This window comes from Astatotilapia calliptera, chromosome 23 (genome assembly GCF_900246225.1).
Source record: "Astatotilapia calliptera chromosome 23, fAstCal1.2, whole genome shotgun sequence".
Classification (NCBI taxonomy): domain Eukaryota; kingdom Metazoa; phylum Chordata; class Actinopteri; order Cichliformes; family Cichlidae; genus Astatotilapia; species Astatotilapia calliptera.
In genome coordinates, this window is record NC_039323.1 from 19,185,167 (window position 1) to 19,255,543 (window position 70,377).

General features: G+C 43.3%; 4 protein-coding genes across 10 annotated transcripts; 2 read left to right on the top strand and 2 right to left on the bottom strand.

The window, feature by feature from the left end:
• Nucleotides 1-212: 212 nt before the first annotated feature.
• LOC113015516 (NLR family CARD domain-containing protein 3-like) lies at nt 213-11,555 on the bottom strand. Its single transcript, XM_026157505.1, has 8 exons — nt 11,481-11,555; nt 8,463-8,747; nt 6,756-6,814; nt 4,960-6,671; nt 4,702-4,872; nt 2,138-2,287; nt 1,060-1,106; nt 213-884 (listed from the first exon to the last, which is right to left on the bottom strand). The coding sequence occupies exons 1-8, from the start codon at nt 11,512-11,514 to the stop codon at nt 325-327; spliced, it is 3,018 nt and encodes a 1,005-aa protein (XP_026013290.1). The 5' UTR covers nt 11,515-11,555; the 3' UTR covers nt 213-324.
• Nucleotides 11,556-15,592: 4,037 nt separating this feature from the next.
• Nucleotides 15,593-26,120, top strand: fbxo3 (F-box protein 3). Of its 3 annotated transcripts, none has more exons than XM_026157529.1 (13): nt 15,593-15,678; nt 15,760-15,957; nt 16,748-16,837; nt 16,941-17,104; nt 18,405-18,519; nt 18,606-18,810; nt 18,906-18,951; nt 21,895-21,979; nt 22,062-22,184; nt 22,259-22,374; nt 22,465-22,572; nt 22,647-22,729; nt 24,332-26,120. In XM_026157529.1, the coding sequence occupies exons 2-13, from the start codon at nt 15,863-15,865 to the stop codon at nt 24,479-24,481; spliced, it is 1,380 nt and encodes a 459-aa protein (XP_026013314.1). In that variant the 5' UTR covers nt 15,593-15,678; nt 15,760-15,862; the 3' UTR covers nt 24,482-26,120. The 3 variants fall into 3 exon arrangements, with proteins under 3 accessions (XP_026013314.1, XP_026013316.1, XP_026013315.1); XM_026157531.1 differs by having other exon boundaries at nt 24,335-26,120; XM_026157530.1 differs by lacking the exon at nt 15,593-15,678 and having other exon boundaries at nt 15,685-15,957.
• Nucleotides 26,121-26,493: 373 nt separating this feature from the next.
• On the bottom strand, nt 26,494-30,629 carry LOC113015536 (chromosome alignment-maintaining phosphoprotein 1-like). 2 transcript variants are annotated; one of them, XM_026157538.1, is made up of 3 exons: nt 30,455-30,629; nt 28,691-29,608; nt 26,494-27,903 (listed from the first exon to the last, which is right to left on the bottom strand). In XM_026157538.1, the coding sequence occupies exons 2-3, from the start codon at nt 29,604-29,606 to the stop codon at nt 27,527-27,529; spliced, it is 1,293 nt and encodes a 430-aa protein (XP_026013323.1). In that variant the 5' UTR covers nt 29,607-29,608; nt 30,455-30,629; the 3' UTR covers nt 26,494-27,526. The 2 variants fall into 2 exon arrangements, with proteins under 2 accessions (XP_026013323.1, XP_026013322.1); XM_026157537.1 differs by having other exon boundaries at nt 30,307-30,629.
• Nucleotides 30,630-35,849: 5,220 nt separating this feature from the next.
• On the top strand, nt 35,850-56,497 carry nhsl1a (NHS-like 1a). Of its 4 annotated transcripts, XM_026157497.1 has the most exons (10): nt 35,850-37,427; nt 44,086-44,193; nt 45,966-46,111; nt 46,648-46,722; nt 46,947-47,181; nt 47,962-48,446; nt 49,159-53,164; nt 53,876-53,963; nt 54,064-54,117; nt 55,072-55,132. In XM_026157497.1, exons 1-9 carry the CDS (start codon nt 36,746-36,748, stop codon nt 54,086-54,088), a joined length of 5,850 nt encoding a protein of 1,949 aa, XP_026013282.1. In that variant the 5' UTR covers nt 35,850-36,745; the 3' UTR covers nt 54,089-54,117; nt 55,072-55,132. The 4 variants fall into 4 exon arrangements, with proteins under 4 accessions (XP_026013282.1, XP_026013279.1, XP_026013280.1 ...); XM_026157494.1 differs by lacking the exon at nt 54,064-54,117 and having other exon boundaries at nt 35,851-37,427; nt 55,072-56,497; XM_026157496.1 differs by lacking the exons at nt 35,850-37,427; nt 54,064-54,117 and adding an exon at nt 41,893-42,081 and having other exon boundaries at nt 55,072-56,497.
• Nucleotides 56,498-70,377: the final 13,880 nt, after the last annotated feature.

Sequence of the window (70,377 nt, forward strand, 5' to 3'; positions counted from 1 at the left end):
ATGGACCCACCACAAGCCCAAGCTTTGTCTTAAATGCAGTGTTTTTCTTCAAATAAATAAACACAATTATAGATATGGTTTTTACACTATTAACTAACCAATATTGTGTTTGGCTTTATTTACAGAAAAAAAGTATTTATTTTACTCCATTTGGTATTGTAATCGATTAATGGCAATTTCCTAAATAACTAATTTCTTACAAACATCAGGACAAGTTTTAAGCTTTTAACACTTTAATTCATCTATTTTCTTGAATTTGGTGCTGCACCACTGCTTTACATAGCAATGCTGTTGCAGGGAGAAAAATAACTGGAAGAAGCATTCTTATATCTTTAACAGTCTAACAAAAGTTTGCCTAACAGGGGGAGAAACAGAGGATACAGTATTGGACCGTAGCCTAAATCCAGGATAAAGAGGTTCAGTAATTGTAATTTTGAGGGTGTGGAGGTGGATGAGATTGTCTGAGATTCTGTAGAAGGACACAGTGCCAGCAAGACAGTCCACATACACTGCTACTCTGTTAGAAACAGAGGAGGAGGAGATGCTGCATGTTTTTTGCTTACTGTGCCACACAGAGTAACCATTGTCAGAGCACCTCAGACTCCAAGATTGATCATTTGATCCAAACCCACAGTCTGTTATGTGTCCTTTCCTTCTGATTCCTCTGTAACTCACTGATATTTCAATGTCTCCTCTCCACTCGACCTCCCAGTAACAGCGACCAGTCAGAGGATTTGTGCAGAGCAGCTGAGGACAGTCATCAAATCTGTCTGGATGATCAGGATATGACTGAATCTTCTTCACATGTGTCACCTTCCTGTTGTTGTCAGTCAGTTTGAGGTTTTTATTTACTGTGTTTTTGTCGATTGTGAGTTGACAGGAATCTGATGGAGAGAACAAACACAATCCAGCTGCAGTTATTGATCCATCATCTGTTCATTGATTGACACTTTGATGACGACTCCTGACATCAGAGGTGTGGATGAGTGATGTGACAGTTTGAAGATGGTTGAATGTGTGCTGCTTTGTTTTCATGAATCACATTAAAAACACACTTACACTTCCTCAGCCCTGGTGTCAACCATTGTTCTCCAGCAGGCTCCACCCTGAAAGGAGGAGAGGGTCAGACCAGCACAGTCTCTTTCAGCATGCACACAAGGCTCATACACATAGTTTATTATTCTCTAATAGTAATAGTAAATGAGGAATAGAAATAAATGCTTTCATCATGGCCAGAGTGCATAAAAAAATAACCACCTAAGGGCCAGATTAACTAATGTGTTGCTTCAGTCCAAACTCAGCAAAGTACTGTCAGGATTTGCAAGATTGCATGTAACATGTGGGAACTGATATTTTTGCACTAACCGCCTTGCATATAAACTTCTGGAAGTTCCTTTCTAAAGCTGCAAAATATGGGTGAAAAAACTACTTAGATCAACTGTGCAAACAGGTGTACTAATGTTTGCGTCATGCTGTTTGCACCAATATTTATTTGACATGGCAGCAATTATTGCTTGCACACGTAAAAGTGTGTTCTAGAAAAGAGAGATGTTTGTCCACTTGTGTCAGTTTATTTGAAATACCAGAAAAAGCTCTTTTAAAACATACACATTACACGGCGACCTAATTCTAAACTCGCTCACTGAACTCAGAGATGACTTGGGACCTCTGATTAAAAACTTTCAACTCTTTCATTCTTGGTATCAGGTTTTCTGTGGGAGAAATTTCATAGCATGAACAGTGAGGTTCAAAGTGAAACGGCTGAAGAAAAGAGAGGATGATAACAGTAACGACTTTGGACCCTGTTCTAAAAATAATAAGGCCCTTATTAGTCATCATGCAAATTCAGCTGCTAGCACTTTGTCAACATGTGAGATATTAATCACACACACAAACTTACAAAGAGGTCTGCAATCTGTAAATCTTTTTTTTTTTCATATTTCATCTTTTTTTTAAAGATCCAGCATGGAAAAATGGTGGTACGGTAAACACACAGTGTAGAGTTAAACTTTTGTCAATCGGGGATTCACACAGGCAATCGCATCCACACCTACAGCAGATTTAGAAAGCCTGACAACATGACAGTATTTCTTCCTCCTTTAGACACTGTATGTGATTTCAACAGGCATCTCCATACCTGATATCCATTCTCAGCTGCTTCAGCTGCTTCTCTCCTGCCTCTCCTGGATGGTTATAGCTCAAGTCCAGCTCTCTCAGTTGGGAGTTGGAGCGCAAAGCTGAGGCCAGAGAAGTGCAACCATGCTCTGTGATTAGACAGCCTGACAGCCTACAGACACACAAAACAACATGACGGTGATTGCCTCATGTTATTGTCCAAGTCTTCACTGTGGTTCACATTGTTGTGTGTTGTGTACACATTTAATAATATACAGATATAGATATATCATCTTTACCCAAGATGCAGCACCTTCCTGTTAAAAGTTCTCCACAATCTCACAATATTGTGGCAAAAATAATCTTATATTGCATGCTGTTGTCATACCCCCAGGAAGTAGGTCCAGACTATGGTGTGTGTACATATATATATATATATATATATATATATATATATATATATATATATATATATATATATATATATATATATATATATACACACACACACATATATACATATATATATATATATATACATATATACATATTTGGACAATGACACAAGTAAACTATTACAGATATATAATGGACATGGACATAATGTGTAGACTCTCAGCTTTCATTTCAGGGTATCCTCATTCAAACTGGATGAAGGGTTTATGAGTTTCAGCATCCTTAACATGTCCCAACATGTTTTTAAATGGAGCAAAAGTAATTGGAGAATTGACTCAAAAGCTATATCATGGGCAGATGTGGGCAATTTCTTCAATATGTCATTATCAGTTAAGGAGATAAAAGGCCTGGAGTTGTTTTGAGGTGTGGTGCTTTCATCTGGAATATTTTAATGTAAACAGACAACACGCAGCCAAAGGAGCTCTCCATGAAGGTGAAACAAGCCACCTTTAAACAGTGAAAACAGAAAAAACATATCCAAGATTTTGCTACAATACCAGGACTAGTGAAATCTACAGTTTGGTTCAACGAACGAACGAACGAACGAACGAAGGAAAGAAAGAAAGAAAGAAAGAAAGCACTGGTGAACTCAGTATTGCAAAAAGACCTGGACATGCACAGAAAACAGCAGTGGTGGATGATCGCATGATCATTTCCATGGTGAATAGAAACCCCTTTCACAACAGCCAATCAAGTGAATAAGACTCTCCAGGAAGTCGGCGTATCAATATCTACCATAAAGAGAAGACTGCATGAGAGTAAATACAGAGGGTTCACTGTAGGGTGGAAGCCACTCATAACCCTTAAAAATAGAAAGGCTAGATTGGACTTTGCTAAAAAACACAAAAGAAATCCAGTACGGTGCTGTAAAATCATTCTTTGGACAGAGGAAACTAAGATAAACCTCTACCAGAATGATGGCACGAAGAAAGTATAGAGGAGGTGTGGAACACCTCATGATCCAATCATACAACATCATAAAACATGGCAGAGGCAGTATGATGGCTTGTGTGCGCATGGCTGCCAGTGGAACTGGGACACTAGTGTTTATTGATGATGTGACACAGGACAGAAGCAGTAGAATGAATTCTGAGGTGTTCAGAGTCGTACTTGCCTGCTCACATCCTGCTAAATGCAGTCAAAAATGCAGTCGATAGGGTGGTGTTTCATAATACAGATGGACAATTACCCAAAACATACAGCCAAAGCAAACCAGGAGTTTATTAAAGCAAAGAAATGTAATATTCTTGAATGGCCAAGTAGGGCACCATGAGTTCAAGACTTTGGCATTTTCCTGCCAGCAAATGGGTTTCAACCAAGCATTAGAAATGAACATTTTATTTTCAATTATTTCATTTGTCCAATTACTTTTGAGCCCCTGAAATGAGAAGATTGTGTTAAAAAATCATTTAGTCCCTCACCTTTTTTATGCAATCTTTTTGTTCAACCCACTGAATTAAAGCTGAAAGTCTCCTCTTAAACTGCATATGATTGTTTCATTTAAAATTGATTGTGGTAATGTCTGGTGTCTGTGGAGGGAACTGAAACTTTGAGTTGCCAAGTAGCAGCCAAGAAACTTCTAAGATTTAGAGAGTTTTTCTAAAGAGGACTGGAACAAAACCCCTCCTGAGATGTGTGCAAACCGAGTGACTAAACTACAAGAAACATCTTTCCACTGCTTTGCCAACAAGGGTTTCTCCAAATACTAAGTCATGTTTTGCTTTTGGATTGAATACTTATCTCATGCAATTTATAACTCTTATGTAATGTGTTTTGTTTTTTTTCTGGATTTTTGGTTGATATTCTGTAGGCATTCATTTAATCAAATGACAATAAAATTAAAAACTATTCGTTTTTTTGTAAGTGAACAAATGTACAAATTCAACACATAATTAATTCCCCTCAATGTATATCAGTTACCCCTAACCCTTGTTTTCACTATGCAGTTTTATGTAACAACGTCTCACAGAATTTTTAAACTGCCAGAACGGGATAACTAGAAATTCTTGGTGGTAAAGCTTCCCTGTCTTGCTGTTTAAGAATGACAGAAGGTTTAGATAAGCAGAAATATTTATAGACAGATAATTTCAGAAAATAGCTCTTGTTTGAAACAATCTGCTGAATTCTTACCTGAGAATGTGGAGATTACACTGCAGACTCTTCAATCCAGAAGATATTAGCATCACTCCTGAATCCTTCAGATCGTTGTTATTCAGGTCCAGCTCAATTAAATTAGAGGACTCCAGGCTAACTGAGGATAGAGCGCCACAGCTTCTCTCTGAGAGGTTACAGCCACTCAGTCTGAAAAGATAGTAATGTAAATTTTGTACATTTTTATTCATTTACTGTATAAAGATGGCAATGCATTTAAAAATATATATAACTTACAGAGCTTTATTGGAAGCTTTGACCACTGGCATCAGTCTCAGAAGAGCCTCCTCTGAAGCAGCATATTTCTTCAGGTCAAACTCATCCAGATCTTCTTCTGATGAAAGTAAGATGAAGACCAGAGCTGACCAGTGAGCAGGAGACAGTTTATCTGTAGAGAGACTTCCTGGACTCAGGGCCTGTTGGATCTCCTTCACTAGAGAACGATCATTCAGTTCATTCAGACAGTGGAACAGGTTTATGCTTTTCTCTACAGACAGATTCTCATTGAGCTTCTTCTTGATGTACTGAACTCTTTCCTCATTGGTCTGTGGACTTCTTGTCTGTGTCAGCAGGCCTTTCAGGCGACTCTGATTGGTCTGCAGTGATAGACCCAGGAGGAAGCGAAGAAACAAGTCCAGGTGTCCATTTGGACTCTGTAAGGCCTTGTTCACAGCAGTATTGTAGAAGTCTGCCCCAGGTTGTTGTTCTTCCAGCAGATTGACTCCAGAGTTGATGAAGGTCAGATGGACATGAAGAGCAGCCAAAAACTCCTGAACACTTAGATGGACAAAGCAGAACACCTTGTCCTGGTACAGTCCTCTCTCCTCTCTAAAGATCTGTGTGAACACTCCTGAGTACACTGAGGCTGCTCTGATATCGATGCCACACTCTGTCAGGTCTGATTCATAGAAGATCAGGTTTCCTTTCTGCAGCTGGTCAAAAGCCAGTTTTCCCAGAGACTCAATCATCTCCCTGCTCTCTGGACTCCAGTGTGGATCTGTCTCAGCTCCTCCATCATACTTGACCTTTTTCACTTTGACCTGAACCACCAAGAAGTGGATGTACATCTCAGTCAGGGTCTTGGGTAGCTTTCTCACCTCTGTGGTTCTCAACATGTGCTCCAGAACTGTAGCAGTGATCCAGCAGAAGACTGGGATGTGGCACATAATGTGGAGGCTTTGTGATGTCTTGATGTGAGAGATGATGGTCCTGGACCGCTTCTCATTAGCGAATCTCTTCTTGAAGTATTCCTCCTTCTGTGGGTCAGTGAACCCTCTGATTTCGGTCACCATGTCAACACAGTCCGAAGGGATCTGATTGGCTGCTGCAGGTCGTGTGGTTATCCAGAGGTGAGCAGAGGGAAGCAGGTTGCCCTTGATGAGGTTTGTTAGTAGCAGAACCACAGAAGTGGACTCCCTGGGGTCAGTGAGGATTTCTGTATTGTGGAAGTCTAGAGGAAGTCGACACTCATCCAGACCATCAAAGATGAACACAACCTGGAAGTCTTCGAACCTGCAGAATCCTGCTTCTTTGGTTTCAATAAAGAAGCGATGAATAAGTTCCACCAAGCTGAACTTTTTCTCCTTCAGCACATTCAGCTCTCTGAAAGGGAATGGAAATATGAACTGGATGTCCTGGTTGGTTTTGTCTTCAGCCCAATCCAGAGTGAACTTCTGTGTCAACAAAGTTTTCCCAAAGCCAGCCCCTCCCATAGTTAGTACTTTTCTGACTGGTTGTTCTTTTCCAGGTGGGACTTTAAAGATGTCTTCTAATCTTATTGTTTCTGGTCTGTATGGTTTTCTTGATGCTGTTTCAATTTGTCTGACCTCATGTTCTTGATTGACCTCTGCAGTCCCTCCTTTTGTGATGAAGAGCTCTGTGTAGATCTGATTCAGAAGGGTTGGATTTCCGGTTTTAGCAATTCCCTCAAACACACACTGGAACTTCTTCTTCAGGTTAGATTTAATTTTATTCTGACACATGCTGGAGAATCCTAAAAGAATAGAGAAACAACATTTTGTGTATTCAAACACACGCTGGAACTTGTTCTTCAGAGTAGATTTAAATTTAAGATGACACTTGTCAAGTGCTGCTAATAGAAACACACAAATATGAATGATTTTTGGACTGTTGTGGTTGTTTTATTCAATTTCGGATGAGCTTTTTTTGTTGTCCATCCATCTATTTTGTGCCACCTATCTAGGTCCAAACCATGGGGGCAGTCTAAGTGGAAATGCTCATCCCACCATCACCTTAAGCTCTTTTGTGGAGACATCAAGGCTTTCCCAGCCGAACCCTGATGATGGTGCATGCATATACATGATCTACACGTCTGTAGATTCTACAATGTAAACTTTGCAAGTGGCCAGTACTATTTCCAGCGTGTATATAGACTGTGCAAATGCAAAAGTTTCCACTTCTCCAAAAATACATAGAGGTTAACAACAGTAATAAATGGACCAATCACAGTAGTTGCAGGCTGCATCAGCACAAGTTGTAGGTACATTTTTAGGGAGATGCATATGAAGTTATGGCTTAAGTTATAGTGTGGGGTTTCGGAAAGGTTTGCAGTTGTAATGTACCTACAACATAAATTTAAGATAGAGACATGATTTCCACTTAATGTCAATATAAATTTTAATTCTATAGCACATTCACTTCATTGGCTGCCCGTGCATTTTAGGATCCATTTTAAGCTGCTTTTATTTTGTTTGTCCAATGCTGCCCCTGTGTACCTCTCTGAGCTTCTTCATCCATACATACCTTCCCGGTCCCTCAGGTCGGCAGACCAGCTCCTCCTGAGCGTGCCCAGGACTAATCGTAAGCTCAGAGGGGATCGGGCGTTTGCTGTGGCAGCACCAAAATTGTGGAATGAGTTGCCTTTACATGTTAGACAGGCACCTTCCTTATCTGTTTTTAAATCACGTCTTAAAACATATTTATTTACCTTGGCTTTTAGCACAGCAGGACTTGTTGATGTCTCTTAATACGTTTCTTATTAATTATATTATTTTTAATTTTAAGATATTTTAATTTTAAGATATTTTATATGTAATTTAAAAATAAATTTAAGATAGAGACTCTGTTTTATATTTGTAGCACTTTGGTCAACATAGTTGGATGTAAAGTGCGTTATAAATAAAGATGCTATGCTATGCTATGCTATTTAAAAGCAAAAAAGGCTTTTTTAAAGCAAAGCCCATGAGGGAGGATGCCAGTTTCCATTACTTGTATCCACAGTTTTATTCTTTTAGCCTCTGGGCTTGCCTACAACTGTCCTGGACCTGGGTGTCTTCCAGATGGTGAACACTGTTCTGTTCCTCATAGATAAAGTCTGATAACCACAACAGTCCAATAAGAGAACACAATTCAAGTTCAGATTGGACAGGCCATTCCTCCCAGTGAAATATAAAAATAGTATATGAACAGTAAAATCCAAGGGAATTACAATGAAGTCCCCAGCTGGAGTAGGTTTTAGCACCATAAAAGGCATTTCAGGACAATCCCTCATAAGGAAACATCATTTTCATTCATCGGGAAATTATCAGTGAACCGGGACCTAAAAGCCAAAGAGGGCAACTCAAGAATGGATTAGAGTCAGATCACTTCTCCAGGGGAAATTTCTAAACTGGAAATGGTTAAACATAAATGGATGGACACACACACACACACAACAGACAAAGGTTAGTGCTCTAACAAATAACGCAATAATATATTAATAACAAAATATTTGATCTCACCTAAATGAGCAGATGGCCCAGAGGACAAACCTAGCTGTCGGGAAACTGTAGGATCAATGGTTCGAAGGTGACTGATCATTATCCTGCAGGCTTTTTCTCCCTTTTTCTTCACGATGTCAATGAAGTCGCGTGCCTTGTCTGCTCTACTTTGGTTTATTTCCTGTATCCTTTCTTTCTCCAACTGATTCAAGACATTGTCTATTACAAGGGCTTCAAGTAGCTGTGTGAGATTTTCTGCTGTCACCCTCTCCACAAACTGTGTTCGCATTCTGGCAAGCTCCTTCTCTGTGGAAAGAAATATAATAAACTGAAATGAAGAATTTGTTTTTGTTTTGTTTGTTTAAATAGTTGATTTGTTTTTGAAATAACAAGTTTAGTAACTCAGTCAGTCAGCTCAGCCAACATAGATTTAACAGTTAATGCTGGGCAGACACTGTGCGATTTTTTCAGTCGCGCGATTCAGCTCCTGCTCAAACTGCACGGTTGACTCGCAGGGGTTAGAAGTTCATAGGTCACGATGCAGGGTCTCACACTATACAACCCGATGCTCTGATGCGACCTGAGTGCTCACACTGTGCGTCCATAAAATTAAGGTTATAACAGAAATTCTGTCGCTCGCTCTCCCTCTCTGTCTTTCACTCACATAGACACGCACACCACCACCATCAACTTTGCTAAATTGCTAATGAAAAACATTGATCAGGCAGCTGTGATTGAGCAGCAATGTAAATCCACCTATTTTCACGGTTGTTGTGGTTGTGATAATTTTGTGAGGCCACATCTAAAAGGCTCGGATGAGGTTGCCATAGTTCTACAAGTTGTGCCTCCATCGCTTGTGTCCAGATCACACGCTGCACTGCCGTGCTGCGCCGTCTTTTTCGCTGACATTTGTGTTTGCGCGTGCGCAGTGTGAGAAACTGCGGTGACCTCACGACCAAGCGATTGATGATCGGGAGCTGGTCGTGAGGTGTTAATCGCTTCTCGTTACCCCACGTATACTACACGATGCACGACGCACGATGAAGGCCAAAATCCGGCCGATCGCCAAAACGGTCGCACGACTCAAAAATCGGCTCAAAATGGGCCAAAAATCGCACAGTGTGAGCCCAGCATAACTCTCTATGAGTAGCCTCTGCAAACCTCCAGTGTAGTGAAGTCTGCTTATATGTATCATTATTTTAACAGATAAACTTGTTCAGTGTTACAGGAGTTTATCAAAGTGAACCTTGCAGCAGGCCAGTCTAACCTTGATAGTACCAGTTTTTAAGTAATATAGTCAGTCTGTGGTAGGACTCGACTTAAGCGGTCAAAGAATTGCAGGAGACTGATGCTGTCCAGTGTAGCAAGTGATTTATTCACCATTTTGTGGCCCAACAATATTTACAAAGAAACAAATAAGAAACTCAACTCTATAATTAACTCAGTTCAAATAAACATAACTGAACTTAAATCAACAGAAATTAAGGTCAAACTGCACACAGCTACACTGACCTGAACCTTTTTTTCCCCCGAAACACCTGAGTTCGTCTGCTTAAATAGTCCACTTAACCAAACAATTTCTCCTCTGGACTATTCCATTCAGTAGGTAGGTAAGATGAACATGATTATAGTCAAACCTCTACTACTCCTCTTTACTGGCAACAAACTCTGTGGTGTAATCAATACATATCACAACAATAAATCTATTTCTTTATAAACCCTCTAAAATCAACTTTATTAAATTATAAGAATTCTTCCCCTTCTGCACTTTGTCTCTTCCTGTGACCTCAGATGAACCCAGAAGGTATAAAGCAGGAAGTAAAACTACATTTCCTCCTTTTGCTTCTGCAAGACAGGTAGGTAAGGTAAGTTCGAAACAATACAAATTAACAGTTGAAATAAATAACATGTTAACTTAACAAACTTGTAGGAATTGATTTAAACCAAGATGTTATATTATATAATCTGTAAAAGTGCAAAACATAAACAAACCCGGGATAGTAGATGTTTGCCTATTGCAGATTACATGTGAAATATGGTTAAATCAAAACAAGAATGTTAACTAAGAATGTAGACAAATGGTCTTCTCACCCACTTTGTCACACAGTCCATAGCTAAATAAAGGATTTATATTATAAGTGTATCCCACTTCTTTTTGGCAAATGGTAAATAGACACTTCTTATACAGTGTTTTTCTACTTTACCCAAGCACTCAAAGTGCTTTACACAACTATAGAAAGCAGAAAATTAACAAGTAACTTTAGAAAAAGGCATGAAAATAATGATGTGACACCACACGCACATAATGATTTGTGCTGGAGTCCTTGCATTTAATTTTCATATGGATGAGACCCAAAAACTTCACATTATTTTACATTTAAAATATATTTAATGTAATATTTAATGTGTTACACAGGTAGGTCTTTCTTTTGCTGTTCATGTACTTCTGGCTCTTATCTATGAATTATTACTGTCAATAAATTCCAGTCAACTTGCCAGTAACTGCAGATAAAAAAAATCAGCCTGCACAGCAGAAAACGGGGTATTTATTCATGATGCACCTAAGTACTTATGTTAAAGTGAACTGTCCCTATTAAATAAAAGGTAAATAAACATAAATTTGATTTCACTGAAATTTAATACACAGTTACTCGTTTTATAGAAAAAGAATTTAACTGCTAACAAACACGGGCAGGGATAGCTCAGTAGGTAGAGTGGCGGCCCCATGATCGGAAGGTTGGGGGTTTGAATCCACTCAATAAGTACCCTAGGTACCCCTGAGCAAGGTACGGTCCCTACACAGTGCTTCTCGGTGCCCTATGGCTGCTTCAACTAATATGTAGTTATTTTTAAAAAAGTTGCCTTATTTAACTGTGCCAACTTTAACTCTCATGTATGTATGTTTATGTATTTTGGTGAATAAACCATAAACAATGTCTGTACACGAAGTACAGAGTGCTCTATTATTCTAAGAAGACTTTTTTGTTTCATGTTTATTTGTCTTACTTACATCTTGTCAAATAGCCTACTGGCTCCTACCTGCTGAGCAAGCTGCTTGGTTTGGCGAATCCATCAGCACACTCCTCTACGGTCTGCTACAGCTTTGCTCTAGAACAGAACACCACAGGAGATTTTCAGATTGTAGAGCTATTTAAGCTGCTTTGGGATTCTACTTCTATCGCACTGTATTCTTATTCATTCAGTTTTATTTATATCACACAAATCCCAACAACAGATGCCTCAAGGTTCTTTATATTGTAAGGTAGACCCTACAATAATACATACAGAGAAAAACCCAGTAAACATATGAAAAAGTTTTCCACATTTAAAAAAAATCAAAAAAACGAATTGTCCTATCAGGTCTTTCCCCTCAGATCCTGTCTTAGATCACGTTGTTCATCCTGTTTGCCCAGTTTTCTTTGTGAACTTTGAGCAGGTGTCTCTCTCCTTTTTAATTGAAATAGTTCAGCATGTGTGCTGATCTGTTAAGGTGACAGCTTCCTACCCTGTCTCCTCAAGGATGTTTTTAATAGGCCTACTCTTGAGCCATGTATCACTGGGCTAATTAATGCCTTTCTGATGTCTGGCTCTGTCCCAGTTGCCTTCAAACATGTTGTAGCACAGCATGTTTGTAGATCTGCAGACCTTAGCACTCTTCTGTCACATCTTCAATTGTATTATTAAATTTATTGCAAGCACAGTCTTATTTTTGAGTCTTTTTCTTTCTAGAGCACAGGACAACTTCCTTGCACCAAGGAGCCAATTAAGACCGTGTACCATAAAGCCTTCCAACATGACAATGACCCAGGGGATAACCCCAAAGAAACACAGATGTGGCTAAAGAAGAAGTAAATTAAGGTCCAGGACCTCAGAATAGAAAATCTGTGAAGAGCTGAAGCTTCAAGATGCCAGTCAGCAGGGAAGAAACCTGAAGGATTTAGAGAGTTTCTGTAAAAAGGAGTGGGACTAAATCCTTCCTGAGATGTGTGAAACCTGGTGACCAAATATATGAAACATTGCTGTGGCGAGGGCTTGGTCTTTGGCCTGCTGCAGAGGAGGGGTGATGCAGTGAGCTCACAGGGCGGCGCAGAGGTGGGAAGGAACAGGTGTGCGGAAATGACTTGATGAGGAGAGACTTTTCTTATGTCTTGCAGTGAGAAGAAGCGGCAGAGTGACAACAGGAGTGACGGAGGGGCAGGAGCCAGAAACTGCAGGGACAGTCCTGATTGTAAATAAAACACTGCTGAACTGACACACGCAGAAGTGTCCATCTGTGGGTCGTGTGTCACAATCCTACTGCTGTGCTTCATTCACTCAGTGACATGCAAATCATACCAAATCATGTTGCAGGAACCCTCACTCACCCGTATGAGCCATGCTGTCAGCTTTTTGCCTCCTACACTCATAAAAATTAGTCATTGGATGAACTCAATTTGATTGATGGCAGGTTTTCCACATAATACGTTTATTTTGGTTCAACCAAATCTACATATATCATGACAATTTAATTCAATTTAGTCAGTAGAACACAATGTTTTAAATACATTTAAAAGGAAAAAAATACATTAACAAGATGTGAAAGGATATATCAGGATACCAGAGTTGCTGCCGTGAGAGAGACTGATTGTTAAAGCCAGGCACAGCCAGCAGTTGGTTGCAGTTACTAATGTGTAGGTAAATAAAAACCATGTTTCATTTGCAGACTTCATCCTTCCTGATGTGTGTGGTGTCAGGTCGGATCCTCTCTGTATCACACCTTTCATCATGCATCTTGTTTTCATTTCATTAAGCTGAATTAAGTTTTTAGTTTCCATTTGGTTCCAGCCTTAGAGGAAACGAAACTAATGACACCAGCACAGAGAGGCTGTGTGCTGAAGAGCCCTAAAGCCAAAATGGCCCTTTGCCAGGTGTGTTTAACTTCCACAAAGCATCACAGTGTGAAAATACTTTGTTATATGTAGTATTTATAACTATTTTTCTCAGCCGCTGACACGTAAACAATCAGCATAGTGTAATATGAAATAACCTAGATTTAAACTTAATGTACTCACATTGATTTTAAACTTGTCTCAGTAAGAGAAGTGATCCAAAAGTTCCAGTCAAAGGAGCTTGCAAAGAAAAGCGTCTGGACTTCTTTAAGTTGCTTGAAGACGTTTCACCTCTCATCCGAGAAGCTTCTTCAGTTCTAAGGTCAAATGGTGGAGAGTCCCAGATATAAACCTAGTGGGAGTGACCCCCCACAGAGAGACAAAAGGACCCCCTGATGATCCTCTAATTGCCTGAGCCAAGGTGTGAAACTGGGTGTGGGTCCCAATCAGCCAGAGTTTCGGGTGAGTTCATTGTGAAACCTGGCCCCACCTTATCGTGCAAATTCCTGAGGTCAGATGGCCCAGGATGTGGGTGGGCGTTAAGGCGTCTGGGGAGGGAACTCAAAACTGGATTATAGATGGCAGAGAGTTGGTGTTGTAAACCACCGCCTCTGTTCAAAGATGGTCGCTCACAGTGGACATAGATGGCTTCTTTCACTCCTCTTTCAAACCCGAGTGCAGCGAGGAATGCCCAGACCTCTACATTGGAGAGACCAAACAGCCACTTCACAAGCGCATGGCACAACACAGAAGAGCCACCTCCACAGGACAAGACTCAGCTGTCCATCTGCATCTTAAGGATAAAGGACACTCTTTCGAGGATGCCAATGTTCACATTTTGGACAGAGAGGACAGATGGTTTGAAAGAGGAGTGAAATAAGTCATCTATGTCCACTGTGAGCGACCATCTTTGAACAGAGGCGGAGGTTTATGCCACCAACTCTCTGCCATCTATAATCCAGTTTTGAGATCCCTCCCCAGACGCCTTAACGCCCACCCACATCCTGGGCCATCTGACCTCAGGAATTTGCACGATAAGGTGGGGCCAGGTTTCACAATGAACTCACCCGAAACTCTGGCTGATTGGGACCCACACCCAGTTTCACACCTTGGCTCAGGCAATTAGAGGATCATCAGGGGGTCCTTTTGTCTCTCTGTGGGGGGTCACTCCCACTAGGTTTATATCTGGGACTCTCCACCATTTGACCTTAGAACTGAAGAAGTTTCTCAGATGAGAGGTGAAACGTCTTCAAGTAACTTAAAGAAGTCCAGACGCTTTTCTTTGCAAGCTCCTTTGACTACGATGACCTGGATGACTGAGAACCTTCACAGACAAAAGTTCCAGTCGAACAACTTACAAACATTACAGACTTTAGCATTGTTAAAGTACCATTGTGCCTATGTCTTATTGCTACATGCATTAAATAATTAAAGTGTGAAATAAAAAATAAAATAAAAGCTTACAGTTTATTTAAACACAGGAGAAGACGATGACTCTGCACTCCTCACTGGTAAAGACTGGAACATGTGAGCTCTTCCCTTGAATGAGAGACTCCTCCTCTGAAGGAAGGACGGGTAAGAGGGTGGAACCAGTGTTGCCAGCTTAGCGACTTCAGACCCCCTTAGCGACTTTTTTTTTTTCTAAAAAGCGACTAGCAACAAATCTGGCGACTTTTTCCAGTATTATTGGAGACTTATTTATGACGACTTTTTGACGTGAAAACGCGTATCGCTCTTACGCTCAACAAGCAGCGGTGCTGCTGTGGGCACCTCGCCGTGCCAAAGCGTTCACAGGTGGAGGATAGTCCTCCCCCAGTTGCTATCAGGGCAGAAGACGTTCACACCTATGCGTCCAAACGGCAAATGAATCGCGCATGGGCGAAGCCGCTGCTCCCGCACTGACTGTAACGCAGTCAGTTCTTTTACTGTTATGCTGTTTTGTGGATCACAAGGTTTAAAACTACTTATAAACACACACTCTCACACACAAAGTAACTCCACCAGAGTGCCAGTTTCGGGTCACTTTTGCCGGTCCAGGCCCGGATAAAGGAGCAGGGTTGGAATTGTGACATTAAAAAACAATAATTGCTAAAATAAATTTAATTTGTAGTTCTAAATAAATTCTAACTGCATTTAGGACGTTTTTTACTCACTTTATGTCTCTTCCACGATGTTATTTCTCTCTCAAACAACTTACAGTAGCATGACCAATTATGCAAATTAGGCGATGACGTTATTTGGCGACTTCTAGCGACTTTTCGGACAGCCAATAGTGATTTTCCTTACTGACGAGTTGGCAACACTGGGTGGAACATTTCCACAGTAAGACCAGACAAGACCGTGTCTTGTTACGGACATTTAGGTTACAGGTAAGAGTGCACAGAGAAGCCACAAAATTTTACACCAAAGAAGTCAAAAAATATATAAATATTAAACATCGTTAAACACAGTGACTACCAGCTGGTGGCGGTAAAGTACAGAAGTTCACCAGGTAAAGTTCACCAACAGCCGTTAAACGCTGTAGAAGAAGAAACAGCGTCACTACTGCTAACAATGGCAGCCGCTTTCATGGAGTTACGGATGGATCAACTGCCCACAGACCCGCTGCTGCACATTTTATCCTACTTGGACTTCAGGGACTTGATGCAGTACGTATCCCACACCTCCACGGTGTAGCCAGGAGAGGAAGAAGAAAACACGCCATTGATTTCTTACACAAGCTGCAGGAGGAAACGCAGGCTAGAGGCTAACCGCTAACCGCTAATAACAACGACAGCAGCTCGTTAGGCGAGCCCCTTTATTTTAATTTTTGTTCTTGTAATTCTGAGTAAAGAGTTGTGACAAAAGGTGCTGTCAGTGTTTTACTGCAAGTATTCATGAAAATGTAACTTTAATGGCAGCTGTCACGTAGCGCAGAGCCAACACAGAGACTTTAAAACGCCCCATATACGAGATATGATCGCGTTTACAGTTAGCCGCATGCTAACTGCTGCTAACTATTTGTTTACGTCCCCTGCTGCGCATGTCTGTTAGCTTCAACCCTTTTCATGTTAATCTACTGAAACTTATTATCAAAGTACTAAAAAGCGCATTAAATCCATGTAATAAAAGTACACAGGCATCCGATTCTTTCAGTGAAATCACACAAATATGTTCTGATTATTATAGCAGAAGGGTTATTACAGTTAAGGTACACTGGTTTCCTGCAGCAAAGGTACATAAATATGTCGTAAAACTTTTCTAGTTGATAAAAAAGTTAAATATGTTGTTCAGGTTTAAATAAAATTATTGTTTTAAATAAACATAAATTTTAAATAAAGTTGAGTAGTTTTCAGGATGTGTCATTATATCTGTTTGCTCTCGTGTAAACCACAAGATGTGTTTGAGATAAAACTCCTCTCTCTGTGTTTGACTCCTCCCCCTCTCCCTCCTCCTCAGCTGCAGCTTTGTCAGCAGGCGCCTGAACGAGCTCTCTAAGCACAATCCTCTTTGGAAGTCTCAGTGCTGCAAACACTGGCTGCTGACAGAGTGAGTTCACCCCGACATGTTTTACACCTCGCCGCAGCCTCGCCGCACTCTGACTTTTCACCTCTCTCTGTTTCTCTCTCTCTCTGTATGTATGCTCACTTAGTGACGACCGACTGCAGAGCGGTGTGTCCTGGTTCTGCCTCTTCAAGCAGTACTACACTGATCTGGGCCGGTACATCCAGTATTACGCAGTGCTGAAGAGGGCGTGGGAGCAGCTCAAGAGCTTCCTGCAGCAGAGGTGTCCACGAATGATCGCATCACTCAAAGGTGTCACACAACAGTTCAACAGCTGGATGCACCACAGCTCGCACAGATATCACATAGTTCAAACTGGAAATAGCCAGGCTTTTTGTTTGAAAGGCAACACCAGAATTCTAGACTTTTAAAAACAGGTTTGAAAATTAAATAAAAATGTCGTTCTTCATTAACAAAAAGATTCTTTCCGAGTTTGGCTTTCTTTGTGCTCACTGCATCAACAAAGCCTGAAGTTCACTGCACGTCACCACAGTGGATTTTACACGAAACAATCAATATGTGATTAAAATCCAGACTTTCAGGTTTGTTTCAAAGGGTTTAACTAAAGTACAGAATTAGCTGTTTATGAATTACAGCTATTTTAAACACGCCCCCCTGTTTTCAGAGGCTTAAGTAAAGTCAACAGACAGTTGAGTAATAAACAATTTTATGGCTCGCTTCACTTGCTATTAGGGCTGCCACAAACGATTATTTTGATAGTCGACTAGTCACCGATTATTTTTGCGATTAGTCGACTAATCAGATCATACATCCATTGGACGTAAAACCTACAGCTTATTGCACCAGCAGCATCTGCTCTTATATAACTATCATTAGCTTACAGCTTTAAGTGTTTAAGGTATGTGCTAACTAAAAATAAAGACAAGATGATAGTTTATTAAATTTTAATGAAATTTGCAGATTGTTTCGGTGAAGTTTAATAAACTCCTTGCTATCTAAAATATAACAGGACACCGGAGTATATTCTCGAGCATCTCACACTTCTGATAATCAGTTGTCTGCTTGACGTTTATTCAGCTGTGTAAAAACTATAACTTTAATCTCAGCCAAACGATTTACTCAGGAACAAATAAAACACTAAAAAAAAGCCTCTAATAGTCGACGTAATCGTGATTAGTCGACTAATCGTGGCAGCCCTACTCGTTATTTTATGACAGATGAAGCAGATGGCTTCAGGCTTGCCTTCACTGCTCTGCCATTTTTAGTGTAACGAGGAGAAATCTGCATGTTTCTGCCAAATTTTCTTTGTTCTTGAGCTAAAAGAATCAAGTTCTTTTGTTTCTGCTTCAGTAAAACAAAGTACTGCTGTAAAGTGTTTCTTGATGTTTGAAAGTTATTGGGTTGCTCTCTGCTCATGTTTCTCAGTCATTCACACATCTCGTCACCTTCTTTCTATAAAACTTGATAATCAGTAATTGCATGTAAAGTCTGAGCTCTCCTGAAGATAAACTACAAGAAAACCTTTTTTGTTTATATCTGTCAGCCCATTAGCATCGCCTTTAAAGGTGATGTTTCCTGTTTCTGTCTTCAGAGGGCACCACCGAGGTGGAGCTGAATGACATCGAGGCACAGATCGGCTGCAAGCTCCCAGACGACTACCGCTGTTCCTACCGCATCCACAACGGTCAGAAGCTGGTCATCCCAGGGTCAGTGTCAGCCTGAGAACACAGACTGTAGCCACGCCCCCTTCTACCTGTCTCACCTTCCTCTCCACCTGTCTCTCTGTCCTCAGGCTGATGGGCAGCATGTCTCTGTCCAACCACTACCGCTCCGAGGTGCTGCTGGATGTGGAGACGGCGGCTGGCGGCTTCCAGCAGAGGAAGGGGATGAGGCGCTGCCTGCCGCTCACCTTCTGCTTCCACACAGGCCTCAGTCAGTATATGGCGCTGGAGCCTGCTGAGGGGCGCCAGATGTTTGAGAGCTTCTACCCCTGCCCGGTCAGCACATTTACTGTCTGCTTATTCTTTCAAAGTAAATGCTCTGTAGCATTCAGTGGACATATTTGGAACAGTTTCTTCTTTCTGTGTTTCAGGATCAGACGGCTCAGGATCCTTCAGCCATCGACATGTTCATCACAGGTCAGCGCCAGTCTTTATCTGCAACTGTGTTAGAAATGTTATATTCAGAAAATGTTATTTAACATTTTAAAGTATGAATTGTGGTTTTAGGTCAGGAAGTTCTTCGACTTGCAGATGACTCCTGTTTTCATTTTCCTGTCACTGGTGACTTTTTAGGCAGACCATGTGTATAATTTCTGGTCTAAGCGCTGTTACTTTTCCTAAAATCAAAAAACACTTAGAGGTAAGAGTCCAGATTCTTTCAGCTTCAGTAGAATTGCTGTGATCAGGGTGTCGTTCTCCAAAGTTCGTGAAACGGAAGATTTACAAGAATTAGTGAATTGCAAGTTTGACATGGTAATCAAAGCTGACATCAATGCCATCTAGTGGCTCAATATTAAAACTACACCACATACTTAAATTATTAAAATCTTAATTAAACATCGCTTAGAACCAACTGTGTCTTCAAATCAAAATTCAGACTGATGCCTTAATTTTGCTTCAGCAGGAAATCTACATTTGTGTACATCAAATTATGATGTACACAAATGCTCTTTTTAACCCTACGCTGTAACCTTCTACACCTTTAGTCATTGTGGGCTGCGTCAACGCAACGTGTTGTCCCATTTCTTGGTGCACGTCAGGTTATGTGGAAGTTTATGACGTTGGGTTAAGAGGGGTTTTCAATTAAGCCGCACGAGACCAAACTGAAACATAATTTAGGTATAAACCCGTAAAACAGCCTCCAGTTTAATCTCATATTATTTTAAACCACAAACAGAACAGAAACAGGAAGCCTTTATGATCATTCTGAGCACTGCTGTTTCAAGTTTTATTGTCATGTACAGATAAACAGTGTAGCCACATTTACCCATAACGAAATACTTTGGCTCGTGTTCGTCAGCTTTACATGAGCATATAGAAGTATGCAGTTAAATTAAGAAGAAAATAACAGAAAATAGCAGTAATAATAACGATAAAGAGAAAACAAATACTAAATATTTAGAGAATTTAAGACAAGTTGTTATTTACAGTTTGTGAAAAACTTGTGCAATGAGTATTTAAGTGATATTTAAGTTTGAAGAGGAACTGTTAAAAGGCTTTTAGGATTAATGCTGAATCGGTTTTAGGAAGAAAAAATCATTTCATTTACTTTTTGTCTTTTTAAACCTCTATGTTGAAGTATCCTGTAAGCTTTCCAGTAGAACATTTCTGTACGTTCAGTCAGTTAACTGTATTTGACTGGGGTGTAATGTATTTGAGTGCAATTGTATTATCACATAGTTCTTCACAGGAGTTCAGATGAACATTGTTAAGTGTCTCACCGTGCACTCTCCTCTCAGTTTTAACAGCGACAGCTCGTCTCTCTGTTTGATCTGTTTGTTTTTGCTGCCCTGCTGTCGAACTCTAAAGCTGGATGTCACAAGATTTTCTGCAACTTGTCTTCTCGTTCAGGCTGATGTCATTAAACATTTCCAGGTCCAAAAGTCCGTCAAACAAAAAGGTCCAATTCTCTCAGGTGTTAAAATAAACTTTCTACCTGTAATCACAATTACATGAAAAATTTTGAATTCTGCTTTGTAGAAGTGCAGAGAAAGGTCATGTTCAAATATTTCTTACATCCAGTCTTCATGGTCAACTCAGCGTGTAATGTTAATATATAGGTCGTGTAAAGATTTAAAATGTCATGTTTGACCTCTGACTCAGTATTTTTTTTTTAACAAATTAATACATCTTCTATATCCACATAAATAAAAAATAATCAATCAATATGTCAGGTGGGTTAAAACGGATTTAAACAGAGCAAATAACAAACCCTGAACCCTAACCCTGCTCTTGTTTTTACTGCAGTCCAAACTTCTTAAAGTAGGCGGACGTTTGTTCGATGCAGTTTTGTTTTTTTAAATAACCCATTTTTCTTTAGTTAAATTCGTTAACAAAAACTCTGCTTCGGGTCTTGGAGCCACACAGCAAACGGAAAACCAAAATTGCCCTGAAATTCACATCATTAAAGGAAACACGATGCCTGAGGTCTTAATTATACTCCGTTGCGGACACGGACAGCTGGAGATCCGGCGGCCAAGAAGTCATTCCTGTTATGCTTCTTTGAAGTCCGCTGCCTGGGGCGTGGCATAGTTGTAATGTAAATTCTCCACAGATGATACTGCGCGGTCGCAAAAGTCAGGCAGACGGACCTCCTCCCTCACTCACTGTCTGAAGATGGATGCAATGAGAAGGAAATGAAGGCAAAAGGTCAACCAACTTGACAGACTCACTGCAGGTTTCTTGGTGGTTTAAGGTTCTCGGGCTGATAGTTCAAGAGATCTATGAGCTGAACAAACTGTCAGACGGCAATTATAGACATTGAAAGTTTCAAGGTGGAAAAAAGAGCAGATAAAGATGCAGGTGAATTTGAGTGTTTCTGACTGCTTTCTTGGTGATGTCACCTACGCTCAGGGTGGAGCCCATAAAGAAAGAAACAACAGGTCTAGCAGTGAATCTGAGTAATCTCACAGAGTTAAGACAACATTTGAATTCCCTACATTCAGTTCAGCATCCAGTGTGCTGGAACACATCACAGCTGTCATCATGTGAGAGGCGGGTCTATCACTGGGCTTACTCGTCTTTGCCGTGGTTTAGCTAAACCCAGGTACTGTCCACGTATCCAGCTGTGAAATGTGATTTGATAGATTCAGGTTTGCAGGAACATTTGACTCAAGTCGTCCACTCGTCATTCATTTGTATAAAGTTGAGGTATAAGCTACTTTAGACCGAACCGAAAGTCCTAAACACGAGACCGTTTCAGCAGCTGCTTGATTTATTTCTCTCCTCCAGTTGGATAAATCACCCAGACAGATTATAAGTTTGTGTCAGTTTGTTCTCTGTGATTCTTTAACTTTGTGTGAAAGCTGCAGAAACCCTGAGCATGAAAACGTGGGAAACTGTGAGTGTTTGTGTGTGCAGGCTCATGTTTCTTGGAGTGGTTCACGACCTACGTGCACAACGTCGTCACGGGAGAGTATCCAATCATCAGAGACCAGATCTTCAGGTAACAACGAGTCGCGCACACGTTAATGAGTGTTTTGTGTGTTTGAGCCTCTGTGAAGCTCAAAGCTGATTTTGCTCTGCAGGTATGTGCACGACAAAAGCTGCGTGGCAACCACCGGCGACATCACCGTCTCCGTTTCTACCTCCTTCCTGCCAGAGCTTTCGTCCGTCCATCCTCCACACTTCTTCTTCACCTACCGCATCAGGTAACTTCCTCTCTGCTCGCCATGTCTTTCACCGCCTCTTTTCAGCGTTTTAATGACCCGGCATGTGTTTTCAGAATAGAAATGTCCAGCAGCGCCTCGCCTGAAGCTGCCTGTCAGCTCGACAGCCGCTACTGGAAAATCACCACCTCTGATGGCAACGTGGAGGAAGTCCAGGGTCCCGGCGTGGTCGGTACGCTGCCCGCATCACACCTGGGCTGCTCCACTGTGATTGGCTGAGACCAGCTGCTGAATGTGTGTGTTTGTGTGTGTATCTGTGCAGGGGAGTTCCCGGTCATGACGCCTGGAAAAGTACACGAGTACGCCAGCTGCACGACCTTCTCCACCTCGTCAGAGTACATGGAGGGTCACTACACCTTCCACAGACTTGGTAACTACCTCCACCTGTAACAGAAACGCCTCCCAGATGTTTTGCTGCTGTTCTCATATTTGTTTCTTTCATAGCCAGTAAAGAGGAAGTTTTCCACGTGGCCATACCTCGTTTTCACATGGTCTGCCCCCCCTTCAGAGAGCCTGTGGTCCGAACGGTAAGAGGTTCTGCAACGCTCTGAAAATCAAAAGACACTTTCAGGGGATTTTAGACTGAAGTCAAAACTGAAACGTAATTATTTGTTGGTTTTCAACATCTGGCATTGATGCACATGGCTGGTTAACTGGAGACAAATGAACTACAAAGACAGGATTACTGCAAAGGGAAGTGGCTGAGAAGGTACTGCAGGAAGACAAAATGAAAAGTCAAACTTCCAGGTTTATGCAGCACAGCTTTACTCTAATGAGCTGAGGGCAGTAAACATAAATATAAGAGGATGAGGAGAACACCAAGATGATATCAAGGACAAGAGCAACTTTAAGGTCAAGAAATTGTTTGTTTAATGCTTTAAGATATTCTTAAATCTTCCACTGTGACAATTTGTTTGTGCTTAATTGGAAATTATTTCAGGTAAAAGGTGCAGCAAATGTAAACTGTCAGGAATCAAACACAAGGAGAAGGATGACTTGATTATGGTTTCTACACATGCATGTACAGAGATAAGAAGTAACGTACCTGAGCAGAGCTGTGTATATTAAAAGAATCAGTAGGAAGCTCTGTACGTATACAGTGATGTACATGATTTCCACAGTGCTGGCTTCAGGTGTGGGTCAGGTGTATTCATAAAGAACCGATAATCCAATAAAATGAACAAATAAATAAATCAAGTTACCAGAATTACTAGTTTCCTTACCTGGAGGGGGAAACAAGATTCCTAAATAACTTTGAATCTTGGAAACATTAATGAAGCCTCAATACTTGGCTGTTGTGATCGCTTCAGTTTCAGGTCCCAGAACAATTTTGATCTTCGGAGATCTGATAAAGTCCCCTGTACTCTGGAGGTTTGTTGCATCTTGCATCTCTCACTCTCTGCAGTCTGAGTTTAAAAATGTAAAAGCTGCAGGCTGAGCTGCTGGTGATGGAAAATCATTAGCTACACTGAGAGAGTCTGACTGTCCAGATTTTAGTTTGTTTGATTTTAGCTGCTGAGAGCAGCCCTGCTGCAGACAGCGGACATCAGGAGCTGACTTCAGGGCCAGTTTGAAGTGTTTCCGTCACACAGCTTCACCGGGGTTGGCTGGCTCGCCTTTTTTCAAAGAACTCAAGCCTAAAATTAATTTAAAGAGTTTACTAATTACACTGTTTACTACTTACAGTCGCTATCTTGCACAACTCACTGAGCTCAGCATACTGTTCACTGCTGAGGGGATGCCCTCTAGCGGCTTTTTAGTGAAACATGACTTCAGCGTAACATCTGTGTCAGTGTAAGTGACACTGTTAGGCTTTCTAAATATCTTGGTATGGTGTGATACCAGTATGGTGTCCAAGCGCACCATAAAGTACCTGCAGAGACCACCAAAATTAAACGCATAATGGCTGAAAAATGACCCAAAAATTCTCTGCAAACAGGTAAAAAACTGGTACAGACGTGCAGATCAGCCACCAACACCGTGTCTTGCTTCTGTATTGGAGGGTTAAAGTAGGCGTCGCCTCCTTTAATGATCTCATTGATCAGCTTCAGACTGTCCAACCTTCAGCACTTGCTGCTCACGCTCTCTGTTGTCTCTTCTGTTTTGTTCCGGACGACATCTGATCCAAGCAGCAGAAGGCGTTGGCTAGCTACACGCCTCGCTTCGACGACCACGACGACGACGGCGAGTACTGCGACGGAGACGGCGACGACTTCGACGACCTTAGGGGAATCAACATGGCTGCCTTGGAGGGAGCATGGTGTCCTCGACACATCTGACCTCTGACCTCCCAACATCATAACATGCTGATGTCAGTTAATTGGGTCGATGAACATTAAAAGCTTCCGTATGGCCTTTGACTCGCAGCAGGGGATTATGGGACTGGTTGTACCAGTGAACCCACCAAGCAGAGCCATACAGGGACCGAGTCGCACCAACTTCCAGCTGCCAGTGAAACAAAATCAAAATGTGAAAGTGCAGTTTTATAGAAATGGTCTTTTTCTGTTGGGTGTTTAAGCTTTTGTCAGGACACTGTTTGATAAGTGAGGATGAGACGGGCTGGACGCCACTGGCGTTGGCCTTTTAAAGGAGCACCGTGGTGATCTGTGGCTCCCAAACAAGCACAGCAGGGAACAAACTGACGCCAGTGGCTTCAGGTTCCAGTTTAGAATGAGGAAAATGCCGATTTGTGTCGACTACAAGACTTAAATCTGGAGGTTTTTTGTGAAATGGAAAAAATGTGGGTCTGTTACTTTTGTCCATAAGATTTTAGTTCTCAGAGGGATAATGCTTCTCCTTCTTTAAATGAGAAAAGCCGTGGTTTTTTTTGGGGGGGGGGGGGTTTCCACGGCAGGAACTTAAGCCTAACTACTGATAGATTTTGTTTTTTTATGGCTTCCTAGCCAAAATTTAATGAAAGAGATTCTTTTCCAAAAAATATGGAGACTTCACAGTATCTGCAGGTGAAAAGATGTTATGCTGCCGTCTTAAAGTGTAATCTGAGAGACGCTGCAAGCAAATTTCAGTATGTGTGTGGTCATTTAATCCTAGCATGCAGTCATTTGGTGTAGAAAACACCAACCAGCCCAATGTGGCCTCATCGAAAGGATTTTTTTCATCCAACAAATCCATTCAACACCTACAAAGGTAGACAAGGAAAATCTGAAAACCTGAAATCAAATATTCCGAATTTTTCCTGTGTTAGTAAACAGCAGGTATATCGTTGGATTAGCGATGAGCAACCACTCAAATGTCTCACATGTCTGAAGCCTAAACTTTTAGGAATTATTTAAGGCTTTCATATGAGACACTTTTTTAATCTGAGAGAGGCGATTCAACATTAGCCCTCCCCCTAGTGGATAAACTGAGCAGTGCAGCTGTTATGTGTGTTATTAAAAAGGAAAGATCTCCACAGCCAAAGGTTTTATTGCATATTTTTATGGTTTCTGCTCCTTAAATCTGGTGCTTATCCTTTGTCATGTGCCAGCAAATCACACCTTCAGCCAGTATTAAAACCCGAGAGAGACACAATAAAGAAAGTAAATTAATACAATAATAAATACTTGCAGCTATAGATTGATATGTTACCTTTAAGATGAGTTGTAGTCATACGGCTTTAAGTTGGTGCAGTGAAAAAGAAAATCTGGGTTTATTGTGCTTTTTCCCCAAAAAAAAAAAAATTATTTCAAAATAATGTGTACACGCAAGGGCAGGCAGAGTGTGATAAGAGAAGAGGACTTGGGTTTCTTTTATCTGGGGGTTAAAGTGTTGTATGCTTCACGCTGCTTTCTTAGACTTGAGTTGGTATCTTAAAGCAGGTCTCCTTCCTTTCTGTCCGGTGGAGGCGGGACAGTCAGCGGGTTTGTTTTTGTATGTTTGGATTAAATAAATCTCTTATACTGAGTCGCTTTACTTTTACACGCTCGCTTGAAGGTGATTTTCTCACACACTGTAAAAAGATTAACTCCAGAGCTTTAGTGAGACTTCACCAGCCTTTTAAAGATTGAGTTTATTTCAGATACCTGCCCTTTTCACAGCTTTTATAAAACAAATTGTTTCTGCTCCCTTAAAGTTGATTTTATTCTGATTGGCCAGTTCCTGGAAGCTCTTACACTTTTCCAGAGGAGCTTCACATGTACCACAGGCTGTCTTAGCCGCCAGTTTTTCCAATTGGCTGCACCTTACAAACAGGTTTGATCAGCAGGTAGGCGGGGTTCCTGTGTGCCTCACGTGATTTGCTCTCTGTGATGCCATCCAGATCCAAAAGTAGAAAAAAAAAGTGTTTTTGCACATACACTGACCTCTGTCAGGTAGCTCCTCTCTTCTCTAGACATTTTAGGATGGATGATAAAATCATTCTTGTACTATAGTGGTAAATGCTGCTGACTAATGTTGCATTTCCTTTGGCTACTTCACAATAACCGTCCACTTCGTTTGTCAGCTTAATACTATTAATGTAAAACTGAAGCAGCACTAAGTGCTCAGTAAGTTAATGCAGTCACTACAGACAACAGCATGACTTTGAACCTTGTCTATGTTAACGGTAAGCTTATTTCCCGTTTACACATCCCCATGGAAACCAAGAAAACACAAAGCAGCAGGCCACGAGCGGTTCCTAGACCTAAACAAATAGTTTTTAATGGTGATCCATACATGAGTATTTAAAAAAATCAATTGCAGTGTCAAGACCAGTGACGCGTAAGACTCTAATTTGGGTTTCCGATGTGAATGTGTCACATCATTACTAAACCTTTCAATTCTGACCTTTTAAAAGCTGAAAATATTAGTTTTGAGTTCAGTTGTGTCCAAAAGTTTTGGCAGTGATGAGTTTAAACACGTTTGCCGTCTTCCCAGTGTAGTTTGGCAGCTAAATGGACACAAGTCAGATGAGAAATCGTGTTCAGAGACACAAACTGCTGTGAGATCACAGTGACCTCAAACATGCATTTAAATTAAAATCTTTAAGACCGCTGCATTAAACTGTGAATGAAACCGTGAATAATAAAGTTTAAACCAGCGGTTACATTCAGCTGAGCGTAATTAAACAAACTCAGTCTGTTAAAGAGTTGGATCCAGATGCTGATGATGTGAGCAGTCTCCACAAACGTCATCAAATTCATTTTCAAGCGGTGATTTGAAGCTCTTTTTACAGTCGAGCTTCAAACACCCGAATCTCCAAATTTAAGACACGAAGCTTCATTAAAGCAGACGAATCGTAAAAAAAAAAAAGAAGCTTATTCGGACTCGGTGAAACAGATATTTGTTCTCTGCAGGTTAAAAATGTTCAGTGGAGTATCGCGTGCTTCTGTAGCTCCTCCTCCTTTTCAGTCTTCGTCATCTTCGTCCTGATCGTCGTCTTCCTCCGCCGCCACCATCCCCAGACTTCTGCGTTTCTTTTCCCCTCTTGTCTCCTTCCTGTCCTCTCCCTCCTCCTCCTCCTCGTTGTCCTCCTCCTCCACTGCCCCTCCATCACCGCCATCCCCCTCCTCCTCGCGGGCGTTGCAGCGGCTGCAGTGTCTCCCGAAGCCTCCCAGGAAGTGCGACCTGAAGCAGCAGAAGGGGCAGGCGTAGCGGCCGGGCCGGTGGGCGGAGCTGATGTGCCGCTGCAGCCGGCTCGGCAAGAAGAAGCTGCGCTTGCAGTCCTTGCAGCTGTACGGCCGCTTGACGTCGTGGCAACGCACCACGTGACTGATGGCGAAACCTGCGGCGACACAGATGACAATAAAAACAAATCTATAGTTTTTGATGTTGGATTATTTTTAGTTATCTGTTTGCTTGTTTGGTTTGAAAAACAATTAGATAAAGATTTTTTATTTTTTTAGTTTTGCTTGCTTAAAAAACCCCCCCCCCAAAAAAAACAACCAAAAAGATACAATTACCAAGTATAAGCTGATTAAAATTCTTTTGTTGTTGCTGTTGTTATAAAATATAATAATTCGCATAAAATAAGTCAAAAAAGTCATATCTAATCTTTTTTAAAGTCCAAAAGAATACTACAGAAGTCAGCTTAAAGAGTAATTAAAATGTAAAGATTGTGTTTACATTTTCTGGCGTTTTATGTCTGCTTTCCTTCATTTCTGGGATTTTAACTCACATTTACAAATTTAAAGCAACAGCCCGATGTGGTATCTGTGCCATGCATACAAGCTTTAAGACATAAATGTCACATTAAAAGGTCATTTTTGTAGTTACGGTAGTCTCTTCTAAATATATTTTAAAATGTTACCACCAGGGGGCAGTGTATCACCACAAAGTTTTATTGTCCCAGTTTGGTGCAGTCCTCCAGGTAACAGTCTGTTAAACGGCTACAAAACACAGAACGCTAAGTAGTACAGAAGTGTTACATTACACATACATGTAATAACTGCTTTCTGCCCCCTGCTGGTCATTACAAAGAATAGCAGGTGCAGGGATTCGTACCTGGGACCTCGAGTTCATTATCTTTTATCTGCATCAGTTTGATTTGAGCTGCGTGCGTGGGCGGGTACCTTTGAGTTTGGTCTTCCAGCCGCACATCAGGCACACAAAGCGGTTGGAGATGAAGCGCACCACTTTGGCCGTGGCCTCCATCTCCTCCTTCAGCAGCTCACCGCTCAGCCCGGCCACCGCTGCCTCCTCCTCTTCCACCCCCCCGCCACTCTGCATCTGGTTGGCTGTGGCAAGGTCACGTCTGATGGCCTGGTTGGCGTACGCTTTGGGAATGTTGTGCTTGCGCACCACGTGGCTGACACCCACAGCTTTCAGCTTGTTCTTCCAACCACAGATTAGGCAGCGGTACCTGGCGCCATCAAACAGTAGCACGCTTTTGTCATCATACTCGCATTTAACCGACTCCACCCCCTCTCCTTCCTCCTCTTCTTCACCCTCACTGCTCCTCTTTCTTTTCAGGACGTCCCTGCATCCTTCCTCCTCTTCCTCAGTCTTGATGCTCTTTATTTTAGATTCATCTTTCCCTCCTTCTCCTTCCTCCTCATTGCTCTTCTTTCTTTTGGCGTCACCTTTCCCTTCTTCTTCTTCTTCCTCTTCCTCAGTCTTAATAGTTTGCTTTCTTTTGGTGGCATCTTTCATTTCTTCGTCCTCCTCGTCACCCTTCTCGCTCCCGTTGTCGCCTCCCTTGTCCCTTTCATCCATGCAGTGTTTGGTGATGATGTGCTTGTAGAGCTTGGTGAAGTCTCTGCTGGTGTAGAAGCAGTAGGAGCAGTGGAAGAGCCGGGCGCCGCTCTGGTACATCAGGATGTTCCCGAGGCGTCCCATCACCACACCGTCAAGGCAGGAGGGGTGGGATGCCGCAATGTGGGAGAGCTGATGGGCGTGGCTCTTGGAGAAATGGCCACAGTGGGGGCACTGGAGGTGAGCCGCGACACCCCCGCCTACTTCACCACGAGTCTGTATGATAACCGACATCCCTGCAAAGATAGTACAGAGCAGGTCAGGACCAGGTGAGCTCAGAAAACTGCCACTAAGATCAAGATAAAAAATTCTTAAAGCTAAATGTAGAGTGCGTTCTGGTGGACAAACTATGCAACACCAACAGTCATAACATGGTTGAACGGTGTTTCTCTTGTCTCTTCTATATTTTTGTTTTCATTTCTTTATTGCTTGTTATAAATAGATTGGGAAATAGCAAAATATCTGTCGGGCTCGATTTATCCAATTTCGAAATATTTGCTCAAAAAGTATATTTTATGTCTGCTTCAACCAGGAATACAAAACTTCAAAAACAGCCAATGTTAGACCTTTACCGAAACCAAATTGTGCACGTTACATGTAAAAATATATGCTGTGTGCTCTGCTGTCACACAAGCAGCAGAAATGTGTGGGTTTTTTACTATAGTCCGGTTTAAAAATAGCAGCTCTAAATATATATATAAAAAATAAATAAACAGATTCCATTAAAATAATCTAACACTTCAGGAAATCACAACCAGGTACTTTGGACGTCTCTTTACTTCCATCCCTCCACAGCCTGTAAACTTATCTTCATCAAATACATTCAACCTTTAAACGGATTCTTTTAATATTTAATCTTTTTCCCCATTAACAGTGATACAATTTCAACACTTAAGCACATTTAGGAGTGAGATTTGTCTCCAGAGTAAGTCACCTTATCGTGGTTCATCCCGGTTTATCCTGGGACTGGGATAACGGTAACCCTGCTCCTGCACGCTGTTCACATCAATGGGATAGAAGAGCGCAGCTAACAGGCTTGCCTGCACTAAAAACTACATATTTTAACCAGTTTTTCCACCCACCTGACTCCACCGCCGGCTGTGTTAGTTTGTAACAAAGTTCCTGAACCTGAAATAACAATAAAACCACTCAGGAGAAACATTTGAACCGGATTAAATCTCCATCTTTTAGGCTAACCGCCGGCCTGCTCAGCAGATTCTCTGCTACCGCCCTTTTCCGTGTTTACCTCCAGCACAGCCAATCAACTCACTTCAGCCGTCCGCCACTGACCAATCACAAAATTCCCTTAACCAGGCTCTCGTATAGCATTCAATTGTCGCGAGATCTCTGGGGTGTTTTATAATTGTCGGACATTCCTTCGTTTATAGAGGAAAAAAACATAAAATCTTCCGGCTCTGGTGAGACAAACTAGCCTACACTTTCAAGTGAACTAGATATAAATGAATAAAGATAATAGAAGAAACTGATACATAAAGTTTATTGAATATTATTTATAATCAGGCTGAAGCGTGTGCTCCTTAGTCTGTGATTAATAAGGCTGATCCTGTCTCCAGAAACCCACCACCTGCTGAGGAAGCAGAGCACTACATCTCTGTCATCCACTGCTTCGTCATCGCTCATAAAGGTATTCTTATTCTTTATTCTTCTTTACTCCCTTTCAGTTGTATTTTATTTTTCTTTGCTTGTTTTGTTTTGCTTGTTTTTTCTCTTCTCTTTTTTTAGGGGTGGGGGTGGGGAAACGTTACTGTTTACCCTCAACTTTCTCAAGATGTTTGTCCTAGATGAGCATCAATCTAGCTAAGTGTAAACAGCAGTAAATACTAATTATTGAATGTTGTTGTGCAGCACGCAGGACCGACAGCGCACAATGTGCTTGAAAGTAGCAGCTAAGAAAGGTGTAGTTTATGTCTATGAACAGTGAACACCTGTGTGCATCAGCGCACTTGTATTCAAAAGGTTTCTCCGTGTAACGGTCTGCTAGAGGGTGTAGAGAGCCATAGCCCCGTCTCCAAGGACATGAAGCAGGCATGGAGGAGATCCAGGCTCCAGACATCCAGAGGCCCCAGAGTGCAAGAGCCCAAGGTGGACCACCGGAGGGGCATCCGTGCCACCCTCCTGGGAAGAGCTGAGTAGAGCCCCAGACGAGGGGTCACCCAGTAGCCACGGAGCAGAAGCCAGAGGGGGCTGCAGTGGCGTGCCTGCCGGCTCTGCTGGCAGCCAGCTGTGCCAGAGTGAACCGAGCCGCAGGCCCAGAGGCCCGAGGGACCCCTTTGCCCCGGAAGAGGCCTGACCGAGCAACAGGTGCCAGGCCCCGCTAAGTAGCCACCAGGAGTGAGCTGGTACATACCTGAGCGCCCAGCTCCAGACACCAAGAACCACCAACGCACCAACCCTTGAGGTCATCAGTCACCGGCAGGGAGTGTGGTGAGGGGAGATAGCCCTCCATACTTTGGAGGGCCTTGGAGTTCCCAGAGAGGTGGAGTCTAAGACCCGACCTGACATATAGACACAGACAAACAGGCACACATTGACACAATCATACATTCCCACCCTCATGCACACATATACAAATACTCAGCACGCACCCAACGTAAGGATAGACATAAATGGACATACACACAATCACACTCCCCAAACATACTCTATACCCCGGGTCCAGGTATCCACGCCCCCAGAGGGGGAAACGGCATCTAGACCCAGGAGATGTTACCCTTTCCCCCGGGGTGGAGGCAAGCAGACCGCCCCAGGCTCCGCAGCAGCAGGGAGGCCCTGCATCCCAGGTCCCAATCGGATGGCCAACACCTTCTCCCAGCCCCTCCGCCCCGATGGCCAGCAGAGAACGGGGGTGTGTGAAGACCCCAAACCTCCCTCATGTGTAGTGTTGCTGCATGTTGTTCTACAATGCATTTAAAACACGGGAGAGATTTAAAATTGAGAGGTGGGGTTGAAAGAATAATTATATGTTTTAAAATATAAGCAGCAATACATTGCAAATATATATATATATATAACACGTTAAACAATAAATTAAAACAAGGCAGATGACGCCAGACCGGGCTTTTATTTTGAAGTGAGTGGATCAAAGCTTTATCAAAGCAGAAATACTCATCTTAATGGGGAGGTTGAAGGTCACCTGTTGAGTGAGTGAGAGGGAGGAGTAATGGGAGAGTAATTTCAGGTTGAGTGAGGATTGGTTTGAGAGGAGGGAGAGAGGAGGAGAGAAGGCTTTTATTGTGGTAGAACGAGGGAGGGTAGACAGAGGGAGAGAGGGAGGTATCTGAGTTTGAACTTGTGTTTTCCTTTAGTCTTTGTCATCTCAGATTCACAAACGCAGACACACACATACACACAAATATACTGGGTGTCATATTGAGGGACGCTGGGCGAGTGAGGACAACATGCTCTGCTTAAAAGGTAAGAGAGAGAGAGAAAGAGAGAGAGAGAGAGAGGGCATGAAGTTATGAAATGTGGGTCATTTTTTTCTGTATCTGTCAACATTAACACACACACACACACCGTTATCTTCATAACCTTTTTGCAGTGTGAGTGAGAAAGAGAGAATGTGTGTGTGTGTGTGTGTGTGCGTGTGTGTGTGTGTGTGTGTGTGTGTTGGAGCACTGAAGAAGGTTGAGCATGCTTTATTTTGAGCACAGAGAGAGAGAGAGAGAGAGAGAGAGATTAATGGAGGGAGTGAAGAGTTGACTAGATGCACTGTTTTCATGATTACAGCTGCAGGAGTCCTTTGTGCAACTGTTACTATGGTTACTGCTCCTAATAGCACCGCTAGTATTTCAACTACTACAAGTACTTCTGATACTGCAAGTACTGATGATGCTGGTTCATCCAAGTTTTGGGTCAGAGACGTGTGCAGTCTTGAGTCTGGCACGTGTGTGTGTGTGTAAGTCTTTAATGACTGTCGGCCTGTCGGGGCAGGCTGAAGCATCGCATTGAGCCTCCATAACACAGCTGTCCTTCTCCTGCAGCTTCAGACGTGGCTGTGGAGCTTTCCTTAATGAAATCCTGCAAGCTGCACTTCCTCAAGCAAACAAAAACAAAAAGAGCACACATAAAATTTGCTAGAATGTTTATCGACTCATGATGTTTCAGTTTTAGCTACAAAACAAATTAGCAGTTAATGTTTAAATGTTTCACCCATGATCTTATTGTCCCTCTTTTTAAGATTGTTTGCTTTCATCTGTGGCCTCATTCTGTATCATTATAAGCTACATTTGCATATTAGAGCTCAATTTCGTTTGTATTTGTACTCATGATGCATCTTGAAGCAAGTCTTGCAGTATTTAGTATTCGTATTAGATCGTATTTTCATGTTTTGCAAGCTCAATATATTAATCATACCTGTGTGAAGTGGTTAAAAAATAGTAAGAGTTAGAAGCACAAAATATAACAACTGAATGCGCCAGGACAAGATCGCATCAGTTATTTTTGTCCCATCATCCGTCAGAGTAAACACTTTCACCCTCGGGAGAAATTCCCCTGTCAAGTACCTGACATTCACTTCAAAAACACAACTGAGCTGCCAGGACACAGACGATGGATGACGTAGGAAAAAAGCTAGGGGAGAGGAACTGAAGATTGATGGGACCCTTCTCACTTTCTCTTCTTCTCTTTTTTTTGTTGGCCAGGTGAATCCCTGAGTCAATCAAGCGTTTGATCAGGGAGACCTCCAGGCAGAAAACGAATGAATATTATCATTGCTTTTATATGAAGCACGGATACCTTTAAAAATTGGTTAAAAACTCTTGTTTTTGTTTTAGAACTGATTTCATAATTAAACAATAAACATTTTTAACTTTCTTTCTGTCTGTGGTCCTCACCTCCCTGTGACTCATACACCTCAAAGGAACACCTCACAGTTTTACCAACAAAATACCATCAGCCTCCCAAACTGACTGAAAACAGAGACATTCATTATTCTGCTTTTCTTTGTGAATATTTCTTCATTATGTTTATGTTTTGTTTTGTCACTTTGGACACTTCTCCACCTCCACCAGCTGGAACCTGGGATGGATCCAACCTCTGAATGTACCAGCACAAATCAAGGCCTTTCAGACCAGGGGACATCTTCCAGTCTTCTCTTGTTCAAGTTCGGTGAATCCACATGAACCATAGCCTCAGTTTTCTATTCTTAGCTGACATCAGTGGCACTCGGTGTGGTCTTCTGCTGCTGTAACCAATCTGCTTAAATGTTTGATGCGCTTTGCATTCAGCGATGCTCTTCTGCATATGTAGTTGTGATAAGTGGTTTTGAGTTGCTGTTGCCTTCCTATCAGCTCAAAGCTGTCTCTCCAATCTTCTGTGAACCGCTGCTCACAGGATATTTTCAACTTTTCAGACCATTCTCTGTAAATTCTAAAAACCATGGCATGTTCAAAGGCGCTTAGATCACCTTTCATCACCAATGTGGTGCTCGGCTTAAAATTCAGCAGGTCGTCTTAAACATGCCTAAAGGCAATGAATTGCTGCCATGTGACTTGCTGAATAGATTTTTGTGTTAATAAACAGATGAACAGCAGCCAGTAGTGCATTTATGCTATGTGTGAATCTAAAATTCCAGTCAAGCACTGACTATCAGCGTTTGAATTTTCCCTTTATGGTAATATAAAGTTTGGTTTGTTTCTTTTCTTGGGTAATCTAAGATATTGTTCAAGTGGTTTTAACACAGGTCCTTCTTCAGGACTTCCTGGTTGAAGGTTTGTGTGCACAAATGAGGCAGTGTGGTTTATGAGAACACTATAAACCACACTGGTTTGTGGTTCCCCTTAATGTGCTGCAACTGCTGACTGTCCCCTTTCTTCTTAACATTTTATTTAGCAGGATCCAGTTCTGGTAGTGGATACCTGACTGAGGCATTTATTTACTTTCAGTATGGAGGTAATGGAATACAGATCATGTTGCATGTAGCTGAGGGTCGTGTTGGAGGGTCAGCTACATGCAACAGCAAAACCAAGCCAAGGTGCAATAACACACAATGAAAAAGCAAGATGACAAAATAAAATCTAGTAGAGATTTGGTGCACATGACACTAATGGCAGTCTCTATAGTTCAAGCTCCACATCATTATGTCCATTCTGCGTATTTGCATGCTGAATCAAGATAAGAAGTGTTGGTTCTGAAGTACATTAATTGGTCAATGAATCCAAAGAGGATTTGCTGCTGTCAATGCCGTCATTTTGTGGCTGTAATAAACGTTATCTGGCTCAGCGAGTTTCTATAACTGCTAACTGTAGCTATAGAAGTAGGATTTGGTGCATTTGTTGCAGTTGACAGGTGTGTATTAACCCACATCGTGTGGTGTGCAGGTGAAGTTTAACTAAGCTGTGAAGGATGTTAACCTTCTGTTTAAGATCTAAATTTAGAGATACCCAGTTTAACACAGTAACGCATTACTGAGCAACATGTGTTGTGAGTGTGGTGATAAATACCTGTCCCACACCGGCCATCTGCAGACCTGGATAATCCCTGTTAGTAGATTAGAGTTAGAGAGAGGAGAGGAAAGAAAGCAGCACTATGTCAACACCTCTGAAGAAAAATCACATTTACTGTTGGACTGTAATCATTTCTGGATTCACATCGGCCGTGGGAGACTTTTTGGTTTGTGGTTTGGAGGTCTGAGGTTTTTATTGTGAAGGAATAAGAAGAAGTTGGACAGAGCTCCTAAAGGTTTTAACTGCGTTCATTCCAGGGTCACACGAAGGTTTTCTTTTTTTTTTTTACTGTGAAATGTTGGGATTGTTTGTTGTAAGAAATGGACATTTGCACATGTGGACATGAGGATCCGGAGATCTTACTTATAAACTTATAACTTATAAACGACTGAGCACATTTTGGACTTTGTTTTAGGGCATTTTTTTTAAATTATTATTTTTTATCAACCTTTTGTAATAATACAAATTTGCATAGTTGTTCTGAACCCAAATGTGCTATTTGTGAAGATATAGCATTTTAAGACTTTTATTGTGAAATGCTCAAGGCTCGTTTTGTGAATAACTGGAAAATATGTGCGTCCAATGACATTCATTTTTCTCTTCAACTAAAAAAGGCAAAAATTATTTTTAATGCTTATTTTGCAGAATCAAACTCTTTTATAAGGCAGGGCTAACTAAATTTGGAGGAATTAGGACCTTTTCTGGAATTATTGATCCTCTTTGGACATTTATTGTGAAGGACCTGGATGATACAAATCTCTTTATGAGTTTGAATAACAAGGGGTTGAAAACTGACTCCAAGAGAAGACTTACTGCGAAAAGATGATAATACTATTGTAGTTTAGTCGTGGTGAGTCACCTGTAATCTGTCAGCCCATCAAACTCCTAATCACAGCTCGAGAAACAATGATTTCATATGTGGAATGCCTGGGTGGGGAGGGGGCGGGGCCTGGTGTGACGTCGCATTGTTGGAATTCTGGTCCTGATGAAGAGCGAGATGAGCTTCTTCCACGCAAGATGATTTCCTTGCAACCAAAAACAGAGGGCAGCCTGCGCCGGCGCCTGCTCAGAGCTAAAATCTACCAGCACCATGATGCCATCTATGGGTTAAATGCAGGTGGCGTGGGACAGCTTGCATCAGCCTCAAGTGAAAAAAAGCCCCTCCCAGCTCACCTGCAGTATCAAGGAAACAGTCCCTGGTTCCGCCCGCAGCAACTCCCACCACGCTCCCATATCAACCCTTCTTTCACCCCAGAGGTTCGTGGGAAACTGTTCCTTACTCCAGAGGCCTGCGGTAAACCCCATCCACAGTCTCTGCCGCTTCAGCTGCAGCGCCCTAACTGCCCAGTTCTCACCCAGCGACGCAGAACTAGTTCCTGCCCCCCAACCCCAGAGCCCCGTCCCGGTTACACCATGCCTGTCCCCTTTCATCTTAGAACTACACCCCCATTCAAGGAGCCAGAGCCGCCACCACAATATCGCTACAGGCCCAGCAGGAAGTGCAAGACAAGCTTCTTGTGCTTTAGACGTCGCAAAGGGAGAATGTCTGGGAAGGAAGCAACCCAAACTACACCCCTTCTACACAAAGGTACTACCAAGAAATTTGGGTAATCAGAATACTGCTACTAGTACTTGGTATTACACTGCTAGAAAGATACTATCCAAGCTGGGAATCCTGAAATGGTGCTTTTGGTTTTGAGTTGTGCAACTGGACCATTTTGGTCCTCAAAGATTTCAGATGATAGTCAAATAGACACATGTATTAGGGTTTATGTGGTACTCAATCATATCAGGCAGCATAACACACTCCGAATTACCTCCTTCTTTGAGACCGTTAATTAACCAACCAGGTCTGGGTTATCCCAGTTTGGTCCAGGGTATCCTATAGCTTAGTTCAGTTTTGTTCCCACAGATCCCAGTCAGCCTGAATTGACTTTTAAAAGTCCCAAATACACTGTGACACTGTGGCAAATTGGAACACTTACTTTTTTGATATTATAAATGGTACCATTTGTTATCCTGGATGATCTATTCGAGGTTGCATAATCAAAGGTTTTGCTTTTATTCAGCCCAGAATAGTGCTAAATCGTGGGACTTGAATGGTTACTACCACTCTAGCTCTTTCTAGTTTGGTCCCAAATAATCTCAGTTTTCGTGATGTTCCTGATGTTTGACCTCCTGAATAGTCTCAACTACTCTTATTTGACCATTTCCGTTCTGTGAGTTATGCTTGTCTGGCTCTCTATGATCTTCAATCTGGCACAAAATTCAAATTTTATTTGAGCCTAAATCTAGTTGAAATGTACTTTTGTTTGATCTCACCTGGAAGGACTGCATTTCTATGCATGTAAAATGTCCTATAAATTGTGTTAAGCCCTGAATGCTGCTAGCTAGCCTTGCTTAGCTCACTTTGGTCTCCAAGATTCCAGCTTGAGGTCCTGAATTATCCCATTTATTATGGTCTGGCTTTATTTGGCCCTGAAAAGCTCGGTTTGATATTCTAAATGGTCCTAGCTAAGTTTTGTAACAAATAATAGTAACTCACCTAGTTTGGCGTTATAAAGCCCTGGATGTTCTCACCTGTCGTGTTTTGGTTTGCTATAGTCTTAAATTGGAGTATCCAAAAAGTTGATTCTGGTCATCTGGACGTAGCGTTTTGTGGGAGAAATGTTTCGTCACTCATACAAGTGACTTCTTCAGTCTCAGCTGACTGCAGGTTTCCCCAATCTTATAAACAGTACATTTGCATAATGACTGAAACCAGCCCACTGAAGGAACAATGGGCTGGGAGGTCAGTTCCTTAATCATAATTATGCAAATTCTCATGACCATTGATCAACAACCACTGATCAATGGCCATGAGTACCATTCACAGAGAGTTGGGGAATGGCTGCAATCACAGCATTGTAAGATGGTGAAAGATGGACACTTAGGCCCCCTCCTCAATTCAGAGATGGTCTTTGATCATCTCTGGACCATTCAGTGGTCTTTGATCAGTGGGTTTTGGTCAGTGGTTGTTGATCAATGGTCATGAGAATTTGCATAATTATGATTAAGGAATTGACCTCCCAGCCCATTGTTCCTTTAGTGGGCTGGTTTCAGTCATTATGCAAATGTACTGTTTATAAGTTTGGGGAAACCTGCAGTCAGCTGAGACTGAAGAAGTCACTTGGATGAGGGACGAAACGTTTCTCCCACAAAACGCTACGTCCAGATGAACAGAATCAACTTTTTGGAGATTTACTTTCCTGGATGATTGAGCATGCATCAAGACGTGAAATTGGAGTAGTTACTTTGTTTTGGTTTATTTGGTTCTTTGATATTATGAATGTTTTTTAGCCACTAGTCTGGTCCCAAATTATCTAAGTTTGTCTGACATAACTCTTTGAGGTCCTGAATGTCTTCAGCTATTCTTGTTTATCCATTTCAATATAGAAAGATGGCTTTATCTGGCTCTCTTTGGTTCTAAATCTCGCACAAATTTTAATGTGTTTCTTCTCATCAGGGCAGACTAGGATCCACTTAAACTAAATTCAGTTTGCTCCTGGATGACTTGGGAAGAGATTTCTCACGGCAGATATTCATAATTAGTGGTATCAGTAAAATGAAAGTGTGATACAATAAAATCTTCCAGATTAGCTCGTCCCAGTTTGGTTCAGTCTTTGCCTCACAGTTTCTCCATTTTTAAATGAGAATATTAGAGCAGCAACTCAGTGCCTGCACGTCTCCTGTGGCAGAGTAAACACACTTTCACACACACTGTGTGACTGTCTGATCAATAATGCATCACAGCACCAGTCAGCTATTATTCTCTGATAATATGCAGAAGAAAATCACACCAGCTCTCCATATTCTTGGTTAATTATCTCCCCTGTGTGCATAATCTTCTTCATGTGTACGTGTGTGTGTGTGTGTGTGTGTGCAAGGATTAGCTGCCGCTCCACGCATTGGCCTAAAAGCTAATTCCACGAATAACAGATAATGAACAGGCTTTTTAGCTGCAACAGCTGCTACCTGTTAGCTTCCTAACATCTACCTTCAGTATCCCGCCCTCATGTTGCCTTTGTGGTGACGTCTCAGCGTTTATAATGTTAAAACAAAGAAAACTGAGCATCAATCAGTCAGTGGTACGTGACTCTGTCCTCATCCTTCCTCTTTCCTGACTGGACAGCTGACAGAGTTCAGAGTTTAACAGATTCCGACTATATATAAGACTATGACATAATGATAGTGTGTCCTACTTACTGTCTAATTAATGAAACTAATTAAAACAGTGAGAAGGTGAAGACAGACAGACAGGCTGTCAGCCATGAAGACGGTAATTAGCTGCTCCACTGGCCCACATAGTCGGCACAGTTACAGACTGGAACTGTCCCAGTTGGTGATGATGAAGGTGACTGTCAACTCTATCAGCCATGGCCAGTGTTACCACAAATACTTAGGGTTGCACACGTTTTTACTGTGGAGTTCTGCTGTTGGAATATGTGCAGAATATAGTCTTGCTGAAAAGCAAGATTTTCCCTAAAAAAAAAGAAAAAAGAAAAAAACAATTCCACAAAATTTGACAAAATGCCAACATTTTGTCACGAAAACTATGAAACTGACATTAGCCAGTGTCTAGGCCATAAGGAATGACAGTTAAAGAATGATGTTCTTGTTGAAATAAGCAATGCTTTACCTGAAAAAGACACCATCTTCATGGCAATATATGGTATGTAGCCCAAAACCTGTGGATATTTATTAAGGATTAATAAAACCTTCAGGAGTGTACAAGTTACCCCTGCTATGTCCACTAAACACATCTACTAAGACAAGTGGGCATTTTTAACAATATGTTACAAATTTTAAAAAACAAGTCTCCATGATGTCATGGTTCTCAGTCAGAAAAGTGTGGTGGGGCGATTCAAGGCTGGGAATGGCTTCTGCACTAAATGGTGGAGTTATTTTGGGGTCTGGTTCATAATCGAGGCCAGGAAGGAGTAATAGACTACAGATGGATTGATGCAGCAGTGATGCAGATGTTTTTACAGTCTATTGCGGTGACGAGAGAGCTGAGTATGAAAGCGAAGCTCTAGAGTTACTACATCTACCTTCCCATCCCCACCTATGGCTATGAACTGTGGTCAGTGACCAAAGGAATGGGATCACAGATATAAGCAAGGAAATTATTTCCTTCTCAGGCTGTCTGGGCTTTCTGCCAGAAATAGGATGAGGAGCTTGGTCATCCCAGAGAGATTTAGTGTCTCTTGTAAAGCTAGCTCAGAATACCGTGCCGTCACTCCAGAAGACCTGGATGGCAGGCTGGTTAGAAGGAGATCTGGGCTTTTCTACATAGACTGTTGCCCCACATTCAGAAAAGCACCACAAGACGGATGGATGGATTGATGGATGGATGGATGGATGGATGGATGGATGGATGGATGGATGGATGGATGGATGGATAGATGGATGGATTGATGGATGGATGGATGGATGAATAAGAAAATTGTATTCTGCTGTATTTATATCATTCTTTTGAAAGGTTATTGTTAAAAATATATACAGATCTGACTGTAAAAACATGAAATATGCACCACCTGCATCTATTCAAATACTGGATGCGGTTATCTCTTTGTGCATTAGCACCTGTTATACCCTGAAGGTTTTTTGGTGTTTTTGTTTTTTGTTTTTTTTTTGGCATTTTTCCTCATTTTATCCCTCAGATGCTGATGTCAAGGCTGATGTCCACACTTTGACAGCATGTCCTCACTCTCTTTGGACCTCACAAAGATAGAAACATGAGAACACAGAGAATAAAAGATGAACAGGGATACATCAGAGGCGCGGACACACTTTGAATTCTGTTTCTTCATCTCTCTTCATCTACAAAGCATCATGTTTCATGTGTCGTTGTGATAATGCGGTATTTGCGGGTAACCTTCATCACCTGGCGACACACATGAAGGACACACACGTGTACTGGCTTCCTGCCAACGGTGTGTGTGTGTGTGGAGAAAAGAAAAGAAGAAAGAGGGGGGAGCGAGTGACATAAAAAGAGAATAAGAGAGAGAGGAGTGGGAGGAGAGTAGCATTGCAGCGAGTCGAGCTGCATTACTGCTGCTGCTCGCCCGCTCTCTTTCTGTTTGCTGCAGCCTCAGGAGTGTGTGTGTCGGTGTGTGTGTCTAAACGAGTGTGTGGCGTCGTTATGGTTCTGATCGGAACGGCAATCAAATCTGTCCTCAGATATCTCAGTAAGACCAGAGGTGAGTGCCGCTGTATTGGCGAGGGATTGATTTACCTTTGAGCTGTACAGGTAGAGTGAGTTATAGCTCTCTAAAGATGACCTCATAGATACCACCCCCTGATTGGCTCTCAGGTGCATGTAAAAATCATGTCAAACGTAGTTTAGATCAGCAGTTTAATGAGCATTTGAAATGTGAGTTTATATTACCTGTAACTATAGTCTAAAACATTAGAGACCCTATTCAAGGTCTCCAGGACTGTCTTTAAATGCCTTGTAATAATCTTACTGACTTCAAGAACCCAATTTAGGGATCATTTAAAGACTTTTTTGGCATTTGTGTTCTCAAGGGGTCCTGGAATCCCCACAAGGACCCTTAGGATGTCTTCTCAAGGTTTTAACCCTTTAACCAGTAACCCCCAGAAACTCTTCAAGAACAATATAGGCTTATTTAAAGGCTTTTGTCAGGACTTGTGGACCCCTGGAATCTCCACATGGACTCTCGGAAAAGTTATTCAGAGCTTTATAACCTCGTAGTGACCTCTAGAATGCCCTCAAGAACAATTTAAATCTCTTTACAGACCTGTGTTATTTCTCAACGACAATTGGAAAAAATAATTAAGCAACCATAGTATCTTCTTGATGATCAGTGTGGACATTTATTATGTCCTCAACATACAAGAGCAGCTTGAATCACTGGAACATTTGCAATGACCCACTGAATCTGCCACAGACGTCTACTGCCTGGTCAAGGACCACTACCTACCAAGAACTTCTGGGACCCAATTAAGAACTACCAAGCTTCTTCAGGTTCATATCAAGGACCAGCAGAAGCACCTCAAGAATCAGGATGGTCTCTTTATCATTCTCCTTGGTGGTTCCTGTAATTCTCTTATGGCTTCATCAAGGGCCTCCTTCTAACATAAAAAACCTCCTCAAGAACCTGCCACAGGACTCCCTAAATCTTCTCAAACACCTGTGGTCCCTTCTTAAAAACTGTCACAACTTGTCAGACCTCCTTGAGGATTACTTGGACCCCGTAAAGACTGTTTAAGCCTTCCTAGAAGAATTGCATCTTCTTTTTCAGAGCCAGTGAAAACCCCGCAAGCCTTATATCGAAACTCTAATGTTTTAGAACTTCAAGCACCACTGATGCTTCTGGAAAACCCAAAATACCTTCTGACACTTCTGGAACTGTCTAAAGTATTTATCGGACCACTGCGTGTATTTTCATATTTCAGCCTCTGCATGCTTGTTCTAAAGAACCCACCAAAACACACAAAATCTCAAGGACCATATTTACATCTTAAATAATCTTTCATATTTCTCAAGGACTTTGGCATTCCTTCAAGGATCTCAGGAGCTTCCTGCATCGCCATTTCAGTCCCCGTAATGTTTGTTTCCATTGTTTGGTTTAAACCTCTAAAGCTGTGTTCAGAAGAAAAAATAAAATAACCTTTTCTTGATTAAAATGTAATGGTGTTTATTTACTTGTCTTTTGAATGACAACAAAAAATATGACAACAGAACATAAACAATCGGCCATCACTCATCAGTGATGACTTGGATCATGCGGTTAAAGAGAGATGTGATTGATTAATGGGAACAAATTATCTTTTCTCTCTTGTTTTTTGAATATTATTAGGATGAGATGAATGACTAAAACAAAACAAAAAACGCTGTCAGTGCAGAAAAACAAAATCATTCATAAGTTATTGTAAGAAATTCCTACTTTGTATTATAAGAGGTGTTTTTGGTCCTGACATACATTGCAGAATGCAGAAGGCTGAGACTCAAGCTCCACATCTGTCCATACGTCTGTCCACTGAATACCACAGACAGTCAATCTGCAGCTCTTTCACAATAAAAGCCCTGTGATGTGGAGGTCACCTTGAATAGTGCTGAGTGCAGCAGCTCTCATCATCACTGCTCCTCTGAGTGTGAAAAGATTTGCTGAAACAAGATTAAAATCCAGAAAGTTGACTCATTCTCCCTCTCTCTCTCTCTGTCTTTGTTTGTGCTGCAGGGGACGGGGACAGTAAGTGGTCTGTTCACTACACTACCCAGAAGCCTCAGCAGGGTCTGCGCTTCATCCCTGGCAAAAGGCGATCAGGCAGTGCTGATGACCTGCGAGGTGAGAGTGGTACTTTAGTGTTTCATCAGTTAACCTTACAAAAATGTGAGATTAACTGGATCTGTGGGGAAACACATTTAGAGTAATGCTAAGAGACTTGAGAAAGTCTCTAGATGAAAATAAGTAGCCACACTTTAAATCCTTCCCTGATTTCTGGTCCTGTCTCACTCTAATGGAACCATACTTTCCAAAAGGAACGCCATGTTATCTTCAATAAGACTTAAAAGTAGCTATTGAGACCATAAACCAATGAAAAAAAATGTTTACTGACATCAAGAATTACCAGCTCTGGTTACAGAGAGGGGGAGAGAACCTTCATTAACTCAAATATTTAGAGAGCCTGGATTAAATTAGGAAGAAGAAGTGAACAGACAGGGTGCAGCTTTGAACCTGAGTCCAGAACAGCAATCAGACTGTTTTGTGAACTGAGACGTTCACTTAAAGAAGTCTGTGTATACACTCGATCAATAATACCTGAGTCCCATGAGGAGAAACTGCAATGCGGCTGCGGTAGAAATGACTGAAAACACTAAAACCACTGCTCCACATTGTAGAAGCATCTCTGAAGTGGCTCTGCAATCTAAGTTAATTATAAGTCCTTTCAAGCCGCACAGAGCAGATGAGGAGGGCAGGAAGTCGGACATATGAATGACATGGAGCATCTGGTCAGGCTAAATGACGTCTGCTTCAGAAAACATTCACAGCGTGAGTTAATGGATTGTATCTGTATCCATTCTTGGATGTAGACCCAGGTGGAAAAGATTTTTGATCAATAAGTAGATTATAAGTATTTAAACAAATTGAAAATATTTAAGTTAAATTTTTACAGTAAATTAATGAATAAATAATAAATGTGTTTTTCCCTATTTGTTGTCTTCCTTATGTCATATTATATATTGTGTAAAATAATTAAAAAAGAAAATTGAAAATTATTTTGGGTCAAGTTCAAGAAGTGTGTGAACCCCCAGAGCCTCAGAAGTCTGTTACACACAAACCTCGAGTCCTAAGTGTGTGTGTGTCCTGTAGGATTAGCATTGGCTGACAGATGCCAGCAGACAGTGACCTTATGACCTGACACACTCACAGAATTGCTGCTGAAAGAATACGTACTCTTCTCCACTCTTGATATTGTTCTTTATGGGCTGAAGGTGGAAAACTCACAGTCTTCCTCACTGCAGTGGCAGATCACTAACTGTTTATAACACTGTCATGTCGCTAAGGCTAACATTGTTTGGGTGTTTACACCAACAAGTCTGCCAGGAAAGACTGCAAAAGCAGCTGCCTGTTCAAAGAGATCCTCATCATTTGCTCTTTAAATGTTTATGTCTCTGAAATCTGCAGTATATTCTCAATCAGCCATCAGTCCTGATAAACAGCCTCCTGTCTGTTTTTATAGCTGCTGAGCAATAAAGGCCTTTTACACTGTGTTTGATTCCATAAATTTTCAATGAAGTACTTAAGCTTTATAAATGATCAGTTTCCTTCGCTTGAGGCCATAAATCCTGGTTCTTTGATGCTTATCAGAGAAGTAATTAAGCTTAGAGGTGACAGCAGCCTGTGAGCAGACTGCAGAGTGCTGCAGGGGTCTGCATGCAGCACGCTCTGCAGCTTCGCAGCAGCTGCAGTGCCACATGTCACTGTGAGAAAGCATAAATGACGAAGGCTGAGCTCTCCTGCTGATCTCAGCTGATCACTGCAGCAAAGCTCACACAGTCCACAATCATTCTCATGTACTCAACTCACTATTTTCTATCATCATGGTGTGTTTGTAGCATGTAATGGGCTGACTCAGCATGGCTGCAGCATCCCAAGTGGTTCTCAGCCCCCCCCCCCCAGCCCCACCCTTCCTCCCTTCTCCAGCATCAACCAATCAGACGGAACCGCACGACGAGGGTGGAGGGACAAAAGCAGGAAGATGGTGAGAAACATGTGAAGATGTTTATACAGATGTAGTGATATATATTAATGGGGCTGAAGACAATGACACCAGCGCTACCAGTTCGGTGTCTCTTACTCATGGCCCGGGAACTCAATTATATCAGCCCAGCATGCTCACCATTACATCTGAAAGAATAAAAGAATAATTGTTATTGGTAATTTTTCAAGCTATTTTTATTGCCACACTGTAAAATACAAGAAAACGGCTTCTTAAAGGACAAGAATCCCTTTGTTTCCCCATATATTTAAAGGAGCCTGGAGTTTTATATATGTTCATTGTTTATTTTTCAATCCAGTTTCCTGATTTAAAACTACAGACATTTGGTTTGGTGTGTTCTGGATCTTTTTCTGTTTGTGCAATCAGTGCAGAATCTTTGTGTTTTATTTCCATCTGCTGGTCAAACTGAAGCACTGACACATCTTCTGCCATCTATTTGTTATACTCAATGATTAACCTTTCCTTTAATTGTTTTTCTCATCCCTTGATCCTTCCCTCATGTTCTCAACCCTCCTCAGAAGTCCAGAGTCTTGGACTTTTTCTCTAAGTCTTGCTTTTCAGTTTGTTTCAAGTTTTCAGTTTGGAGAAGAAAGGTAAACATGGAATAAACATGTCTGTAGTACATTAGATTAGATAAAATTAAAGTAGGGCAGCATCTCAGTTACACCCAAACAGGCTTTTTACCCTAACAGTCGACAAAGTCTTAATTTGACCCTTCCAGGCTAGATTAGACCCCAACGCTGCTGGACTAGATTTAACTGTATCAAAACTCAATTTGTAGACCAAACTGTTAATTTCTGCCTCTTTTCTTTGTCAGTCCACAACATCCTCAGAGGAAGATGAGATGTTCATCTTGAACAACAGGCGACCCCTGACACCACTGGTCCTGAATCCCGTCCATCTCACCTCCTGTTGGGATGATGATGAGCAAACATATGAGCCAAAAGTCGAAATGGATGTGGAACCGCACCCTCGACTTCCAACGCCGGAGGAGAGGATGAGGCAGCAGGCCGAAGCAGTCGCAGCAGATATTGTTCCTATTAATGTAACAGGTACAGCTGGACTCAGATCCAGATTCTGTTTGTAAGGACTCTGAACTTACTATTGAAACTCATCTAAAACTTTAAATTTATTTCTGCCATATTGTCTACACTGAATTTCTACTTGCATCTGGTTTCAAAAATAGACTGAGACATAAACTCGAGATTTACCTTTAAATTTTTCTCAGGCTCAAATCAGTTTGGTCTTCATAGGGAGTTCTTCTAATTTAGAGCAGACCAGAAAGCTTTTGTCATCTTGATTCATGCCTTAAATCTTAAAATCTGGAGTCTGGATAGGACTCAGATTTGAAATATAAGTTAGAGTAATCTAATGAGACCCAAATCCAACTTGAAGTTCTTCTTAGGCTTGAGGCTTTACTTCAATTTAACTCACCCAAATCTTGGGACTTGGTAAATTACCTTTAGCCTTTTCAGAATTAACTCTGGACCAGGAGTTGAAATCGGAGGTACATTGCCTCCATTTTCATCTGGATTCTGCTCTCACAGAAACTTGATTAACTTTTGTTAAATAACTGTATAACTATCCACTATAGCTTTAGATCTTACTTGGAACTGAGATTTTTTCTTTCAACAGAAGCTTATCTTGAAGACCTTAAAGGGACATATGATTTTATCAGGACTCTAAGTAACTAACGGGAAACATCAGAGTTAGGAAATGATGTGAGGTTTAAGTAAACTACAGCAGGACTCATAGGCTAAACTTGGATTCGGAGTAGCGACTTGGTTTCTCATGTCTTGACTGTTACCTTTTTGTATGTGTTCACACTTAAGGTGAGAGTTTTGATCGCCAAGCCAGTTTTCGAAGAACACTTTCCAATGCTGACTCACTAAACCGACGACCCCGGAAATTGAGCCGACGCAAGACAGTTACTGGGATACCAGATAATGCCCTCCCGAAGTCACCATCTATCTCTGACGTTCTTCCTGGTCAGTTCTCCACTGTGGGTCGACCTGCATCTGAATGTACCTCTCCTCATCAGCAGAGGAACATGGAGGTGGAGGAAAAGGGAGATCTAAGAAAAGAGGAGCAGCTGTCAACAAGGAGAATCCGAGCCCCTAAAGGAGAGGGAATGTCCAGCCTCATGGCCTCCCTTACCTCTTCCCCACATATTGGTTGCCATTCCGGCTCCTGCTGCTCACCATCCTTGGAGAGCCACACCCTCCCCCGTCCAGCAACCAACTCCTCCCTGAACTCCGAGGCCAGCTGTAACAGTGTATCCTGCAGGACTCTCAGCACCTCCTCATCTTGCTACCAGGTAAATTAATCAGAAGTTATTATTACACTAATAAAGTCAAAGCATAAATTGAAGGAGTTTCCAGATGACTGGCATGCTAATGTCAGCCAACATAGGCCAGAGGGAAGACAGTTCAGAACTTGTGGGGCGACCGTGGCTCAGGGGGTTGAGAAGCGTATCTGTAACCGGAAGGTCGCCGGTTCGATCCCCGGGCTCTCTGTCCTGGTCGTTGTGTCCTTGGGCAAGACACTTTACCCTACCGCCTACTGGTGTTGGCCAGAGGGGCCGATGGCGCGATATGGCAGCCTTGCTTCTGTCAGTCTGCCCCAGGGCAGCTGTGGCTACAACTGTAGCTGCTTCCACCAGTGTGTGAATGAATAGTGGCATTGAAAAGCGCTTTGGGTGCCTTGAAAAGCGCTATATAAATCCAATCCATTATTATTAGACTCCAAACATGTCCCCAATGAACAGAATGTCCTACAGATGCTGAGAGTATGTCATGGGCTCAGAGCCTTTCATTTGTTGACCTTTCTAAATTTTTAAGTTACTGTTGCTCACTGTCGGCTGGGTAGAAGAGAAATATCAAAGCAATAGAAGAGCATCAGATACTTTGGATTTTCACACTAAATTTACTATACTGGCTTTTTGAGGAAACCAAGTTATGCTAAATTAGAAATGCCTGGAGCACATTTTAAATAATTTTTCTCTTTTTTATTCCTGTTTTCTTTTCCAGTCACAGGATCTACAGGGATTCCCCAGTGATCTTCACCCTCTGCTGCCCTTTGACCCCACTGCCAGAGTAATGCCACAGTCTCCTTCCTCCTCCTTTAATTCCGTTCCCTCCTCACCTATTATATCATCTGTCCCTGCAACCTCTAGTTGTGCCCTACAATCAGAGTGGGCTTCCCCCAATGATAAGCCCAATAATGAGGCCCTTTCTTCCCCCGGCTCTCTTCCTTCTTCCCCTATCACTGATTCAGAGACTCAGTTTCATTACCCAGCAGAGGATGACCTGACAACCACAAAGCAGGACACCCAGTGTTTCTCAGATGGTTGTTCCTTGACTGGAGAGAGATGGAGCTACAAAACCCTCTCTCCAACCTCTAGTGTCCACAGTGGAATTTCCCAGGAAATGAGATGTGTTTCTGATGAAGGTTGGAACTTCGATCCACTTCTCTCTTCTGGTCGGTCCTCCCCTTCTTGCACTGATAGCAGCTCCTTGCGTTCAGTGAAGATGTCCTCTCCCTCGCTAAACCGTGAGAAAAGGAAGTCAAGCACATCCTCCTGCTACTCTCGTTCTGTCACCCGCAGCATCTCCCTTCGCAAGTCCAAGCGTCCACCTCCTCCACCATTGCGTTCTGATTCATTGAGGCGACGGCCAGGTCGTAGCAAATCTTCGCGTTCTTCTTCTAGTCCCAAGGTGGAGCGCGGTCCCCGCCTGGAACGCACCATGCAGCACACACCTGCGTCATCTCCCCAGAACTTTCAGGATCCCTGGGTGCCCCGAAGTAGCACCAAAAGACGCCAAAGTGGACTTAACTGTGGTACAGTTTCAACCTTTGAGCCTCTAAACCCAGACTGCCAGGCATCAACCTCTTCTGACTCTCCTCCTTCCAACCTCGAACCAACTCACCTCAGCCCTGGGTCTCCAGGTTCAGAGGAGGAAGGTCTGACTTTTACTCTCAATCACCAACCTCCAGCTTCCTCTTCTGTGCCTGGGCTTCAGCGACTTGCTTCGCCCTCCAGTGGGTACTCTAGTCAGTCTAACACTCCAACTCCTGGCACGCCAGTGTCTTCACCCCTCATCCCATCCTCCCCTCTCACAACAAGTCCTGGAGCTTTCTCCCTCCCCCCAACCTCACCTTTCTCCTCTTCCTGCTTTACCTCCTTCCCCCTCTCCCCTGTCGCATCCTCCCTGCCTAGGACAAGGTCTCGAGGTGAAGGCAGACCAAAGCCACCAGTGCCAGAGAGGAAGTCTTCACTTTTCTCATCCCTTTCATCCTCATTTTCTTCAACCTCTTCCCTCTCCTCCTGCACCTCCTCAGACTCCTCTGCCAAACATATTAATCTTCCTGCCCCACCACCTCGGCCTCCTCTTCTCGAGTCTTCTTTGCTTTCACTTTCCTGCTCTCCCATTCATGAAACTCTTCCTCCTCCCCCTCCTCCTCCACTGCAGTCCTGCTCACCTGCTCCTTGTTCTTTCACTAAACTTTCTCTTGTTCCTCTTCCTTCACCATCATCCCTTCCTCTGCCCCCTCCACCGCCTCCTCTCCCACCATTATCCCTTGCCAGGCCTTCTCCTCTACCTCCCTTCTCCCGGCCTCCTCCTCCCCCCTACTCCTACGCTGTCAGGCAGACTTCCCATCATGATCTGGTATTTACAGTGTCATCTTCCACCAACTTCCCTCCTCCCCCAACTTCTCCCCCTCCTCCCCCATGTTCAGAACTCCCAGACATGCCAATTGCTGACCTCCCTCCACCACCACCACCTCCCCCTCTCCCTCCTTTGTCTACTGTCCCCACACCTTTTGCCTCTGTCTTCTCCCGACCAAGCCCAGACGCGTTTCCACACAAATATGGCAAAGCACACCCCTGCCCTCTGGTAACTGCTCAAGCTCTGCAGGACGTCAAACTCCGCTCTATTAAGAACCAGGAAGTCCTGCCAGCCAATGGTACATCTACTGATGATGGCGCTTTGTTGTCTGTTGGTAACCATGGTAACCAGGATCTACCAATCAAAGAAGCTCAACACTACTTGGCTGACTTGACTAAAGGAAACCTTGTTTCCAACACCAGTGTTAACCTAGCGGAACAAGGATCAGAAAACGATATCTGTTATGTTGCAAACAATGACAATAATACAGCTAGTGCATCCTTGGATAATGCTAGCCTTCACAGCCCAGACAATGCTGAAATGAAACAACCTAAACATGAATCAGATGATGATTTCTTCAAACAAACAAAAACAGAGCTTTTGGCAGATGAATCAGATTTCAACAATCTTCAAAGCTCACAAAGCATTATTCATAACACTACTAGCAAGAGAAGTCTTGGGCTTCAGCTGAGGAATGGTGGCACTTCTCAATGCAGACAGTCCAGTGAACAGAAAAAGAAAGATTCAGACATGTATGCTACACTAGCTAACAATGAAATCTCCAGTTCTGAGAGTCCATGGGTGAAAATGTCTTATGAAACTGACAATAACCATGTCAGCACAATAAGTCAACCTACGTCTTTCCAACGAAACATTATAGGAACAGTGCTAACAGATGCTAAGCTCAAAGAACTTGCAGAGATTCAAAGAGAATGCAGAAAAATGCTGTTAGAGAGCAAAGAGGAAGTCGAGCAAAATGACAAGAAAAAATCACAAATGCAGTCACTCTGTGCTGCTGATGGAGATTTGAAGAATGTTGATATTAAACACTGTAACAGGGACTTGAAGCCAAGTAGCCCAAGAAAGATCTGCTCTCCAGAGAAGCCAGTTCCACCAAAGAAGCCTGATCTTTGCATTCTGGGTCTCACAACATCCCCCAACGCCACACGAGAACTCAATGTGGTGAGGAGCAATGGACAAAGTACAGCATTTTCTCCAGGGTTCAACAGCCAGTCACAGTTTCCTGATGATTCTTTCTGCACACCTTTACACAAACATGTGATCCATAGTCCCCCTTCACCAAAGCACTTGGTGTCCACCAGTGATAACTCAGTGACACCTGTATACCCAATTAACACAACATCTGCCAATATCACCATGCACTCACCTGCCAGCTCCCCTCAACGGACAAAAACACCAATTTTGCACAAGAGACCAGATCTCTCACTGACCTCACCCAAAACAACCAAACCACTCTTTCCATCTAAAATTACAGGAGGGGCTTCCATGGGGACCTCTGGGACTGGAGGTGCTTCACAGAGTCTGTGCATCACAGCTAGCAGTAGCACCTTGAAAACCATAGGCACCGGGACCACAATGGCTCGAAACACTTTGAATGAAACCTTGGATACCTTAAAGACCAACTACTCCCTAGGAGCCATGGAAATGTATAGAACCTGCGCCTCCTCAAGGATCATGGGAATGGCTACCCGTAGCACATTAGGGAACTCAAAGGGCCAAGGAACTACTTCCACATGGACTGAGGGCACCCAAACTGAAGTAACACACCCCAGTTGTGGTGATATCAAAACAAAACTTTATCAAGATGATACATCATTTCAGAGGAGAATGATGAGGTCATCACTAGCTGAAGATGAAGAGGAAGATATTAAGGAAAGTTTGGAAGAGAGAAGGATTAACATGGCAAGGATGATGATGATGTCATCCACCACAAAGAAAAAAGACAAAGGAAGGAAAAAGAAGAAGAAAAGGCCAGGCAGGCAGCTGCTAATGATCTCAGCAAAAATGGAACCCTCCCCATCATCTTCATCATCCTCATCATCCTCATCATCCTCTTCATCCTCATCTGGAGATGAGAGAGATGTAAGAAAAGACAGGACAATCCAAATAAGCCAGAAGATGAAAGTTACTAAAGTTTGGGACCAAGACACAAGTGACTCTGAAAGCTCCTTCAGTTTGATTGGTCAGAGCAGGTACTCTCTCAGCAGCGTACTGTCCACTGACAGCCTGCGGGGTGAACTGTCACTACCAGATCTTCTCATACAAGAGCCAGGTGAAAAACAAGACGAGCCCGGAGCTCTGAGAGGAGGAGAAAAATCAAAGGAGGCTAGCAGTCCCCAGGATGGTAAGTTCTATCAAGACCACAGATCCTGCTTCTTAACCTATCCAATTCAGATTGTGGTGAGCCTATTATGCATTATAGCAGCTAATATTTATAGATCCCTGTTTATTGTTCACCAAATGCTCAAATATATAATTTATGGAGTCCTTGGTGAAACTAAGTAAGCATTTTCTGTATTAGCTGTCCCCAGTATCTGCCTTAGTAGTCATTCAGTAAATGTAGGCAGAGCTTTTGTTTGTGCAGGTGTGAAGCAAAGTGGGCCAAGTTTCCTGCCCAAACAAGCTGTGAGAGTAGACAAAAATATGCAGATAAGGTACAGCATGTGGTTCAGTCAGACTACAGCTCAATAGGAACTTACATACATAGGAACTTATATACCGCAGTATCATGTCTGTGAATGTCATCTTCGGAGCATACAGGTATCTTTAATAATTATTATTGGAAAATAAATAATAAATAAATAATTATTCTTGCTCTTGTATTCAGTCTGCCCCAGGGCAGCTGTGGCTACAACTGTAGCTTGCCTCCACCAGTGTGTGAATGTGAGAGTGAATGGATAATGGAATTGTACAGTGCTTTGAGGTTCTCGAAAAGCGCTATATAAATGCAATCCATTATTATTATTGTATTCTTCATCATTTCAATTTCAGTTCAACTGAACTGTTAAATGAACAATTGAAGTTCAGTTTTTTTTCACTGTCCTTTCCTTCCCAGCTGATGTGTTTGGCAGCATTTCAGCAGATCAGATGTTCATCTCTGGTTGTCCGCGAACCACAGAGGATCTATTCACCATCATTCACAGGTGGGAACACAAAATGTATACTATGCACTTGTTCTGTAAAATCCTTTAAACCACATCCTCACTTGTTGGTTTGAATTCTACCTCTTACTCTATGGAGCAGTGCTGTATGGGAAGGGACAGCATGAATGCCCTGGTAGTTGGGGTTTGTCTACAGGTAAAGCCTTTAATTAGTCACTAAGTGTGTAGTGTCATTATTATTCTCCTATTATACATAGAAACTAGTTCTTCCTTATTCCCTGTTGCCCCAAATAGGAATAAGTTGTAGCTGTCAAAGAATCCAGAGATTTAGTAGTAGTACGTATATAGTGTTTCTCTATTCTAACTGAGCACTCAAATCACTTTTATCCACAAGCCTCAGTGACCCATTCACAAACACATTCATTCAGTACTTTGTTCTATGCCTTCAAGCACACCCATTCACACTCAGATGGATGCATCAAAAGTTATTTGGCATTCAGTATCTTGCCCAAGGATACTTTGGCATGTAGACTGGAGGAGTCAGGGATCATTGGTATTCATGTATACACAATAATTACAGACCGAGAAAGTCAGTTTGGGAATGTAAGCCACTGACAGGAAAATACATCTTTCCTGCTGGGGAGGTAAGGAAACAAAGGTATGATAACATCAAGCAGTACGACACACAGTAGAGGGTACAAAACTATCTCCAGACATTGTCTGGTTCTCAAAGCCACAAGTAGGTTCAAACCTCCCGACAGATACCAAGATAATGTAGTCAAAAACATAATCACTGGTAAACTCGCAACCTGTTCTTCCTCAGACACTAAATGTAAGATATCTACTTCGTCTACTTGTTCTTTGATCCCCCAGCTAATTAGCTTCTCCTATACTTGAGAAACAAAAGTGCTTCAATCCAAGTTCCCTTCCATTCCTGTCATGTCATTGTTTATGTATATATTAAACATATTCTTAGGAACCTATGTCTTTGTTGTCTATTAGATTTTTTCAGATTTCTAGAAGTTGCCTCTTGATGTTAACTAGAAACTTTTAAAATAGAGCAACTCTCTTGTGGCCATGTAATTCAGTGCATGTAGCTTCTAAATATACAGTTACTATTGTTCACTGTTTTCTGTCACATTTCTGTCAGGTCCAAGAGGAAGATGCTTGGAAGAAGGGATCTAGAAGAAGACAAACATTGTGTCTCGAGCTCCTCCTCCTCCCCCTCCCCTCCGGTGACTCCCACTGACCAGCTAATGCGACCTGCAGCACTCAAGAGTCAAAGGTCAGCAAGAAGTGAGAGCTTTAAGGCTCTCCTGCTGAGGAAGGGCAGTCGACCTGATTCTTCATCTCGAATCTCAGCAGTTGAGCGACTTCGGAAAGTTGTTTCTCCCACTGCAGCAGCTGACCTTCATGGTGCACCACCACCTCACATATCCTCAGACCAAGTAAACTCCACAAGCTCCCTCCAAACTGGAGAAACACATGACATCACTGCCCACCTGACTCTTAATGTTCAGCAACCTCCCAGATCTCCATGTGCTCAGAGCTTCTCCATGATGTTGGAATGGAGGCAACAGGATCTGCCACATAATAACCTCTTCTTCTCATCTTCTTCCTCCTCTCCCTTCTTCTTCCTGTCATCCTCCTCCACGCGCCCTCGCTCCCTCACTCCTCCCTGCTCGGCTAGCCGCCGCTTTGCCGCCCGCTGCCGCCTTGTTGCAGCCCCCATGACTGCAATCTTTGAAGGGGAAGATGAGGAGGAAGATGAAGAGGATTTCAACGAGTCATCGGGAGCTGATGGAGAATCCAGTCTGACACTGGTTGAGACTGCTTGATGGACAAGAAAGCTTGCTGATGTAGCTGGGAGCAGATGGATGTTAGACACCACAGAAAAATTGGATGTGGTCATGAATGTGTGGCAAAGTCTCAGCTGACTCAGCTGAAACTCACCTGAAGCATTTAATTGAATGCACTAAAGCACACTTCCTAATTAACTACATCAGTCACCTTAAAAGGATGTGTACAATATTAATGGTTTCAAGAAAAGAAGCTTGTTGCGATGACATAAGAGTTTCACTCCAACAGTTTCTTCGCTTTTTATTTCCTTTTAAACCACACTAGTTATATGTTTTCCAACGTCAGTGACACTAAGTTTCTTTGACATTGATAAATTCACGTTCTTCTGTCTTCTGCACTTTATATTCGCCAAGTAACCCGTGTTTGTTCTACACATGAGAATTTTGTTTTCTTGAGATCACACTTTAAATATTCTGAAACAGTCAATTTCAGCAACTTCTAGAATATACACATCTGTGTTGAATTGGATATGCTCTGCCGGAGGTGATTCCTCATGTGGATCCAGGAATTGTGTAAAGGACTGACTTTTCACATCATATTCATATCACACACAAATCAAACTGAAATACATGGGAGCTACAATCTTGATGTTGTTAAGAAAATATCAACAACTAGATGAAGATCCATCTAGACCCACATCATGGACGTTGTGGAGGGGAGCCAGTATAATATTAAAAATTAGTTTACACAAAAAAAGTGATCCAAAAACAAATTAATTTATCACATTAAGAAAATGTTCCTGAATTTTGTATTTTGTACTCAAGAAATGTTTTTGTGGTTGCAGTTAATCATGAAGTTAAAAATCATGTAAATCAATTAGGTCAAAATATTGGGGAAAACAAAATCAATTAAGCATTGTTTTTTTTCTTCAATAGAAAAGTAATATCACAATGCTTTCAGCAAAATAAATGTTCGATACTGACGCTTAAATCAGCCGATTCAAACTATTTACTGGGGTTTATTATTATCACCTAAGTAACTGGGCTGGGCTAATGCGTCTCCAAATTTAAGCATTAGTGTAAATGTTGTAATGGCTTGTGTTTTGATGTTTGTTTCAGTATAATCGTTTAAAAGTCTGGTTTTCTACATTATGACCAGCTGCATTCACTGAGACTGTAACTAATAAGGAATAGAGATGGTCCTTTTCTGTAAATATCCCTAAATTCATTTTTCTCTCTTATCATGTTTTCTTGTTTGTATGACTTTTGCAGCTGAATCTTTGTTTCTATTTTGTTAGCATTTTCAGCCTCCAGCTTAATGAGTCATACAACACTCACATTCAGTTTTCACCCTCAAATCAGATTTGTTTATCTCATGGTAGGCATCTATGGAAGCTTGTTTCCATGACTGACAAAAACAAAATACAAACAAAATCTCAAAATTTTGGCTTAATTCCAAGTTCCAAAATTCCAAGTTCATTTTCTCAGAAGTTTGAGTTAGTCAGTGAAACTTTCAATCTTGAGATGATGACCTTAAATTTCGACTTATGGATTGAAAAAATCCTTGTTTTTTTCAGCAATGGATGCAAACTTCCATGGGTAGCAGCTAATACGACTGCAAACTATCAGAAGTAACTTTTTAGGGTGGAGACTTTGTATTTAGAAACATAATCTTATCTTCTCTCTGTGTGGACATAAGAGGTTGAGATTTACTATATTAACCATAAAATGAATGAATTTACTTGGGAAACTGAAATAAATGAGGAAAGCACTGTGAGAAAAGAAGTCTTAGGTTAAAGTGATGATCGGGATGAAATGGAGAACTGAATGTGTAGAAAAGCAGCAAAAAGGTAGAACTGAAAGAAATGGAAATGTATGTAAAAAGGTGAATGTAGAAATGGAAGCAATAAAGGACAAATTGATTTCTGAATCTGTGACTTGTTCTACCATTGTGTAAAGTGTTGTCAGCCCTGTTTTGTTTTTTTTGGTTTTTTTTTTTTGGGGGGGGGGGTTACCAAAGAAATTTCACACATTATGCCAAATAGCAAAACACTTAATTGTGTCTCTAATAAAACCTCTGTAACTTTGTGAGTATAGGAGAAGTGTCTGTTTTTCCCTTTCTATGATAGACATTTCTGTTTTTTTATGACTAAACCTAAAAACAAATCAAAAAACTGGACAGTCTGGGCCATGATAGCTTTTTCCGTAATTTTACACATGTATTTCATATTAAATCCAGAGAGCTGTGTGGACAGATTCCTATTTTTGTCACAGCAGCTTTTTTTTCACCATGAAGAAAAACAGACACTGACAGAAAGGAGGTTTCACTGGTCTCGCCCGCTTAAGATCAAAGTGGGCTGCATTGTAAGATAAGTTTGACACCCCTGGTTTAAGGTGATTTTTTTTTATCACATCTAAAGGGGATTAAAAGATGATTAAGAGTCCTGAAGAAGTTTAAATACTTCTCAGGTGTGTTTAGAGCTTGGTGAACATGTCCAAATATCTCTCAAAGTGGTATCAAATGTAGCTTTTTTGTGTTATAAGTGATTTGTTAGTGGTCTTGCTCCAGATGCCTGTAATGGAGTTTGTTAGAATGTTTTAAAATTTCTTGAAGAAGTCTCAGGATTTATTAACGAAGTCAGTTGAAGATTTCTGAGGGATTCTTGAGGTGTTCCCGATGTTTTTGGATCTGTGATCCTTGTTTGAAAGTTACTTAAAGGAGTTTGGGAGGTTATTTAAGGAAAAGTGTCAACAGGTTCCAAGATGTAGGACACATCTCAGGTTTTAAATAAGGTTTCAAGAGCCAAGGAGTGGTTTTAAGGAGTTATGAAAGAAGTTTTAGGTCTCTGCTTAAACCAAAACATTTTCATCCTAGGGCATCGAATGCTCCAGTTCTGTCAGATGATGTTTGATTCTCGCCATCATTGCCGCTGGCTGTGGGCTGTGGGAATATTGGTTTCTGAGAGATAATGGCACACCTTTAAAAAATGACAAGTCACATGAAGATTGGAGGGTTGGAGGTGTGGTTTGTCAGTAGAGCATAGTTCCCGTCCTTATAGGACCTTTATGCTTGCTTTGCTTTTTTTGTTCCCACTTTCTTTTTTACTTTCACTTGCTGGTAAAGTTTGGGGCTTAAGCCTAAACCTTACCAGATGGTGAAAGGAAGGAAAAGATGGTGACTTGGGGTAGGGCATTACTTAACATATGAAATACGACCCTTATTTGCTGTTTTTTAAATTGACAGTGTGGAGTCATTCACAATCTTAGTTTTTTTATGACCTATGAGTTACAGACCTGTCTCATTATTACTACAACCCAGTGCGTCACTTGGGTTCCCTGCACTTAAATTTGAGATGCTGGAGGCTTTGACAAAAGGGCAAAATTTGATGCCCCAGATGGTGAGGACAGGCTGCCCTATGCTTTTCTTATGAATCTGAGCTGTTACCAATAGATCACCCACCCTGTCAGATTGTTGTAAATGAGATATGAGAAAGAACAGATAATTTGTTCGTCACAGTGCTAGAAGCTGTGTGTTTTTGCATGGACAAGGTCAGATGCAGCAGCTAGACAAATAAATATCTGTATTATCAGAATGATGCTGCAGCTTTTTTTGTCTTTCCTCAAGGAAAGACAAAAACAGAAAATGAAATGGTTATTACTATTATTACGTTTCTTGCCTCCCTACTTGAAGAAGAAAGACACGAGGCATTTTATTTATTTATTCATTCATTTATTTATTTATTTATTTATTTATTTATTTATTTATTTATTTTTCATCTCCTGGCCCAAGAGCTGGTCGACAGAGCAATTGGGATGAGGGCATATGCTGGTCTGGGGCACGCTGCCCGATGCATGCAGGTTGGTATATAACTATAAAGGTGTAGTTAACTGAAAAACAAATAACTACGAGATAATGAATCACAGTCTGATAAAAATGCATTATTTTTGTTCGTTCAGGACTTGGAGAGGGCTCGTCAGCACCACCAAAACCAGCTAGAAATTGCTCAAGAACTGCAAGACAGAGCAGCACAGGGCAGAGCCTCATCCAACTTGGGTAGGTTTGATGGAGGGTCATAGAGGGGTCACCTGGCTGGAGGTAATAGGTTTTTTAATTTGGCGTCTGAATCTGGGATTTTGTTGTGGGAAACTAAAATGGTATGCCTTTTTTAGCTTTGGTCATTTTAAATGGCAAATCTATCTTTTACTAACAGTAAAATCAAAGTATGGCAGGTTTGACACACTGTGGTACTCCAGAACCTGTTGACAGCTACTGTGTAACAAAATTAATAAAAAAGTAAACCGTTATTTACTTTAGGTCTTGAGTGGTTCACTCTCTGTGTGTCACGGTCGGGCGGATCACACACAGTAATTCGGCGTGCCCGTGTGGCGTGCTGGCTAGACCCAAGCGCGGCGAAGGCTAGCGGTGGGTTTGGAGCAGACACGCAGTTATTCTAGTAATGATCAGTGCACGAAGCGTGGCTTTGGAACTGTCGTTACAGACAGAGAGCGAGCGGAGCCGGGAAGAGAAAAAGGATTGAAAGGGATTGTCACTCACGGTTGCTGAATCAGGCGGAGACTGACGTCGGCAGAGTTTCGGAGCTCCTGACACGAAGAGACTGATGTCTGAGCGGCGAACAGGTGGGTGGCGTCTCTCTTTTAACCCCGGCCCCGTGATCAGCTGATCACAGCCGATCACTGGCTGACAGGACCCCCCCCCCCCGAGGACCGGCACCCGACGGGCCAGGACGGCGGCGACGGAAATCCGAGATGAGGGAAGGATCCAAGATGAAGCGGGACGGCACCCAGGAGCGCTCATCAGGGCCGTAGCCAGCCCAGTCCACCAAATACTGGACCCCCAGTCCAAGATCCGACGGACAGTGTAGACAGGACCCCCATCGACGATCCTGGGCGGGGGCGGGGCCCGGGAGGGGGGCGCCAGTGGGGAAGCGACGTGCCGCTTAAGCTGCGAGACGTGGAAAACCGGATGGACCTTCATGGCGGGCGGAAGCCGGAGACGGTAAGCCACGGGGTTGAGCCGGGCAGTGACTTCGTACGGGCCGACGAACCGGGGAGCGAGCTTCTTGGACTCACTGCGCAGCCGTAGGTGCTTTGTGGAGAGCCAGACGCGGTCCCCCGGCCGGAAGGGGTGACCCGGGCGGTGGCGGCGATGATGCTGCCGGGTGTACAGAGCGTTGGCCCGGGAAATGGCAGCCCGCGCCTTGATCCAGGCCTGGCGACAGCGGCGGACCATCCGTTCAGCAGCCGGCACGTCGACCTCCGCTTCCTGATGGCTGAAGATAGGAGGTTGAAATCCATGACAGACCTCAAAGGGCGAGAGACCGGTGGCGGAAGAGATGTGAAGGTTATGAGACAACTCAGCCCACACCAGGTAACGAGGCCATAGCGACGGTTGGGCGGAGACGAAGCACCGTAAGAAGCGCCCCAACTGTTGATTGGTCCGTTCAACCTGCCCATTGGTCTGAGGGTGATAGCCGGACGAGAGGCGGCAATCAGGCGGCAGAAGGCCTTCCAGAACCTGGCGGTGAACTGTGGCCCCCGATCGGAGACTATGTCCTTGGGGAATCCGTGAAGCCGGACGACATGGTCCAGGAGGAGCTCGGCCGTCCGTTCGGCGGAGGGGAGGCCGGCCAGGGCGACCAGGTGCACCGCCTTAGAAAACCGGTCCACAAAGGTGAGGATGGTGTCAAGACCGTCCACAGATGGGTAACAAAGTCAAGGCCGACATGGGACCAGGGACGTCTTGGCACCGGGAGAGGGTGAAGGCCGCCAGCGGGCGGCTGGGTGGAGGACTTGGCCCGAGCACAGAGGACGGCGCCAGCGCCAACATCGGAGGCATCCACCTCCACCACAAAATCTCCGGCAGGATCAGGGTGGAGCAGGACGGGAGCTGTAGCAAACCGACGGATAAGGTCTCGGAATGCCTGTTTCGCACCAGGGGGGAGGCAGAAGGGCCTGGGCAGGTTAGCTGGTTTAGTGAGGGATGTCAGTGGCGCGACAATGGTGCTGAAATTGCGGATAAAGCGCCGATAAAAATTGGCAAAGCTCAGGAAGCTCTGTAGCTGCTTAAGGCTGGAGGGCTGAGGCCACTGGGTCACGGCTTGGAGCTTTTGCGAGTCCATGGTCAGGCCATTGGAGGAGATGGTGAAGCCCAGGAAGGTAGTGGACCGTTGATGGAAGGCACACTTTTCCAGTTTGCAGAACAGCTGGTACTCGAGCAGCCTGCTTAGCACGGCCCGCACATGGCGAATATGGTCCACTTCGGTGCGGGAGTAGATCAGGATGTCATCCAGATAGGCAAACACCCACCGGCCCAGCATGTCCCGCAAGACATCGTTGATCAGGTGTTGGAAGACAGCAGGGCTGTTGCAGAGGCCGAAGGGCATCACCAGATACTCCCAGTGCCCGTTAGGGGTGATGAAGGCCGTCTTCCATTCGTCCCCTTCTCTAATCCGCACCAAATTGTAAGTGCTGCGTAGGTCTAGTTTGGTGAAGATGCAGGCCTGGGAGAGGGAATCGAGCGCGGTGGATAGCAGAGGAAGAGGATGGCGGTTCTTAACAGTGATTTTATTCAAGCCTCGGTAGTCTATACAGGGGCGAAGCCCGCCGTCTTTCTTCTTTACAAAGAAGAACCCCGCAGCTGCAGGGGAGGTAGAAGGGCGAATGAAGCCCTGTTGGAGAGCCTCAGCGACGTACTCCTCCATGGCTTTGTTCTCTGCGGTTGACAGCGAGAATAGGCGACCACGAGGAGGGACTGCTCCCGGGAGGAGCTCGATGGCCATGTCGTAGGAGCGATGAGGAGGGAGAGCAGAGGCTCGCCTCTTACTGAAGACCTCGGACAGGTCATGGTAAGCCGGAGGGATCCTATCCAGATCGATGGGCTCCGGGGGTGACGCCTCTTCTGACTTTGAGTCCCGTCCAGTCCGGAAGAGAAGGCAGCGGCGTGAACACCGGGGACCCCAGTCCAGGATCTGGCAGGAAGACCAGGAGACGTGGGGGTCATGTCGACAGAACCAGGGGTATCCGAGGATGAGAGGAGAGGAAGAGGCCGAGACTACTAGAAACCGGATCTCCTCCTGATGATCCCCGACAGACATGCGGACTGGCTGGGTCTGGAACTGGACCGGGTAGGGTTGGAGTGGTCGCCCGTCTACTGAGGTCACCGGGAGAAATCGGTCGACGGAAGTCAATGGGATGCGAAGCCGAGAGGCTAGTTTTTGGTCGATGAAGTTCTCGGCAGCTCCGGTGTCCAGGAGGGCTTCGGATGAGAGCTGTTGGTGTTTCAGGTGAAATGTGACCGGTAACAGAAAACGAGAGGGATCGGAGGAGTGGGAAGGGCCAGGTGGGACACCCCCGCAGTCTACCTGGCGTCGTCGTTTCCCGGCCGTAGCGGGCACTGGGGACGACGGTGTCGAGCTGATCCACAGTAGGCGCAGAGGCCCTCACGCCAGCGTCTCTCTTTCTCCTCTTTGGGGAGTCCACCCAGCTGCATGGGCTCCTCGCTGGATGTGCTGCTTGGGCTAGCCGTGGCTCCATCAGAGGGGGGAGGAGGTCGCGACAACGTGGTCCGCTGAGGCTGGAAGGGTTTTAAGGCCCGAGGGGCATGGCGAGGCCGCGACATCACACGTTGGTCGATCTTCAGGGCAAGGTCCACGGCCTCATCCAAGGTCTTTGGGGCCTCACGGCCGGCCATCTCATCTCTGATGTAATCAGCCAGTCCCTCTAGAAAGATGGAGCGCAGAGAAGCATCTCCCCATTGTAGCTTAGCAGCCAGGGTACGGAATTGGGAGGCGAAGTAACAGACTGGTCGACTGCCCTGGCGTAAATGAAGCAGCTGTGACTCCACTTCCACTTCACTGCTGGGGGGAACGAAAGTCTTTTTTAACTCCTCCACAAACATAGCATAGTCATTACACGCTGCAGATTTATTGTTGTAGAGAGCCGCGGCCCATTCCTGAGCCTGGCCAGACAAGAGAGAGGTTAACATTGCCACTTTTGCACGGGCAGTGGCGTATTTAGTGGGTTGACATTCAAACATCATGTCTAAGGTGGCGAGCAACCCATCAGGCCGGCCGTCTACTCCGTTCCACTTATCTGGTAGTCCGATCCGGGGCTCAGTGCTCACCGGCGCTGGCTGACTTTGCAGCGAGGTGACGGAAGAGGAAAGCTGGAGGACAGTTTCGGTGAGAGACTCCATCTTTGTGCTCATCCGATCCACCACACCGCGAAGATATAATACTTCGGCTTTCAGCCGTTCGAATTCCGCTGGGTCTATATGTGGCTCAGACATCCTGTCACGGTCGGGCGGATCACACACAGTAATTCGGCGTGCCCGTGTGGCGTGCTGGCTAGACCCAAGCGCGGCGAAGGCTAGCGGTGGGTTTGGAGCAGACACGCAGTTATTCTAGTAATGATCAGTGCACGAAACGTGGCTTCGGAACTGTCGTTACAGACAGAGAGCGAGCAGAGCCGGGAAGAGAAAAAGGATTGAAAGGGATTGTCACTCACGGTTGCTGAATCAGGCGGAGACTGACGTCGGCAGAGTTTCGGAGCTCCTGACACGAAGAGACTGATGTCTGAGCGGCGAACAGGTGGGTGGCGTCTCTCTTTTAACCCCGGCCCCGTGATCAGCTGATCACAGCCGATCACCGGCTGACACTGTGCCATCAATAGCACAATACTACTCTCACTTGGATGTGCACCTGTGTATCCTATGCAGCTGCAAGCAATTGATCAACTAAAACAGACATGTACACCTTTGGTTCCTGTCAACATTTTTTTCAAATAATAAGACTGCATCAATGCCATTCTTCCCCTTTTGGCAAACAACAGATTCAGCAGAGCTAATTTTCAGCTGCAGTCCATAGCAGGTAGGTGGCATATCAAATGAATCAACAAAACCAAACAGATATATGTGGGCATAACTGAAAGACAGAAAGACATGTAAAATAAAACACATACCATACAAAGAGTGGGCTTACAGTACAGACAAAAAATTAAATAGACGAAAATTTGAAATTGGCCAAAGGCTGGACCAGAGTGCAAAATATAACAGTGTGCTGGTGCACCACAAAAGGAAGTTAGATATTTTATTTACTTTTTTAATAGTAATAGTTCACAGGCATAATTCTCAACAGCATCCATCCATCCATGAAGTGCTACAGAGAAAATCACATTTTATTTATGTAATTAACACATTTTGAACTCTTAAAAAAATATAACAAAGGGAAAGACACCAAGCTGAAGTAAAATGATCCATGTAGCAAAGAAAAACTGTTGTGAGCCGCCACCCTTATATCGCCTTTGGGCTTTTGGAGCCTTGACCTGACTTTTAAAAACTAATTGGAAAAAAGCACTATGAGAGACAGAGGGGGGGGGGGGGGGGGGGGGTAGCCTCCTCTGCACCCTGGTGACATACCCCTACTCCAAGGTCCTGCATGTGTGGGTGATTGTGGTGGAGCGGGAAGGGGGAGGCAGCTGGAGATGGGGAGGGAAGGAAGGGAGGGGCAAGTGACCCCTCCCTGGGGCCAGCTCCCCCGCTGACCCCAGTAGGCACCCCCATACTCCGCAACCCGCCAGGGAAAGGGGGCCCAGGCCCATCCAGACCGGGGCCCAGTGCAGCAGCACCTCCCGGCCGGCCCCACAGAGCCCTGGACAGTCCACCCAACCCCACCACAGAGAAAACTGCACCCACCTCACCATCCACTCATCTTCCAGACTACATAAGACAATAAACACCCAGGCTGAGATCTTCCTCCACCTCTCCTGTATCTCCCCCTCCTGCAGAGAGTTCCTGAAGAGAGGAAAGTTCCTGCAAGATGTGACAATCTCCCCCACCAGGTGGCTCGATGCACTGGCGGCACCCTGCTCCAGGGATGGGCCCCCATGCACCCACCCGCCCACAACCCCGGCAACACACCAACCAGGACCCAAGCCCCCAAGGCCCGGCCAGGGCCCCAGCCCAGAGACGGAGCGCCCCCAGAACCTCACGCCCATCCCGGACCCACCCAGGGGCAGCCAGGCTATCAGGTCAGTAACCCACGTCCGTCAGCACAGACCCTCCCCTAGCCCCACTGCACGCAGCCGCGAGGAAACAGTCACCTGAGAGCCAAAAGAGCCCCCAACCGGACATGACCGCTACCCCGGGTTGAGCCCCCCAAGGAAGATGCCTCCGGGGAACCCCCCCGATGCCCTAAGCCTGTCACTACCCCCACACCAATCACAACAGTGAATGCGGGACCAAACTATGACCCCCCACCCCCTCTAGGTGATGGAGCTGATCAAAGGAGCCCAGAGCAATTGATCTGATGTGGTGGCAGAGGCTGTATCAAGACTAATGTAATCTAATAGATAATTTCTATATTGGTTAGAATTAAGATTGTTTTTATTTTTCCAGTTCATGAGGACTGTTTTCTTGGCTATGCATAGGGCAGTGAAAACCATATGGGCGATATTCTTTTCTGAAGTGACATTATCTAAGCTGCCCAACAAACACACTAAGGGGGAAGTTGGAATGTCACATTTCAGACACTTTGATAAGTCTTCACATATCTCGCGCCAAAACTTCTGAACTGGTGGACAGAACCAAAGAGCGTGAATGTAATTGTCTGGTGTATTGCCTTGACAGTGTGAGCAGTTGTTGGAAGATGTAAAGCCCATCTTGAACATCCGATGACCTGTTTAGTGCACTCTATGTAGTATTTTGTATTGTATTAATTGCAGACTGGGATTTTTAATCAATTTAAAGGTTTTTAAGCATACCTGAGACCAGAAGTTTTGGTCTAAACTGACTGATAAATCTGCTTCCCATTTTGCAGTAGGAAGTGATATTGATTCATCTGTTTTAGAAAGCATTCTGTATATTTTAGATAGTAATTTGGGGGTTTTAAGAGTAAGAAATTGAACCACACTTGGTGGTGTTTGTAGTTCAACTTGACCCGGTTTAAATTTCTTTTTTACTATGGATTTAATTTGTTGATATTCTAAAAATCTTTTTGTCATGGTCCTGGGTCATTTTGACCCAGTGTTCTTAGTTTTCCTGTAGTTTTGTATTTTGTTCCTTATGTCCATTGGATTGTTTGGTTTGCTATTTGGATTCCCCCCGTGTCCATGTTTTTATTGTGGTGTTTGTTCTGGTACCGTGTTCCCATCCTTTGTGTTCTGTGTTCTCCTCATCCCCTCGTATTCATCCTTCTTCTCTGCCTCTCTCTCTGCCTCTCTCTCTCTGTGCTCATATCTGTGTACTGTGTTGTGTTTAAGGTCCACATCTTGGTGTCAGTATTTTCAGTTTCGTGTCCTCCCTGCTCGGTCATGAGTAATTGTCTTCAGCTGTGTTCCCCGTGTGTTCCCACTTCCTTGTTCTGTGTTGCGTCGTCCCTCTAGGTTGTGTGCATTCACCGTGTCTTCCCAGCGCCTCAGTTTTAGTTGCTCCCAGTATAGTTTTCGTATTACTTCTTATGTTCCTGTTAATAAAGACCTGCCTTTGAGTTCATCCCCGTGTGTCTAGAGCCGTGCATTTGGGTCCTCTCTTGCCTTCACACAGCCGCCGCATGACAGAACGACGCAACCACGAAATGGACCCAGCAGGCTCCGCCCGTGAGGGAGATATTCTCCGTGTACAGAGTCTGGTGCAACGAATAACCCACGCCTCGGACTCACGGACAATTTCCGTCGGACTTAACGCCATAAAGGCAATAATCGAGGGAAACCCTTTCCTTCACCAGCTCACCTGCTATGAGGGCTTTATTGATGAACTGAGCCGAGCCAAGGAGGCATTACAAGCCCGTGAACTGGCAGACAGTGTCCGTTCCCGTGATTCCACACCACAGTGACTGCAGACGGAGATCTCCGCCCGTCAGCCGCCGCAGCAGCAGCAAAGTAAGCTCGCCGCGACGGTATCGTCACCAGCACCAGCATCGTCAGCTTCAGCGGCGTCGCCTGGTCCGGCCTCCTCCGGGTCTTCATCCCCGTCTGGTCCGGCCTCGACTGGTCCTGTGCCCACCGAGCCTCGGCCAGTATGCCTGACACTTAAGAGCCTCCGCCGCTGCCTTCCGTGCGGCCGGCCCCCTGAACTGCTCCGTCGTCGTCTCCTTCGCCGCCGCCGCTGCCTTCCGCGCGGCCGGCCCCCGGACGCCCTTCACCTGAGTCGCCGCCGGTGCCTCCCGCCCGGCCGGCCCCCTGAACTGCTCCGTCTCCCCCGGTGCCTCCCGCCTGCCCGGCCTCCTGAACTGTTCTCTGGGCTCTTGGGCCGTCAGCCTCCGGGCCGTCCCCTGAACTTTTTCGTGACTGTTGCTTGGACCCCTGCGCCTTTCATGGGCTCTTTTGTTTGTTTGCTTTTGGACTGTTCCTGGGCCTCAGTGCTGTTGTTTTGGACTTTGTTCCCTGTGTTTTGGTTTCTGGCTCGTTGTGTTTCATTTGTTTCGTATTGTTGCGTCGTCCCTCTAGGTTGTGTGCATTCACCGTGTCTTCCCAGCGCCTCAGTTTTAGTTGCTCCCAGTATAGTTTTTGTATGACTTCTTATGTTCCTGTTAATAAAGACCTGCCTTTGAGTTCATCCCCGTGTGTCTAGAGCCGTGTATTTGGGTCCTCTCTTGCCTTCACACAGCCGCCGCATGACACTTTTCTTGTTGATCCCATATTGTGTAACTAGTCCGTCAAATGAGATAAATTCTGTTCCTTCTAATATATGTTCTAAATATTTGATTCCTTTACCACTCCAATCTGAAAAGTTTATCATATTATTGTTTTGTAATATGTCAGGGTTGTTCCAGATAGGTGTACGTTTGCATGGGATTAATGAAGACGCCGTCAATTTTAGAAACTCCCACCATGCTGTCAGAGAAGAGCTGATGTTGATGCTTTTAAAGCATTCATGTCGTTGGATGTTTGAGCTGATAAATGGTAGGTCTGAGATCTCTAGATTATTGCAAAGTGCTTGTTCTACATCTAGCCAAGGTTCATCTAAGAGGGTATGTTTTAGCCATCCTGAGATAAACTGAAGCCTGTTGGCTAAGAAGTAGTGCTGAAAGTTAGGCAGTTCTAGTCCTCCTTTATCCTTGGACTTTTGTAGTGTTTTTAAGCTTATACGTGGGGGTTTATTTTTCCGAATTTGGACATGCATGAATCTAGAGATCTGAACCAATCTTGTGATGGTTTGTTTAGTTGGGATCATTGAGAATAAATAATTTATTTTTGGTAAGACCATCATTTTTATAGCGGCAACCCTTCCCATGAGTGATATGGGTAGACATTTCCATCTAGCCAGATCATCTTCTACCTTCTTTAAAAGTGGGATATGGTTTAATTTAGTTAGATCTGCAAGCTTGGGAGAAACATTAATACCTAAATATTTTATATTTCCCGATTTCAGTGGTGTAGAAGAGGAATTATGGAGGGAGCAATCAGAGGTGTGGACTTGAGTCACATGACTTGGACTCGAGTCAGACTCGAGTCATTAATTTTATGACTTTAGACTTGACTTGAAAAAATGTTCTAAGACTTGTGACTTGACTTGGACTTTTACACCAATGACTTGGGACTTGAATTGGACTTGAACCGGTTTACTTGAAAAGACTTGATATTTTACCCCAAATATAAAATTTAACATGCATATTATATAGAGATTGAAAATGTGACGTCATTCACGGGTAGAACCGCAAAGGATTCTGGGAACTCGTGGCAAGCGGTACTAGCGCACGCAGGCTTTCAATTAAAATCAGTTATACAGCGATAAAAAGAAACACAAAAATGTCAAGAAGCCGTTGTATTATTAACTGCAATAGCCGGTCACATGACAGCCACGGGAAGCCGACGGGTAAAGAGATTGGTTGTTATCGGATTACGTCGTTGAAGAGAAATTGTTCAAGCCATGTTTCCGAAGTAACAAAGACGCGACGGATGGTCTGGATTGCAGCCATTCAAAGATCAAATATAACGTCCCAGAACACTCCAGCTCACAGGTTAGTCTGCTCCAAGCATTTACACGAAGGTCAGTGTTTTTTAGTAGTTAATACGTCATTTTCATGACATAATTAGTGATATAGGTTACAAGCAAGTCTGGCGCTGAACAAAAATTGTCGCGCTATGCTCCTTTATTTATTGTGCATAAATAGTGAATTGTCCTGACACAATATTGCGTTTCGCTTCTGTTATTATGGTACATTGAGAAAAACATATACTTTTATTCACAGGATAAAACAGGTTTTTTGTATCACTAATTGCCCAGTATGATTACAGCATACAGTGTTATTGTCACTGCTACATTTCTGTGATGGGTACCAGAAATTATTTCCACTACTAATTAATTACCGTTGAGCTCAAAGGTTATATTAATAAACGGTTAACGAATGTGTATTTATGACGACAATTTGTGAGACTGGTAAACTTATGATACGTACGATGGTCTTTCGTTCTACACGGTGCATTTCAAGGTCCTGCACCCATCCGTCGGTAAACTGTACCTGGGCTTGTTGCAGTGACCTGAAGTTACTAAACTTCATGAGTGTATGCACTCACTCCAAGAACCGTATGATTATAAATATGCATATAAATATGCTACGATGAGATAGCTGACTTCATCTAACTAGCAAATGTTGTCCAGGCTACGTTGGTGATACAGTTTTTTTTAATGTGTATGATAT

Bases quoted from the DNA above. Each gene is read 5' to 3' on its own strand.
- LOC113015516 (XM_026157505.1), bottom strand. From the start codon at position 11,514: ATGGATTCGCCAAACCAAGCAGCTTGCTCAGCAG. The intron at 8,748-11,480 runs GTAGGAGCCAGT...TTCTTTCCACAG, and splicing joins CCAAGCAGCTTGCTCAGCAG to AGAAGGAGCTTGCCAGAATG. The intron at 6,815-8,462 runs GTGAGATCAAAT...TGTTTCTATTAG, and splicing joins TGGGCCATCTGCTCATTTAG to CAGCACTTGACAAGTGTCAT.
- nhsl1a (XM_026157494.1), top strand. From the start codon at position 36,746: ATGATTTCATATGTGGAATGCCTGGGTGGGGAGGGGGCGGGGCCTGGT. The intron at 46,112-46,647 runs GTGAGAAACATG...AACCCTCCTCAG, and splicing joins GGGACAAAAGCAGGAAGATG to AAGTCCAGAGTCTTGGACTT. The intron at 53,964-55,071 runs GTGGGAACACAA...CATTTCTGTCAG, and splicing joins CTATTCACCATCATTCACAG to GTCCAAGAGGAAGATGCTTG.
- LOC113015536 (XM_026157538.1), bottom strand. From the start codon at position 29,606: ATGTCGGTTATCATACAGACTCGTGGTGAAGTAGGCGGGGGTGTCGCG. The intron at 27,904-28,690 runs GTACCCGCCCAC...GTGTCGCCGCAG, and splicing joins CTGGAAGACCAAACTCAAAG to GTTTCGCCATCAGTCACGTG.
- fbxo3 (XM_026157529.1), top strand. From the start codon at position 15,863: ATGGCAGCCGCTTTCATGGAGTTACGGATGGATCAACTGCCCACAGAC. The intron at 18,520-18,605 runs GTCAGTGTCAGC...CTCTGTCCTCAG, and splicing joins CAGAAGCTGGTCATCCCAGG to GCTGATGGGCAGCATGTCTC. The intron at 22,375-22,464 runs GTACGCTGCCCG...GTATCTGTGCAG, and splicing joins CCAGGGTCCCGGCGTGGTCG to GGGAGTTCCCGGTCATGACG.